Source organism: Thamnophis elegans, chromosome 3, assembly GCF_009769535.1.
Source record: "Thamnophis elegans isolate rThaEle1 chromosome 3, rThaEle1.pri, whole genome shotgun sequence".
Classification (NCBI taxonomy): domain Eukaryota; kingdom Metazoa; phylum Chordata; class Lepidosauria; order Squamata; family Colubridae; genus Thamnophis; species Thamnophis elegans.
In genome coordinates this window covers 88,905,762-88,977,850 of record NC_045543.1, presented here as the reverse complement: position 1 = coordinate 88,977,850, position 72,089 = coordinate 88,905,762, and the positions used below count along the sequence as shown (strand labels likewise).

At 39.4% G+C, this 72,089-nt stretch overlaps 1 protein-coding gene across 7 annotated transcripts; it reads right to left on the bottom strand.

The window, feature by feature from the left end:
• Positions 1-20,859: 20,859 nt before the first annotated feature.
• On the bottom strand, positions 20,860-69,029 carry SYK (spleen associated tyrosine kinase). Of its 7 annotated transcripts, none has more exons than XM_032213313.1 (14): positions 67,567-69,029; positions 56,971-57,429; positions 54,227-54,387; positions 50,777-50,915; positions 47,611-47,698; positions 44,134-44,174; positions 40,576-40,644; positions 37,367-37,451; positions 29,659-29,836; positions 27,168-27,377; positions 25,523-25,709; positions 25,142-25,282; positions 24,835-24,947; positions 20,860-23,100 (listed from the first exon to the last, which is right to left on the bottom strand). In XM_032213313.1, exons 2-14 carry the CDS (start codon positions 57,376-57,378, stop codon positions 23,028-23,030), a joined length of 1,893 nt encoding a protein of 630 aa, XP_032069204.1. In that variant the 5' UTR covers positions 57,379-57,429; positions 67,567-69,029; the 3' UTR covers positions 20,860-23,027. The 7 variants fall into 7 exon arrangements, with proteins under 7 accessions (XP_032069204.1, XP_032069203.1, XP_032069206.1 ...); XM_032213312.1 differs by having other exon boundaries at positions 67,614-69,029; XM_032213315.1 differs by lacking the exon at positions 67,567-69,029 and adding an exon at positions 67,451-67,560.
• Between the last annotated feature and the right edge of the window lie 3,060 nt (positions 69,030-72,089).

Below are 72,089 nucleotides of genomic sequence, written 5' to 3'. Positions count from 1 at the left end.
TCTCTTGTGAAGTTCTGAAAAAGAACTCAAGAAGCCAGAACTTAGACTCGTTGTGGCACATTTGTTTGTTCCCTCTTCTGTTATTATTTTAGAAGAATTTCTTCAGACTTCTGATAACACAGTGAATAGGAAAGTAAAAATATGATCTACTATCTATGTTCATATTGTATCATACATGAGCTACATTTGCACAACACAGTGAATAACTAGCTAACCATAGTTTAGCCTAGCTGACTGATCAGTACTTTATTTCTTGTGGGCAGTTGGAGAGGGGTACAAATAATCCAATTCTATTTTAATTGTAACTTACACTTTTGAACTGTAAACACTTGGAGAGTTCTGTTTGAAAGGTGGTACCCATGTAAGACTGAAATATAAGCATGTACTGCAATACGTCTTTCAGTTATGCACAGAGGTGTTTTAAGATATCCCCAACTTCCATAAGTTTATTATAGGCAAACCCAGACTCAGATGCAAAACAGTTCTGGGTTTTCTGACGGACTCTGATTTAGACTCCAGATTGCTAGAGCATTTATCTAAGTAAAAAAAACCAACCAAACAAACCCCATATGTTCACACCAAAGTCTATCTGAATCCACATCCCAGGTTGATTTTCCTATGATTTTCCTTTTGAATAGGTATTGTAGTGGAATATGTGGATTACTTTGAGGAAAAGCGGGAAGAGATGCTGCCCAGGAAACTATCAGACCAGGCAGGTGCCCCCTGTACACAATATTCAATCCACTTTACATCAGCGCTAAAATAGGATCAGTGACTGGAACTGTAATCTGCCACAAATCAGAATAATTAAATACATTCAAGGAATCAAGGGAGTGACACATAGATAAACTAATTTAACTCTTGAGTGGGTGAAAGTTTTAATTTTAATCCAGACCATTCAATAGCCCTGGGATAGAAACAGTTCACAGTCCAGTTACCACACAAGTAATTACTTCCTAAATGCCAATCTTTTTGTAACTTAAGTCATGCCAATAAAATCTATCCTATCTTCTTTAAAAAAAATATTTTGGGTAATCTGGGCAGTTGTCTCGTGTAAACTTAATGAAGTACACTTAGTGGTGTATCCAGAAATGCTTGCAAAAATTCACAGAAAATGTATCTTTGTAAATTAATGTACACTTTTCTCTTATTTCTCCTTTATATAATACATTTACTTCTTTTTCTTTCATGGAACAGAAGATGCGTCTAGGAGATAATCTTCATATGTTTTTAATGGTTTTAAATGCTCTTTCTAAAATGAGCAGAATGTTACTCCATTGATGTAATAATAGATTTTATTCAAGTTTTTATATCAAGCTTTTAGACATTTATTTATTAATGGAGACCCTCTACAAATGGATAGAGAAAAATAATAATGTGATGTCACTGCTAATCAAACATCTACTTTTCATTTCACATGAGATAAATTGTTGCCATTAGTGCAGTCAGTTCTTTTTAATACATAATAGGACTGTGCCACAATCTAGACCCAAAGAGGAAAAGAATCAGTGAGTATTCAGTGTGTGGGTAGACCGTATCAGTAACTTCTTCAACCAAATATCGCTTCCTGGGATTGCACTGGAGTTGAGGTAAGCACCTGTGCAATCCCTGGAAAAGAGATGGATTTTTGAAAGGAACAGGTTCTATGTAACACTCTCTGCAGTGTACTGAGATGAATGTAATGCAATTGAATTTAAGAACTATTTGCACCTAAATTGTTTTTATAACTACTAGCCACTCTCAAGCTTTCACCTTTTGTATATCGGAACTCTAGCTTCCACAATTGCCAGCCATTTTTAATATCCCTAAAGAAGATTGTGGTGGGAAAGACTGACTTTTGGACCTATCCAGAATTCCTTTATACAGAGCAAAATCTTACAACAGCTAAAGAAAAATGGTGTTGTATGACTGCCACCAAGTGTTTCTTAGAGAGCGTCAAGGTCTCTATAAATATCTGATGATACTATCTCAACGGGTAGGGGAAAAAAAGGTTATCTTATCAGATATATTATTATCCCATAAGGCAGATCACTTAAGACTGATAAGCATGCAAAGTTTTTACCCTTCCCCTCATCTATTTCTTTCTGTATATCCTGTAATATTTCTAGATGTGTCTGTCCAGAAAATTAGCCTTTGCTTTTTTCCAGTTTCTAGTTCAACATTTGTTCTCAAACGGTGCACGGGCTATTTGTTTTAGACTGGAAACATACCGGTACTGTATTTTTCCTAGTGAAAGTTATTGGGTGCTAGCCTAAGAGACATTTCTCATATGCACAGTCATTTGTTTATACCTATTAGGCAATTTCTCAAGATTTTGAGAAGATCTCCACTGGATCAGAAAAAAAGATCTACCACACTAGTATTTTATTTCCTGAATTGAAATTTCCTGAACTGAATTTCCTGAATTGAATTTCCTGAACTTAAAGATAAAAAGGATGTATGTATATATATCCAGAAAAGCTAAGGCTCAAAATGAACTAGGACTTGCAACAAATGTAAAAAATAATTTAAAAAAGTGTATTTCTATATGTAAAAAAAAAAAACAAGAAAAAAGTCAAGGAAACAATTGGTCCACTAATGGAAGAAGATGTCAGGAAAATGATGGGCAGCAGGGAGAAAGAAAAACTGCTTAATTCTTCACACAAAAGGAAGAAATAGCCCAATCTACCTAAAGCAGACCTGTAAAAGATCGCCTAGGAATACAAATTAAAATAGGCAAGGAAATGATTAGAGAACACCTGTCCATCGTAGATGAGTTTAAATCACCAGATGGATTGCATCCCAGAGTGTTGAAGGAGATGCAAATGTGATCTCTGAGCCACTGAACATTTATTTCAAAGATCTTGGAGACCAAGAAACTACCAGACTGGAAAAAAAACTGATATGGTTTTTTTCAAAAAAGGGGGGAAAATGGCTCTAGGAAACTACCAATTAGCCTGATTTCAATACCTGGGAAGATCCTGGAAAAGATAATCAAGTAACAGATCTGCAAACACACACACACACACACACAAACACACACACCTGTGTATGTGTGTGTTTGGGTTTGTGTGTGCATTGGTATGTTTATATGTGTGTCTCTGTGTTGTGTGCATTGGTATGTCTACACATCTCTCATTCTGTGTGTGTATGCACAAACAGTTCTCAGACTAGAGACCACAACTTTGTTTTTCATTACTAGAACAAAAATGCTGTGCTTGTATACTGCATTGTTTGACAAAACAAATAAAACTGAAGTAACTACAGAACTTAATGATGTTCATGTTGATAAATAATACAGAGATACAAAAGAGGATTTAGAGCAAAAACTACTGTTAACTTGCTTAAGTACTTCATATAAAAATAAATAAATGGACCGATAGTTATGTTATTCCATAACATATATTATAACAGAAAACCAATACACTAAAAGGCATAGCTTGAGATAGGCATTGTTTCTATATGTAAGTCTCACATGACTTACATATAGAAATAATATGTAAGTGAGAAGGCTCCTGAATCCCTTTGTGGTAACTTTTGTATTTTCAAGATTGTCCTTATTTTTATGTATACAATTTCTTAGTGTTAACGGGAGACATATTATTTGGTTAGATGGATACACATGGCCCCAGAGAGTGTTTCTCAATTACAAGAATATTAGTGTGAAACTTAAATTAAAATTTAGAAATGTTCCTCTGTTATAAACAAAATATTCCCTTTGGCAATTAAAAAATATTGTGATTTTAATTAAAAGGGCTTATGAGCTTATCAGAGAAATAGCAGATTTTCAGCCACGCTAATTATTTTTGTACATTTGCTATTTAGATTTGCAAATTACTCAATGGTACATTTAATTGCTTTTAAGGGATATGATTATTTAATTTCTGTACAGGGCTTGGAAAAAAATTCTCTCTCTCTCTCTCTCTTTCTCCCCCTCTCCCTCCCTCTCCTTCTCCCTCTCTCCTTCCTCCCTCTCTCTTTTGCCTTTTGCTAATAACTAAAAAGGCCAAAATAGTGCAGGGAGTTCTCTGAATGTTGAGGGGAAAAAAGAGAGCCCCATATTCAGTGGTGGGATTCAGCCAGTTCGCACCACTTCAGGAGAACCGGTTGTTAACATTCTGGGCAGTTTGGTGAACGGGTTGTTGGAAGAAATCATTAGGGCAGAGAACTGGTTGTTAAATTATTTGAATCCCACCACTGCACATATTCCTGATGAGCAAACTAACACACACACACACACACACACACACACACACACACACACACAGACACACCAGGGGTGGGTTTCAAAATTTGTTCGAACCTACTCGGTGGGCGTGGCCTCCTTTGTGGCCGTGGCTGGCCACCCATGTGACCGGATGGGAGTGGCTTGCTACTGCCGCCGCTGCTACTGCCGCCGCTGCTAAAAGTGCCCCCCCACCTGCCTTCGGCCGCGTAGTGCATGCGAGCCCGCGGCTTTTGCAAGGGAAGGCCTGGAGGCCTTCCCTCGCGAAAGCTAGGCCGCTGCCCCCCCACTTCAGCCGCTACCGCCGCTACCACCGCTACCACCGCCGCCGCCACTACCGCCGCTGGTAATGCCGCCGTTACTATATATAAAATATATAGAAACCATAAATATTTGAGTGGCTACCTCAGTTGAGAAGACTAATCTGCAGGCATAAGAATTTAGGATCAGAATGTAAAATCATAAAGCACATATACTTCATGCCTTATAAAGTAAACATATAACAATAGCCATCTATTTGGTAAAACGGCTTTCAGATTTGATGCCTGTCCTCCCTTGGAGTTTTATTGTTGTGATACTTAAAGTGCTGCAACTAACACTGTTATCAAAGCTTCCTTCATTAAAACCTTCCAAGCAAACTAATTATGAGGAGACTTCTGTGCCTCTTTTCCCTGATGCAAAACTCTCGGAAGGCTCTGTGGCCAATTGTAGCAGAGTGAAATTTAGAAAATGTTTTCCTGTTTTCCATACAAAATTAATTAGAAAGCATATTAAACAAATGGTGAGTTTAATTAATTTTGCTGACTCTAAATGGAGAAGCTCATTATTTCTGGAAACAATTATAGTATTGACTGCTAAATAAAGGTAACTCATCCCAAGGTCACTTTCAATTGCAAAATCACCTTTTGCTAATGCATTAATGCTGGCAAGCAATTGGTTTTTAAAAAAATTAGAATCAGTTATGTACACATTAAAATGACAATAACTGTGAATATTTAATAGAAAGCAACACCAGCAGTAATAGCTGCCATTATCTACATGTAAAGTCAAAATCACCAGCAAGAGAAGTTCTAAAGTAGTGATGGCTAACCTTTTTGTTGTTGAGTGCCAAAAATGCAAGTGCGCGTGTAATAGCGTGCATGCCAGCACCCATAATGAAAATGGCCTCCTCCGGCCCCCCAGAAGCCCTCTGGAAGCTGGAAACAGATAGTTTCTGAACTTCAGTTAGGCCCGTTAGGCCCCTTGCGTCCTCCCTAGGCTCTGGAGGCTTTCCTAAAGCCTGGGAAGGGCGAAAACAGCCTTCCTCAGCCCTCCAGAAGGCTGAAAATCAGCTGGCTGTCATGCACATGCACACTGTTTGCATGCAGGCAGAAATGGCTCCACATGCTACCTGTGGCATGCGTGCCATAGATTTGCCATCACAGTTCTAAAGCATCTTAAGAAAAATTACTAAAAGTGTAAAAAGAGAGACTTATTTCAGGGAGAAATAAGTTCTGAGAAACTGTGAGGCAGATTTCAGCATAGCATGATAATGAAATGTAATCCTTGTATCTGTGGTGGCCCAGCAGTGGTCAGCGGAGTTGGCAGCAGATTCGGAAAGTAAGGAGGTTTGGGGAGGAACATGGGCCAGTCCTGGAGTCTGGGGAAGGCTCTGATGAGGATTCTGGGTTGAAGGCAGAGAGGGGACCCGAGCCGTATGCCAGTTATCAGCTACCTTCAGAGTCAGACATCAGTGATGCAGATGAACAGTTGGAGCCTGTTCCCAGCGGTTCCCAGACAAAGGGAACAGCTAAAGAACAGGGGTCAATTTGGGAGTAAGGCCAGAGGTGGCTGATGAATGGCTCATCCCAGAAGAAATAAAAGTGGAGTTTACAGGAGACCATTAGTTTGCTTAATTGGTTTGTGACTCTTAGAAACTCCTTGCCAAGTCTTGCAGATAAGGTCTGTGACTTTAAATTCTCCCTTGAAAGACTTTGCTGGATGTGTATGAGCAGAATTCATAGTAAATTAATAAAAGGTTTTTTTTTATCAGGACAAGGAGTTTGCTTCTTGCTCTTGGGAAGCCTAGGTCAGAACAGTATCTGTGAATTCAGTCCATACCTGCTAGAATCAGATTTATCTTTCACCTCTAATGGGGAGATTTAAGACAGCCTAAAATGCTAAGGTGTTTTTGTGCAAATTAATGTGCTTCTCTGTAAACTATTTTATAGGATTATGCTGCTTTGCTTCATGCATGCTTACAGGTAATCCTTAGGTTATGACCACTTGTTTAGTGACCATTCAAAGTTAAAACAGCATTGAACAAGGTGATGTATACCTGATTCTCAGAGTTCTGCTTGTCGCATCATCACTTAGTCATGTGATTGCAATCTAGGCACTCGAATGCCTACCTCATAGTTATGATGACGCAATGAGCTATGGTCATGTGATTGTGATTGCTGATGTTCCCTGACAACTTCTCACAAGCAGGAATTTGGAACTTGCTCCTGGTCCTGCTGCTTTTTCAACTGCCCATATTCCTTAGCACCTGACCATCAACCTCTTCCCAGCATCCCATGCACTTATCCACCAGCCTACTTGCTTAAGGCTCTGATCTCTTCCTGCTTAAATACTCACACAGACCTGGAGTTTCGATGGGAACTGGGATCGCCAAGAGTGTCATTGCTAAGCAATGCCATCATGTGACATTGCACTTTGCAACTGCATTGCTTAGTGATGGAAATACCAGTCCCAACTGCCATTGCAACCTGAAGACTGGAGTGATAAATCCACTAATGCAAGAAAACTGATTCCCGTAAGAGATACCTGCAGCAGGGGAACCAAAAGGTCAACATGGCAAGTGTGCAATTGAAGCCCTGCCTCCTTTTTACATTAAAAAAAGGGGGAGGCAGCGCTTCAGTCCTGGACTCCACCTTATTCTAATTCTAATTAGAATAATAATTCTATTATAATTCACCTAATTCTATTGCCAGCAGGTAAACTGTAGAAAATGTTAAATTCACTCCCTGGCATTTTTGTAAAAATTTAAATAGGTTAAAAAGCCATAACTATGGCAGTAAATGGTTCCTTATAATTTTCTCAGGACAGCTGTAGCTTTAAAAAGTTAGCTGTTTTCTCATTGTTTTGGAATGAAAACATATTATTTATATTCCTTCGGAGACTTTCAATTATTTTTTCTGACATTATGATTCAAGACATATAAATATTATTTATTTATTATCCTTCCAGGCATAATCAAGTGATACAGAGTAGGCAAAAAAACTTCAACTCAAGCAACTCAAAACATTTTATTTTGGCCAGTTTTTAATGAGGATCACATTTTAGTCTTCTTGCTTATACTGAATTATTTTACTTCCTCTGTTTGAATGCATTAAATTGATGATCACAATTTATGGTAGAATTTTTTGTAACTTTTTCTGTTACTTATTTTTTTTGCATAAGCTATTTTTCAGTTTGTTTGATAAAATGATGAAGATGCAGACTGAACTTAAAAGCATTTTCCAAAATTTTTATTTCCTGCTCATGGTTGGTTCTAAGTCTAGGTACTCTAGGGCACAAAATTCTAGGGGGTGCCAAAATTGAAACAATTCTTAAATTATACAATATGAGTATAAATTTTAATCATCTTTCTTCATTGCTTTAGAATGACTTCTCTCTGTTCAACAAAAGGTCAAACAAAAAGTCATTTGAGTGATATTGAACAATGCATACTAACCACATGATGCAAGCCATAAATTACTATTACAATTATGATCCCCAGGAAGCTGATAATTTTATCAAAGCAATACACTGTACTGATAGGAAGATACTGGGTAGGCAAATCCTGTGACTCTTGGCCTCATTTAAATTATATTGCATTTGGAAAAGCAAAAATAGTGTATTTTTTGTGCCAGTGCGCCAGCTTGAAGGTTAATATAATTTTTGCAGAATTGTTGCCATATGACAACAATGGATAATGATGTCATTAAAAATATTATGATTCACAATAAATAAGAGGAATATGTCTGCAAAAATAAACACAAATTGTCTGGGGTAGAAAATTATATGGGTAAAGTTGAAAAATACAAAGAAGGAAGAAAGGAAAGGAAAGGAAAGGAAATTGGACCTTTCTTAAATTCCTAACAAAACTGGAAGATCAGCCAAAACATAGGTGGTGCCAGAATATGACTGTGCTTTGGATACTGGCTTTGTCTATTGTGGAGGATTGAATATCAGAAGCCAAATCTACATCTTTCTGCCCAAAATTGAATGAAGTATATTATTTTTGCAAGCAATAAGAAAGAACTGGCTACTGAAGAGAGGCAAGTTTTGGATGAAACAGTGACTCCAACAGAGAGCAGAGAAAATCCTCCCCCACTTTATGATTAAGCCTTTTTTCTTTTTTTCTTTCTCATTGCTGAAGCTCTTCTGACTATCTTGTTTATATAGCACATTTTCCTGCTAGATACTGTCATTCTTTAGCTCCTTTCTTTAGTACAGCAGTGTGGGAAGGGGAAGGGTGCTCATAAGGATGCCATTTAGAATTGCTCTTAGTTTCCTTCATTTCATTTCTTTCAAATGCTCCAACCTCCCCCGTTATTTGTAAGTTAGTCAGGCCTTTCCTTCAATGTTTTCCTTCATCAGTTAGAGTAGTCCTGTTCAAAAACTCCATGGGGATGAATTACTTTTCATCTCTTAATGTTTCCTAAGATTTTTTCATACACTTTGATCTTTAAAGGCAAAATTCAACTGCTCACTCTCCTCAGATCAAATTATATTTCTCTTTCAAATTCTTTTCCTCCATTCCCAAGATATCCTTTTTTCCCTTTTCATTTTACTAATATCACCAAAGGGCTTTCCTAAAACCCTCCAGGTGCTCTCTTTCCTTCCACTGGCATGTTCCATGTTTGCAACAATATGCTTCTTTGCTTTCTATGTCTTGAAGCCAAGTTATTTTTCCAGATATTTTGCAACTATATTGACTGAGATTGATCAGTGTTGTATCTGGAGGGCACAGGTTGGGATAGGCTAGTAAGGAAGACATCAGTGGACTCAGTGGTGGGTTTCAAATTTTTTTAGAACCTCTTCTGTAGGCCTGCTTTGTGGGAGTGGCTTGCTGGCCATATGACTGAGTGGGAGTGGCTTGGCAGTCATGTGATGGGTGGGCATGGCCAACTTGTAAAACGTGGTGAAACTCACTTAACAACACTCTTGCTTAGCAATCAAAATGTTGGCTCATTTTGGCATCAAACTCTGGCATTGAAGTGTGCAAGTCTTAAAGCTGTCAAGTTACAAGACCCTTGCACCCCTAACCATTCAGAAAAAAAACCCCCAGGGGTGTTCAAACTTGACAGCTTTAAGACTTGTGGACTTCAACTCCCAGAATTCCTCCTCTCGCTCTTCATCTTGATGATATGCAGATGGGTGGGTGGAGGGAGCTGGAACCGGTTCTAAACGGCACTGTAGATTTGTGGAACCTCTTCGATAGAAGAGGTTAGAACTGGCAGGAACCCACCCCTTAGTGGACTGAGTTGAACTAAGAATAGACTTGGATTTTGGGCTATTCACCCCCCCCCCCACACACACTTATAGCAATTACAAGGCATGCTAGTAAATTAAATATCCAAATGAAGCCTCTTGCAGTTACAGACAGTGATTCTAACAGTTACATTTTGGCAGTTGAACCACTGAGGCCTCCTATTCTTCAAGCTTTTTAAATAATGTGTTCATGTTCTGCTTCTTTATGGCTTTGTATCTCTATTTGTGTCACAAAGGAACATGGACACCTGCTTATAAAATCAAATTTTTCCTATAATTAGTCAAAGCACATTTTGTGGTTCTGGTAGTTTGTTCTGCGAGGATAAGGCTGTACTCACATTTCTCACACAAAGTCAGTTTTGGTTCTTCCTTTGTTTTTTTCCTTGAGGGGGAATGGGTGGCTCATATTTTCTGTTTATCACTAAAGGCACATCCGAAGAAAACAGACAAGTTGATTTATATCAGCTTCATATGGCTTGGGTATGGGTGTCTTTTCCTCATTAGCTATACCTGGTTGTGGCTTTGTCGGCTTTCGGAAGGCATTTGAGTTGTGTTAGCTCCCACAACTGGTGCCTTGTTTCCGGCAGATGTCCCAGAGGCGAGCCTCTGGTATTCCACCACAAAAAACAGTTCTGTAAAATATGTTTGTTGTAATCTGTCAATGGAACTGATTTAAACTTAGCTGTGCTTTTACAGAACCTGCCCAATTGATGGAGGGTGGATGGGTGTCCACTAGATATTGTTTTATGGTTTGGCTAAATGACTTCTGCTTGGGGAAAAAATAAAATGTGAGGATGTATCTTTCTTAGGATGTATCTTTCTTAATCAACCTTAAGATTTGGATGGTTTGTATGCCACCTCCATGTCCATTCTCCACTTTGTAGGCTTAGTTCTGGACCGAAGGGTGGCTTGGCAGAAACAAAGCAAGTTTGATCTTGTAAACTCTTTGGAAAATGACTATTATTCATTATTGGGCAAAATCCTAATTGGCTTCTGACCAGGAATGAGCTGCAGTCAATATAAATTATCTGAAGTAGTTGAATCAAACAGCATTTGAGCATGTGTTCTCTGTTGGCTGATTAAGCTAATAATCAATCAACTTACTGTTCTGGAAACAATGCTCATTCTCATATATCCTCTCCATCTTTCATTCCCATTCATTTGGTGGCCTGTAAAAGTCTGTCATTGATTATTTTTACTGGGAAATATATAACAGGGCAAATTTAAATGATGCAGAGTAGCATAAAGGAAGAAACAAGAATACAGGGCACTTAAGAGCATTTAAGAGAATGAGATTTGGTTTGCGTGAACTCCATGACTAAGGAATGCAGGATAGCTATTCTCATAGCTGCTTGATTTTCTGCATTATGTCCTATTTGTTCAATGCTTCAATTAAAGAACATGGTTGTTATGAGGAAGGGAGGGAGGGACGGAGGGAGGGAGGGAGGGAGGGAGGGAGGAAAGAAAGAAGGAAGGGTTTCTCAAAGCACATGAGACAACTTGAGAATTCTGTTTTAGGTAACAAATGAATATTTTGTTTATTGAGTCAACACTAAACAAATATGTTTGATGCTTGCTAGTGGCTGTGGATTTTTTCTTTTGTTTCCTACAAATTGCATTTTCCTACATTGTGCTTACATCATTAAGACTGATGTCTGCATTCCATTGTTGAAATTTATCAAAGATCTTAGAGTGCATTCCTAAATGGAGGTCCTAGTCGTCTTGTCTTTCTTGCCTAAGATTTTTGAGTTCTATGGGTAATGTATAATGGTTAATAGTGGCCAATCCTGAGCTATACACTCAGTGTATCCATGTGTGAATCATATGTTAATGGAAGCAGTTGAAGAGATAGTACTGCAGTAGTGAGATTGAAAAATATGTACATAAAACTCTCTGAAAGCAATTGCTTGGTAGTTTAGGGTAAAATTGCTCAGATTCATTTTGAATTGGATGCATCTGGACAAGTCTTATGGAGATGTCACAATCTCATGAGGTTATTTGGAGGAAATTTGAGCTGTTGATCCAGAGGAAGTGAAGAACATTATCCCAAAGGTGCTTTTTCAAAAGGCAAGTGGTCTTTCTTTGTTTTTTCTTGAAGATGTTTCATTTCTCATCAAAGAAGCTTCTTCAGTTCTGAACTGATCTTCAGAACTGAAGGAGCTTCTTGGATGTGGAGCAAAACATCTTCAAAGAAAAACAAAGGATGTCCACTTGCCTTTTGAAAAAGCACCTCTGGGACAACCATGTCCTGGATGAATGAGAACCTCCAAAGACATGAAAAACATTATCTGAAATATCAGTTCTTCCCCCAGCAACCTGGATCCTTGGTCTTCTTGAGTGGTGAAGACTCTAGAGAGGTAATAGGAGGATGGATCAGGGCAATAGTGATAGTATCCTTAGGAGTGCAGATATCACCTGCCTTGAAAGAGGCAGCAGTACACTTGCTCTTCAAGGAACCATCATTCTTTCTTGCAATTTTGGACAGCTATTTCCCATTCTCCAACTTCCCCTTTTGGGGAAAGATTCTTAAAATAAGCTGAACTCAGCAGGAAACAGATCTTCTGGACCCTTTTTCATACATCTTTCAGGGCATATTTCCCATTGTATAATTATCTCGTTGCTTCTTTAAAGACCTTTTATAAGGAAGAGTAAATAATAGTATTTTAATAAATTAATACATTGATAAGGCTTCTCTTATGCCTGCCAGGCATTTTGGTATTCCTGCTCTCCCACTGTTGATACATAATAAATATCAGCCCCAATGGGATTGATCTGCCCCAGTCGTTCTGGCAGAAGTGGCTTGCTACAGACTCTGTTTCCCAGCAGGATGGTCTAGGAGAAGAGCCTTTGCTGCCATGGCTCCTGCCTTTTGCAACATCTTTTTGGGAGAATGAGATCCATCCCCACCCTTCTGGCCTTCCAGAACAGTCTCAAAACTTGGCTCTGATGAAGCTTTTTATACTGGAAGTGGTGGTGGCTTTGGTTTTTATTTAACTCTTCTAATTTGAATGGGTTTTTATATAATTGTGTTTTATTGTATTGTAAGCTGCACAGAATCACTTTGGGTAGTGAGATGCGTGATGTAGAAATTAATGACAAATTCATAAAAGTTGTTAAAAAATAAAGCACCAGAAGTGGGTTGCTACTGGTTCGCACCGGTTCAGGCGAACCGGTAGTGGAAATTGGGACTGGGTCGCCAAATTGGTAGGGACAGCAGGTTGGCCATGCCCCCAGCAGGCTGGCCATGCCCCCAGCAGGCTGGCCATTCCCCCTGGTTGCTGCTGCCATTGCCGACTTGTTTTTCAGTCATTTTTTTAATGTTTTGTGCATGCACAGAACAATTTACAGGCAACTGCACGCACACACGCAGTGAAGTGCACATGAAGTGAACTGGCAGCAATGCTGGCAGCAACCCAAACCTGTAAAGGATCAAGCAATATAAACAGCAAGATGAAGATAAGAGGAATAGGTTAAATTCAGTGCCTGGAGGATGTTAGGGTCTGGATGGGGGTAAACAAACTGGCTCTCAATCCTGACAAGACCGAGTGGCTTGTGTTTTTCCCTCCCAAAAATTGGCCATGTATTCCAACTATCAGGCTGGGGGGTGAAATTATACGCTCCTCAGACAGGGTTCGCAATTTGGGAGTCCTCTTGGATCCACAGCTGACTTTAGATCACCATTTGTCGGCTGTGACCAGGGGGACATTTGCCCAGGTCCGCCTGGTGCACCAATTGCGTCCCTACCTGAACCGGGAGGCTCTCACAACAGTCACTCATGCCCTTGTGACCTCAAGACTGGACTACTGCAATGCGCTCTACATGGGGCAGCCCTTGAAGAGTGTTCGGAGACTTCAGCTTGTCCAGAATGCAGCCGCGCGAACGATTGTGGGTGCGCCTCGGTTCACCCACGTTACATCTATCCTCCGCGAGCTGCACTGGCTGCCTGTTGGTCTCCGGATACGCTTCAAGGTGCTAGTCGTCACTTATAAAGCCCTACATGGTATTGGACCTGGGTACTTGAGAGACCGCCTTCTGCCAATCACCTCCCATAGACCCATTAGATCCCACAGATTAGGCCTCCTCCGAATTCCATCTGCCGGCCAATGCCGGCTGTTGACCACCCGGAGGAGGGCCTTCTCTGTGGCTGCTCCGGCCCTCTGGAACGATCTCCCCATGGAGATTCGGACCCTCGCCACCCTTCAGGCTTTCCGTAAAGCCGTTAAGACCTGGCTGTTCCGGCAGTACTGGGGCTGTTGAGTTCAACCCCCACTCGAATTGGTTGTGCTTGTGTGACTTTTTAAATTGTTTTGTATTGCTGTTTGTTTCTGTTTTTACTCTTTTTGTATGTGCCCCTTCCCTCCTGGTTTGTTAGCTGCCCTGAGTCCCTTTGGGAATAGGGCGGCATACAAGTTGAATAAACCAAACAAAAAAAAAAAACAAAAAAAACAACAACCAAACGATGAGTTACTAGAACTGAATCCTATTTTTCTAATAGTCTAGAAAAGCATAAAGAACTTAAATGAAGTGCTGCTTTTCTTATGCCAGTCAGGCTCTTTCCCACTGACATGGCTGAACTGGCCTGAAAGGCACAGTATTTGGGAAGTGCATGTATTTATCTGAATTTGAATTCAACTGGCTTTGAATTTTCCATTAAATGAATGGTATGTGTTAAATAGAACCCAATTGGTTAGATGTGTGCATCATATTAAAACATTAAAAAAACATGTTGAGTTCATACAAGAAAAGTGAAAACCAAATGAAAATACCTTATGGCTTAATGTTAAAACTATATGTAGATTGCTTTAGATTTATTTTCTTGGTTTATCTGTAAGGAAACGTTCAGTTACTTAAACTGAATGGATGGCAGAGATTATTGGCAGTTCACTTCCGCCTAACCAGGACATAGCATGTAAGTGATGCTTGACCAGGATCCGCAGGATTGTCTGGGACGCTATGCATCCTCTTCATGACCTGTTATCTTTGTTCCCTTCTGGGAGGAGGATAAATGATATCCGAAGCAGAAGATCCAGATTTGATTTTGTTTTGTTCCATATAGTATCAACCTTGTGAGCTCTCAAGCTTCGCCTTTCCAATATGTACACACACACACAGACAGTATATTTATATGTATGGGTGTAAGCGTGTGTATATAGATGTATATAGCACATGTATATGTGTGTTATGTATGCGTAGACTTTTGATAGCAGGCAACAGAAATTTATTTTTAATGTGTGTCAGTGTGCCTACAATAAAAAATGACAATAAAGGTCATCTATCTAAAGGGACGCGGTGGCTCAGTGGCTAAGATGCTGAACTTGTTGATCAGGAAGGTCGGCAGTTCAGTGGTTCAAATCCCTAGTGCTGCTAACCGAGTGAGTTCCTGTTATTTGTCCCAGCTACTACCAACCTAGCAGTTTGAAAGCATGTAAAAATGCAAGTAGAAAAATAGGAACCACCTTTGGTGGGAAGGTAACAGCATTCTATGTGCCTTTGGCGTTTAGTCATGCCAGCCACATGACCACGGATACGTGTTCAGACAGTGCTGGCTCTTCAGCTTTGAAACAGAGATGAGCACTGCCCCCTAGAGTTGGGAACTATTAGCACGTATGTGGGAGAGGGAACCTTTACCTTTATCTATCTAAAACTGAGCCAGGCAAAATTTAAAAATATTTCAATTCAGGCAGGATATACTTTTCACTGAGACATGCATACATTTTCTACCCACTAAACACATACAATTTACTTTTCATGATTTCAGAATAATGATACTATTGAAGGGACTTCATATTACTCACTAAAATAAAAGCTAGAACAAAAAATGAGCAAAATCTATTCAAATACTGACACCTGCTGGTTAAAGGCATGTCTTGCTTTCTTTGGCTGATATGGGAAGGACATGGTAAACATTAGGTTGGTTGTATAGAGCAGTGGTCCCCAACCTTTTTATCGCAGCGGACCAGTCAGCCTTTGATAATTTTACCGTGGCCCGCTGAGCGCGCGCAGGGGTGGGGGGGCATTGTTCTGCAGCGATCATGGCCCCCAGCCATTAATGTCTAAACTGCTGCAAGATATACTTAAATATTGATAAAATGTGAGGGGGTGTACTCACTTCTGTGATATCTATCCATCCATGTCTGTCTCTGTCTCTGTCTCTCTCTGTGTATGTATGTGTGTATGCGTGTATGTGTATATATCCTCTATCTATCTATCTATCATCTATCTATCTATTTATCTATTTATCCATCCATCCATCCATCCCTCTCTATCTATCAATCACCTATCCACCATCTATCTATCTATTCTAGCTGGCTGGGTAATTTGGGAAGTTGAAGTCCAAAAGTGTTAAAGTTGCTGAGATTGAGAAATGAGGACGAAACAAAAGGGAAGAGAATGAAACAAGGTCGTAGAGAGAGATTGCAAAATGAAAGGGCAACTTCTCTTTTTATTTCCTTCCACCCCCACCACCCCCACCGTGCCTCTCTGGCAATTGGCTGCCCAGGAGGTGGGGAGGGGAAGATGTTTCACAGACAGCTGCCACCCGCCCATCTCTCTCTCTCTCTCTCTCTCTCTCTCCGCCTCCCCATCTGACCTCGGCTGCTCCACGGCGGAGACCCCAGAAGGCAAGCAAAAAAAAAAAAAAGGGCTCAGGAGTGGGGGAAGAAAACAAACCCCATCACGTTCCTATCTGTGAAAGCTCCCCGCTCCCTTCCTGGGCAGCCAATTGCCAGAGAGGCAGTGTGTGTACGTGTGTGTGTGGGGGGGTTGGCAGCCCGCGGCGCGCCTAGTCCGCTGTGGAACGCGCTGCCACCCGCCCAGCGCTCTCTCTCTCGCTCTCTCTCTCTCTCCCCCCCCCTCCAATCTCCCGCTTCTGCTTCGACCGGCCAGCAACTTGTCCCCGCTTGCCCGGGGACTGGCCTCTGATTGGCTGGCGGGGAGAAAGCCTCGCCAGGGAAGGAGGCGAGGACTCCACGGTGACGTCATGGGGACGGCGCCCCAGGTAGCGGCGAACCGAATGCGCTCCGTCTCCACGGGCTACCAAGGCGGCCGGGCGGGCGGCCGGGGTGGGAGTGGGGTTTGGACCGGAGAGGCGGCTCTCGGGTTCGAGTCCCGGGGTTGATCTCAGGCTGCGCGTGTGGGTGAAGAGGCAGCAGGGATCATGGCCCCCGGCCGCTGCAGCGATCATGGCCCCCGGCCACTGCGCGGCCCGGTGCCAGGTACTCCACGGCCCGGCACCGGTCCGCGGACCGGGGTTGGGGACCACTGGTATAGAGTATATACAAGGTTCACTCCTGAAGGTTCTGCATAGTAGAAGTTTCCCTATTCCTTCTGAAAATAAGTGAGTTGAAAGAGATAGAGTCTGCATATCACCCAATGAGCTATTTGAGAGAACTGCATGAACTACAAGAGAGACAAATAGTTCACCAGAATCTTGAAACGCTATTAGCAGTCATTGGAATTGAGACTGGAATATACCAGTAAAGGAGAAGCTACAAATATTCTCCTTTATTGATATATTGCTTTCTTGCACATGTTTCATCACCCTAACTAGGTAACACCATCAGTGCTAGTAAGGAGTGTTGTTTGTTGTCAGTTTATATTCTGTCTGTGTGGGTGGGGGCGATCATAGAAATTATTTGGTTTCTTGATTGGGATATTGCTTACTTGATTGTTGGTATGAAGTTAACCTTATGAGTTAATCTATGCTGATCTGAGTGCTGATTCCTGGTGTCTTGTCTGTCTGTCTAGGTATCAACAACATATATAGACTATGGAAAAGAGACAATCAACCAGCCCATGTCTACAGCACATCTCCCCCAGTAATAAGCACTCAGATCAGCATAGATTAACTCCAAGGTGAACTTCATAAGTAATATGAATAATATTACTTATTTATATTAATAAGTAATTATTACTTAGTGTTAGTTATTATTACAAAGTAATTATTAATATGATAACTTCAACATTTAAGTAAGGAATACCCCAATCAAGAAACTGCCAAAGAGCCATCAGTAAACAGCCAAACCAAATAATCTCTATGACTGCCCCCACCCACCCACACCAACAGACAGGCAAGACAGACAGAATATAAACTGACAGCAAACAGTTTAGTTACTTAAGCTGAATGGACGGCAGAGATTATTGGCAGTTCACTTTCGTCTAACCAGGACATAGCATGTAAATGATGCTTGACCAGGATTTGTAGGATTGTCTGGGACACTATGCATCCTCTTCATGACCTGTTATCCTTGTTCCCTTCTGGGAGGAGGCTAAATGGTATCCGAAGCAGAACATCCAGATTTTCTAGCACTGATGTTGTTACCTAGTTAGGGTAATTAAACATCTGCAAGAAAATAAGCATCAAGGACTCCTCATTCAAATATATCTTAGTATATTTCTTAGTTGCAGAAATTCCTTAATTTCTCTGAAATCTGAAGTAAGGTTGGAATTAAAAAGAAAAACACCTCCTTTGGAGATCTCTGCCAATCAATATTTATAACAATGAAACAGAAGTTGGCCATGCTAGTCCTAGAGAGCAACAAGCATAAGCTACAGGCTGAGTTGTAATCACCATACAAATGTTGAATGTTTGTAAAAGAAGTTCATTGCCATCTGTAAAATATCTTTTAATGTACAATGCACTTCATACAGAAACTGAAATTGTAGATAGAGAAAGGCCGCTATTTAGAAAAAAAAACCCTAGGCAAACACAAATTTAATTTTCAAAACTGCAGACAGTGGAAATAAGGTGACAAAAACATATTCTATTCCTTTGTGAATGATAAAAACTGAACATAATTTAAATAATCGTATTTTAAAAATTCATACAATGGCACCTTTTATTTAGAATATCAAGGTTTAAATGTCTGAATGTATTAAATTGCATTTTGATATATCCTTTATTTTGGCTGGTATTTTTTTTTTATTTTCTCACATTTCACAGACATTCTTTATACAAAAGTTTTATGTGTCGAAAGAACTAATCCTCTATGTTCAAGTGAGATGAGGGAAAGATTATAGCAGCTCTCTCTTTTATACACATTTACATTGAAAGCCTCTCAGAAAGCATTCCAGTAAGTAGTTGGTGATGAGATTCTGAATGTTATTTGCTGTGTTTCTTTTCCCCCCTCTGGCAATAAAGTCAAAATAAAGGGAGTTGTATTGTTTCCCTATTGTATCATTTCTGGAAATAGAAGCTCATTTTTCCTTCAATCCACAAAGAGGTCTAAAGAGGCAATTAAAAAGCAACTATTGTAGGTATGTTTGGAAGCTCCATGGAATTCAAGGTGTATAGGCTTAAATAAAGTTTCGTTTTGTATAAACTGTGTATAGTCAGTAAATTGTCTTTTCGTGGTTTCAGTCACCCTTCTTAGCCACACATTTATCTCCAATGCAGTGGTGGGATTCAATTTTTTTTAAACTATCAATTCTGTGAGCATGGCTTGGTGAGTATGGCAGGGGAAGGATACTGTAAAATCTCAATTCCCTCCCCACTCCAGGGGAAGGATACTGCAAAATCCCCTAATCAGCTGGGACTCGGGAGGCAGAGAATAGATGGGGGTGAAGCCAGTCAGAGGCGTGGCTTTGTGGGAGGGGCTTTGTGAGAGGGCAGGAGAAGGAAACTGCAAAATCCCCATTCCCTCCTCACTCCTGGGGAAAGGTAATGCAAAATCCACATTCCCTCCCCATCCCACTAACCTGCTTTCCAGCTCTGTTCTGTTCAGGGCAACAAAAGAAGATCAGCTGGGAAGCAGCAGGGCCAGGGGCAGCCTATTTGCTGGTTCTCCAAAGTACTCAAAATTTCTGCTACCAGTTCTCCAGAACTGGTCAGAACCTGCTGAATACCACCTCTGTTCCAATGATTTATTACAAACAAGAAAAACAATCTTTTAAGGTGTTTTAAAATAGGTAAGAAAGATATTCAAAGGCCTCACCTTCAATTTGAAGATACATCAGCTTTTAAAGTCTATGGGTGATGATTGTGACAATCTGTTGTTGATAGATTGTGACAATCGAGGTATAATCAGAGATGGGAACTCTTTTTCTAAGCTACACGTACTATTTCTCATTCAGGAAATGCATCAGGTTTTTTAAATAGATACAGTACATTTATCTTATTACTATGACGATATCTGTTATACGCAGGTGGGTTTGAATTCATCTGCCTCATTACAAATATATTTGCCATAGAAACAGATAAAATAAGACCTTGTGAATGTATATAAAATTAACAAATGATAACTAAGTATTAGCTATTCAATTCTATTATTACAGAATATTTTTCTATATGCCTAAAGAGATTTAAAAATAAATTAAAGTGAAAATGTTTTGTATCCAGTTATTTAAAATAATATACATTTCTATTGCCTAATTTACTTTATATTATCATAGTTCTTAAATCATGATAGAATGTATGGCTACATATACCAGATGTCTTCAAGGATAAAATTAAAAACTAATAACATTTTTTAAAACATACAGAAAATATAATTGATCAAGAGTTGTTAAGGAACTTATTCATCATAAGCAATACAGAAATCATTAAATTTTCAGCCAATAATGATGTAAAAATAAGTTTGCTAATACTATCAATCAGATGTTTTGGCATGTTAGCCAAACTCTCCCTTTTTAGTGGGCTTTCTGTGGTGAGAAAAAAAATGCAGGTTTACATAAATGTAAGATAGTTACAGGTGTGTATTTTTTTTTCTTCCATTTTTTCTTCCATTTGATCCTGTCTGATTCTCAAAGACTACTTGGAGAAGTCCCTGCAGTTTTCTTGGCAAGGTTTTTGTTCTTCCTTTCTTCCTAGGATTGAGATATAGTGATTGGCCCAAGGCAAGGCAGCTGGCTTCATGCATATTGTCTCCTCTTTTCTAGCCAGGTGCCTTAACCATTACACCAAACTGGCTCTCTAAATAAGACAATAGGAGACGTCTAAAATTACACATATATTCTGTAACCACATGCAAAAGAATTTGTTTTATTCTCCTTGTAATACTCATAAGTGGCTGAACTCTTCTGCAGCATCCTTGGATAGAATGCTGGGAGTGGGAGAAGAATATATTTTACTGGGAGATGTTAAGCTAACAGGGGAAGTGTGCATAGTTGGATATACCCTACTGTCTGAATACTTGATATTGTTCTGAGAATAAGGCAAGGTGGCTGTTTAGTAGAAACATTTCAAGAAATTTAAATTCAGATGCTAAGGCATGAACATTCCAGTTCTTTTCCTGATAGTTCTATATTACAAAAAATACAAAAAGCACAAAGAATAGTACTATTGCTCAATAATGCAGTATTAGAAACTCTTATTATATGAATCAGTTCAGTAAAGGTTTCTCCATGCCTAAGCTGAGAAAGTTTTGGTTACTTGCAAATGTTTGTTATCAAAGCATCTTGATCATTAGCCATGGAAGGATTTCTAGTCACCTTATAATAACATCACCTCATGATCACAAGCTAATATCATGAGCTTACAGTTGGCCATGAAGATGGTAGATGGTAAGTCAGCTTTTGGCTCACAAAGTAAAGTAAAAATAATGAGTAAAGAAGACATTCATCTTAGGAAATAAATGCTGTGGCAAGGATGGCCCTTCCCCAAGGCCTAATTCAAGTGGCTAACTATGTTTGAGTCAGCAGAAATCAAAATTGGCATAAAATGTATTGTCCCATCGCCGATCTCATTCCTGGATCTGGACAACCTTCACAATTTGTTAAGTTCTTGATGAAATTTCTGGGTCTGGAACAACTATGCCCAGTGCTTTCTGCCAAAGGCTAAGAAAAGAGAATGGTGACAGTAGGTACTGAAGGGAAATGTGTAACTGCAGTAACTTGAAGCTGATCCTACTCTCTAGAAGTCACCTGACTGTGCTGCTGACAGAATAGTTCAAGAAGCATCTAAAATTTTACACACTTTGGGATAACTAAGGGATTCCTCTCCCTATAAGAGAGAAAGCATTGCTTTGATAACGGATTAGAACAACTTACCGTAAGCTTGTCTCATCAGTGGGCTTGGAACAAGATGAAGACATTATGGGAACAAATAGTATAAAGAAGTTGCTAGAATATGTTTGTATTATTGTTAGATGCAAGTGCAAATACCCTCACTGAAGGATATTTTACAAGAGAATATTTGATGACAACAATGATCAGAATAGTTAAAGCAATGATCTTTCCAATAATGCACAGTATACAGTAATGTACATTGTATATTGATACTGAGAAAGAATGAGAGAATAAAATTCAGAAGTTGGATCTAAAGACAGTAAGAATACCAGGCAAAAATGGTTGTTCAATCCTCAGCCAAATAAAGGCCCACTGTCTTTTGAGGCAACAATTAATAAGGTGAAATTCACAAACTTGGAACATGTGAGTTGATCATAGAATAAAACATACAAACTTTCTTTGTCAAGATGGAGAAATGGAAGAAAGAGTGGACAAAGGTTAAGATAGAAGGAGAGGATAAAAGAAAAATTTGCATGATTGTCTTAGGAAGAGTTATGGATTATTGTTGGAAATAAACTGAAATACTAAGCAGCACCCCAAGAAATAAGCCTGACTCAATGACACCTAGCTAAACAATTAAGTTTTAATATAGAGTAGACCTAAATTAATGGGGTTCCCAGAGCCTATCAGTGTTTTGACTATATGATACAACAGACCGAGGTGAAGCACTGTTAGTTTATCTGTATTTCTTATTTTTTTAACTTTTATTATTTAATTTAAAGATTAAAACAATAATAGAGATCTGTTGTTACTATATGAAACAATTTGCCAATTTTGTTTATAGATGTTTAAATTTTTCCAAATAATAACTACCAAGAAAGAAGTAGGGATATAGGTTTTGTTTTGCACATATATGCCATATGTTTTAAATCTATGATCTGTTATTTCTAACTTTATTGGCTCATTTCTAGTTTAAAACCAATCTCTGCTTTGAATTTTCAAAAGTGAAATGATCCGATTCTCTTGATAGCAATAATGATGGAAATACAAATGTTCTTTTGATATCACAAAAGATGTTTCATTTGAACAGCAAGACAGAACGCAACCTAACCAAACTGACTTAAAATAGACTAAGCAAGTATAACTAATGCCAGATCCTTGAACATCAAATAAGCTCAGTTTAAAAATATTACTGTAGATACTAGCACGTTTTTTAAAGTAGCAAGGTAATTCTACAGCAATGGTCTTTTCACAATGATTCTTCTAGAGAGCATTTTGAGTATTTTCTGGAGGACAACTTATTTGAAAAGTCAACTTTTGTATCCGCCTCTTGGGATGTCTTCATTGCAATACCACAGCATACTTATTGAGCAATGTCATAGTAGTAGTTGCGTAGCTTTAATTCAACAGTAAAAAATGATGGCCGATCATCAACTCTGGAAGAAAAAAGAAAAAAATATTTTTGTAGACAAACAGGTGCTTTATTATTTGTCTGGCAATTTCTAGTCAATATATTATCTTTTTAACTGCAACATTTACCAGTACTTTCTCTTGCTTCAGAACAGCTTATTGTGTAATTGCTATCCTTATCAGATAACTTAATAGTGGTTTCTCAGGAGTTAGCAAGAAGCAGCCAACAGAATACTGCATTATGAAATGACATTTTGGAAACCCTGGAAAGGACCACAAATCTAGGCAAAGTCATGATCTGTATTTTTTTCCCTTTCATCTTCTTACTTATAAATACTATCAGATAGTTCCAAAAGAAGGATATCTACAGGCTGGAGATGGAAACAGAGAATAGGTAAAAAAGGATGGGGGGCAGAACCAAGAGATCTAATCATGGTATTTACCGATACGTTGTGACACATGAAAAATGAGATGTATCTCTTTTCATTTGCTAAAGAATTCCAAACTAAACAGGATGGTATTATAGAAATATAAAATAATATTGAAAAAGAAAAATACTTTGATGATTAAATTGGAATTAATAGTTACATGCCAAAGGAGAAAAGGGGGAAGAGGCCCCCAAAAAGGGAAGGTTAAATGGCAAAGATGGGAATAGTGGGGAAAGTTGGAGGGAAAAATTGGGGAGAGGTACCAGTACAATAGAATTAAAAAGTAAAGAATCCGAAAGAAAAAAAAAAAATTTCAAGATCAAGAAAAAGAATCAAGAATCAAGAATCAAGATCAAGAAAAATGGATGGAGAGAAAAGACCATAAGAGTAATGAAGTTCCTGAGACACCAAGAGAAAATGGTTAAAAGGAGGAAAGAAAGAAAAATATTTGTTAATAGAATAGAATGAAATTTAGTGAATATAGCCAAAGGTTTATGTTTAATATCATGTGTGGGAAATAGATTAAAATGTGTGGATAAACTAATCAAATGAAATGTTTAATATACAAAATTAAATTTGAGGATATATGTTATAAACAGTAAGACGGAATAATAGATAGAAATGATATATATTAATTATATATTAATTAATTAATTAAATATTAAATGTGATTAACTTGGAGAGGCAAATAATGATATTGTCAATATATTAAGAAGAAATTCAAATTAAGTGGGAGATTATGGAATGAAGATAAGATGACTGAAATGGAAAATGGAAAAAAGATGTAAAATGTATTTTGTATAATTGGAATATGTAAAGAGGGGAAAACCTGGATAACATTTTGTTTACAAAGAGGGGGTAGAGAATGACCCTATATCAGTGGTGGGTTGCAGGCGATATGCCCCAGTATGGGTGTAGTGGTGCCTGCCCGGAGCACTGGGTACCGTTCCAGTACAATGCTCTGGAGGGTCCACCTGCCTGCCTGAGCTCCTTACCTGTATTTGAGCTCTTTGTCGCTTCTGTACATGTGCACGGAATGCACAGCACCTGTGCAACGCTCCACCGAATAGCTGGAGTGTTACGGAGGCTCACCGAGGTGTCACAAGAGGTAAGGATGCATGCGTGTGCTGCGCACGTATATACGTGCACTGCGCTTGTGTGTGTGCATGCTGCACATGTTCATGTAGTGGACACTGGGCCCTGTTGCAACCATATCGGTTGCAACGGGATCCGAAACTCACCACTGCCCTATATGCTGGTTTCAATGGAACATTTAACTATGGTCAATGAGCCTGATAAGCTTCAATAAACTATTGATATGAGAATACTTACTTATATGTCCAACACAATTTCATTAGTTCATAGATATCAGATGAGCAACCGACTGGACATTCTAATCGTTCTCCTCTTTCAATCATCTGAGCAACGTCAATTCCTTTCATACCCTACAATCGAGTGACAGAGAAAACTGAGACAATGTTGGCTTGAACTGAAATAAGACTATCACAATTTCTGAAATATTTTCTCACAAAGGTGTGTCACAATGGACATTTGAATAGCATCTCCATCTTGGTTTATTTTTTAAATCTATGATTTGGAATTAAAAAGTAAAGTTTAATAGTAAACAAAGTTTATTTACCTTATATGGCTTTTGCCCATAGGAAAATGTCTCCCACATTAACACACCAAAACTCCAAACATCACTCTTGCTAGAAAATTTGAAGAAGTTCATGCATTCTGGAGCATACCATTTAACTGGCCATTTGCCATGATGTTCTGCCTGTAACGGCAACCAAAATTAAAAAAAAATCAATAAAAAATAATTGGTTATATCTATTAACCACAATCTATAAACGAATCAGAAAATATGTTCCATTGTAATTGTTCAATGAACCATAATTATTTGTTGCAAATTTGTGCAAGGCATAAGGTTGAGCAAAAGCTGAATTATAGTGACTACAATTCACATTGACATTTGATGGTAAAAGTTTTTAAACATGTTAAAGGATAGAAAAATTACCTTGTAATAATCATTAGAGCCAAGAGCTTTTGAAAGTCCAAAGTCACTGATTTTGGCATAATGTTGTGTAACCAGAAGCACATTCCTTGCAGCTAAATCTCTATGTACAAAATTATTTTCTTCCAAATATTTCATTCCCATGGAAACTTGATGCACCAACTCTATTAGGTTCTTTTCTGTGATATCTCTGCAGAATCAAACCAGACTTTTAGAAACCTATTTCTTTTTACATTCTTCATTTCTCACTCCCACCCAGTAGAGAGTGGATGCTAATAATACATTGAAGAAATATTCCAACTTTATTGATTAGAGAACACAGTCCTTATGCATTCATTTTTTCCATACATTATTGCTCAATTTTTATTTTTTCCATGTAAAATCCAAATAGAGGTAGAGTATCCCCCCCCATCTTCTACAGTCTTAGAAACCTTTAGAAATTGTCAATGGATTATAAATTTTAATGACATAATTATAATTTGACATATTATTATTAAATATACAGGAAATAAATATACTAGTTGAATTAATCTAAACTACATCTGAATTAGAATAAAATTAATATTTTCTTGCTCTTTGCTTATTTCTTTGTCCTGATCCTAGCAAATGTTTGGAATGTGCCCTAAAAAGCTTGAGCTAGATTGATTTACAAGCAAATGCCAACCATTAAATAGAGATTTTCTGGAAAATAGACCTTGCAGAAATCAAAGATTCATCTAAACTGGTGTTGGGGAACGAAGGCCCTTTTATGACTTGTGGACTTCAATTCCTAGAATTACACTGGCTTGTCCTAGCAAGAATATATACTGGATCAATATCACAATTAATATGAGATAATTAAGAAGCATGATGATGGCATAGACCAGGGGTGGGGAACTGTGGCTCTTTTATGCCCTGTGGACTTCAACTCAGAATTCCTGAGCCAATTGGCTCAATTTTGGGAATTGAAATCCACAAGTCATAAAGAGCCCACCGTTCCCCATCTCTGACCTAAAGAGACTCAATCATTTACATTTGTGACTTTGCTACATTGCAGTGATTTCCATGCTCTGTGAATGTACCTGTGGAATAGCAATAGCAATAGCACTTAGACTTATATACCACTTCATAGTGCTTTTACAACCCTCTCTAAGCAGTTTACAGAGTCAGCATATTGCCCCCAACAATCTGGGTCCTCATTTTACCAACCTTGAAGGATGGATGGCTAGTCAATCTTGAGCCGGTGAGATTTGAACTGCCGAACCGCAGTTATCAGTCAGCTGCAGTAGCCTGCAGTGCTGCACTCTAATTACTGTGCCACCTTGGCTCGGGAATACTAAATCCAGAAAAATTGTAGCCATGCATTCAGGTAAGCAGGGATGGCAAGTCAAAATACATCATATGAATATATATTTGTATTCAGTAAATTCACTTGTAGTGAAAAAAGTGGTATGTCACAAAGCTGTATTAATTTTGAAAATGTCACTGTTATGAAAATGTTTGCTTTTGAAGTATTCAAAGAAACACTAATTTTGACAATTCATTGGATATTACAAAAGCTGTTATTTTCATATAACCTGCACTTTCCAGTGAGCAGTGGTCATTTTAATTATCAATTTAGATTCTATCCATTATTGGTCAAAATTTGCCAACTTACAGTCAAACTTACCCGTGTTTTAGCAGATATTTATTCAAAGGGCCAAGCTCAGCCATTTCCATTACCAACATCCAAGATTCAGCTTCACATATGCCAATCATTCGGACAATATATGGGTTATCAAGTTGTTGCATTACATTTGCTTCTCTTAGGAGTTCATCTTTTATTGCTGGATCATTACTTTCATTTTTGAGAATTTTCACAGCCACAATTTTCTTTCCTCTGTAACAGAAATCCCAGGAAAACATAATTATGAAGTTTTGGAGAAGGGTAGATGGCTGGAAATTAGGTGGTCTATTTCTGTCCTAAAATAAATTTTGCTTGCTTTGCTCTGCTGACATTTTTCAAGCAGAATTAGCCTTAATTTCAAATCTGTAGATAACATTTAAAAATTTTAAGTTCATGAAGCCATTACTGTGGCTTTATCAGAAGTTCCAATTCTTTAGTCTATGTTTGAAATATCACAGAAGAGTCCACATCCAAATTTTTCATGCGCTTTTGATAGAGATACAATATGTTATAGTGTAATCAGTGGTGGGTTGCAGGTGGCATGCCCCGGTAGGCACGTACCAGAGCCAGCCCGGAGCACCGGATACCGTTCTAGTATGGTGCTCTGGAGGGCCCACTCGTCCGTCCGAGGTCCTTACCGGTGTTTAAAGGCTTCTGTGCTTTCTTGCAGGTGCATGGCACATACAGCACCTGCTCAACGCTCTGTAGAGCAGCTGGAGCATCGCGGAGGTGCTAAGATGCATGCGTGCACTGCACGTGTGTGTGCGCACACTACATGTGTCCATGAGGATGCTGTCGGCCCCGTTCCAACTGTACCGGTTGGAACAGGATTTGAAATCCACAACTAAGCGTAAGCAACTCAGGTGCCTTTGAGGCAACCAAAGCATCCGGTCCCTAGTGATCCCTTAAAACATACTTAAGCTGAAGACATTTCCACTATTACAAACTGAAAAGCCAAAATTAAATTTGAAGTTGGAGAAAATCCTTAAACTAGTCTTTATATCATAGATGATTTAAAATCATGACCGAGCTTGTATCTTAGCTTTCCAATTAAATAATTTACCAAAATAGAATTTTCCAAGAGTTAGATATTCTTGAGTTCCTATCACAACTGAATTTACATCCTAAAATGGCTCATAGATTTCTCATCACTAGTTCTCCTATAAACTTATCCTACCATATGTTTCAAGAACTTGTCATGAAAAATAGCACAAAGGAAATAGATAATAATTGCCAAACTTACAATATTTGACTATATTTTCATTTTACCAAGAGGTGGCTAATAAAAATCTTGGCCCAATGCTATTTTTGACCCATATGATATAGTATTTGACCCATATTGACTCATATTACATGGTAATGTGATCATTTAGTATCTTTTGTGGGATAGTGAATTAATACATATTAATAGTTTTATGGGAATATCTTTAAATGTTAAAAATATGCTAATATAATGTTGAAACTTTGAAACTTGGCTGTTTATCAACAATTGTGTTTGTATTGAGGATAGGGGTGGTGATGGATTGCAAAACAATTATGTTAAGAAATTGGAATCTGTTGAAGAATGATTGTCAGAAATGTGTGACCAATCTGTTTTGAAAGATGCAAAACAGATTATTTTCTACCAATCAAAGGATGCAACTGTGATATGTTACAATAATATTTTGTACTATTCATGTTATAGTAGTGAATTTATTGGTAAATTAGTGACTATTTATAAGTATAAAATATTAGATTTTTCTTTTTCTCTTTCTTAGTTTGTACTTTTATTTTTTTTTCCAAATTAGATTGTTTTGTTACCAAAAGTAAATAAATAATCAGAAATAATAAAATAAAATATAAATTGCATATTTTTTCCCAACAGGGACAGCAAAGATATATAGAAAAAAATGTTAATTATATAGTTTGCTGCTATGGCACCAAACATCAAAATGCTAACAAATGAACAAATTATAACAAATAATTTCAAATAAAAATATTGTTATGCTAGGCTGCAATTCAAACCATTCTTTCTAGGTTAATTAAGTGACATTTCTGTGTAAATGTACACAAAACTGAATTTTAAAGATTCAATTATATCCATATTCATAAGGAAGATTCAGCTGATATTCGGTAGGTTATTATTGAACTTAAGGGGAATTCTGACTGAGCTAGGAAATAATAAAACTGCCAGCATCTTTCGTTTAAAAGTAACATGCTAGATTTTTGTTATATAACTGGAATCCAGTGCAAATATTTGTGACTTGAGAGTTAATGTAGTTAAAGCAATGTACTATTGTTTTATGGGACAGCTCTCTATTCCTTTTAAATTACTAAGTGCTTTGGAAGGCTATAGCAAATGAACAATATTCATTTAACTGAACCTAGTTAATTTTTAATTCTATGTTAGATAAAGAGTCTCATACATTTTTTTCTAATAATTACTGCAATAACAGTATCAAAACCAATAAAGAAGAGTATACTAAAAGCATAAAGATGGGGAACAATAACTTACTTTTTCATTTCATAAGTGCCTTTTTTTACTGTACCAAAATTACCAGAACCGAGTTCTTTTTCTTCCAAAGTCAGTAAATTTCGGTCAAGGGTGACATTTTTAGCTTTTACTTCTTCTGGATCTGCATATGGACTTTCATAAACTTCTGTATCCATAGGCAAAGGTTCCCTGTGTTCACCTGTTAAAATAACAGCAGAACTTATTTTATTACAACTCTCCTGTGTAATCTGTCCTTATTGATTGAATTTAAAATATTAATTTTACGATATTAGCTCAAAATGAGACCCATCATTTCAAACAATCATAATTATATTTTAGTTTGAACATCAGTATTGAACTATAATGGTTTTATTACTATGCTATTTTATGCATATGGTTCTAATTTGCTTTTCTACATCTTAATGAATCACATACAGCAGGGGTGTCAAACTCAATTTTATTGAGGGCTGCATAAGGGCTGTGGTTGATTTCAGGGGGCCGGGCAGGCGCGATTGACTGGGTGGGCATGGCCAGCTTGATACTGCTCACTGCCCATGGCTGATTGGGTGGGCGTGGCCATCTTGACGCTGCTCATTGGGTGTGGCTGACTGGGTGGGCATGGCTGACGGGGTGGGCATTGCTGACTGGGTGGACATGGCCAGCTTGATACTGCTCACTGAGTGTGGCTGACTCACGATGGCTGGGTTGGGACGGAACAAGTCATACCGGCTATGATGTGGGGACAATTTGGTGCCCTACAAGTTCCTCGCATCCCCAAACTGCTGGCAGTGAACTGCATGCATGCACATACATACACATATTCCAGGTTTGGGGACTTTTATCCACATAGGAATGAGAGGGCTTTCTTCCCAAGTCCAGGCATGAGTGGCAGGTTGTAAGCTCAGATATGGATAAAAGTCTCCAAGCTTGGAATGGTGTGTGTGTGTGTGTGTGTGTGTGTGTGTGTGTGTGTGTATACGCATGCCTGCATGTACACAGCACACCAAAGGAGACGTTCTTCTCCCAATCCCAGACATCGTTGGCATTTCCCTGTCTGATGCACCCTCGTAGCAAAAAAGGAGGCGGAGGACACAGCTGCTGTGTGTGGAAACATGTAGGAGAAACCTTGTAGGAAGCAGTTTCCACTGAGTCCAACTTCTGCCTCAACAGATCTCTGGAGAACAAGAGGAGGCGACAGGGGAGCAGTGCTCCCTGGTCCTGCACGAGGGAGGCTGGCCCTTCTCGAAAGGAAACCCTGTTTTCAATTATGAGTGGTAAGGATGCTAGCTTGTTGGGGCAGCCTTCCCTCATGCTGCGCTCCCACCCTCCCCTCCTCGTCTCCAGATACCTTTCAAGGCAGAAGTTGGACTTGGATGAAACCACTTCCTACAAACTTTCACTGGATCAGCAATATGGTTGCCCTCAAAGAGCCTGTTGCATGTTGGACTATTGTATCATATTAGTTCAGGTTTGTATTAACGTGGGCTGAACAGGATTAACATTTCAAATATGAACAAATATTTCAAATAAATCAGCAAAAACAAATTTAAAACAAAGAACAAACATAAGCTTTTTAATGTTCATTCTTTCTCTCATATTGTTTTGTCCGAGCCAGATACTTGGCATCTTGTATTGGCTACAAGTTCATCCCTGTTTGGAGTTAGATTCTGAGCTGTGGAAACTCTTAGGATAGAGCAGAGGTGTGAATCAGCGAGAACCCTTCTGTGTGCCCTTTTTCATCACAGAGAAAAGTTGCTCACACAGTATGTACTTCCAAACATGTATTTGAGCAGCTTGTAGGTGGAGTTGGGGAATCATTTCAGGGATGAACCTTGTGAATTGTGTGGGCCAGAGGTGGGTTCCTACCAGTTCAGACCGGTTCGGCCGAGTAGGTAGTAACTCGGCCTGCCACGCCCCAGAACCAGTTCTCTTGGCAGTGGCATAGGTGCCACCATCTTGTTTTTTCCTTCTGCACAATTTTTTTAGTACTGTGCATGTGCATCCCTGAACGAACTGGCAGTAGCAGCACCTGGAACCTACCCCTGGTGCGGGGTCCTACAAAATCATATGTTGTCTTAAGTGTGCTGTTACACTGGAGTTCTATCAGCTCCATCTGCATGCTTACAGGTGATTTCTCCACGTCAACTGCAAATGGATTGCTGAGCTCTCCAAAATTGAATGTCTGTGCTTAAAGATCAACAAAGTGACAGGTAAACTCCATTTGAAGTGTGCTCAGTTTATCAACAAAATGAGCATCTGAGAATACAGCGGTGGTGACTTGGCTGATGAGTGTTTGGCAACAGGGAAAGTGACTCAAGTTTGTTTGCTACAAGTTTGTTTGCTGAGCCTTCCACAGTCGCAGCTTTACTTGAAAGGCTTTTGCTGCATCGTACGTGTCCGTGATCACACGGTCCCGTCCCTGAAGCTGAAGGTTTAGCGCAGAGCCACTATAAAACTAGCTTTCATAGCAGCTTCACTTTGTGACTTTGCTTTTGTGAAAGGTGCTGCAATGACATCAGACTCTTTTTCAACTCTTCCACCTTCTTTAGCTTCTGGTGTATGTTCACGTTTTTGTACTTGTCCTGATGTTTTGTCTCATAGTACTGTCTCACATTATATTCTTTAAGTACAGCCACAATAGCTTCGCAAACAAGACACACGGCCTTATTTCAATGTCAACCGTTTTCAAAGTCCACTTTCCGTTTGGCCATTTTTGTGGGTTTAAATATCAGCATACAGATATTCACAGCAGATTTGTTTATATGGGTATGAGACTGCGCAGAAAACTCAAAGTCCTAGGTGCAGGTTGAGGTGAGCAGTTGCAAGCGCTCTTGAGATTCAGTAGGACACTATGAGTCTGGATGTTTTGAGCAGGTATAGCAACATCACAGCATCTATGGAGAGAAAGCAAGTGCCCGCAGCCCTCTTTGATGCATTTGAGATCATATATGTTATATAGGAGTGTAAAGGATCGAAGGATGGACAAGACGTGAGGCGTCTAAGGTAAGTTAGAACAGCGGTTTATTTCAAACAGAGAAAGAACTATATACAAGCAGGAATTCAGCACCTCGCCCTGCTTGACAGCTATTTATATGGAGCTGTCAAGCAGGGTGACCAATGGGAGTGCTCCTGGCAGCCTGCGCTCAGCCAGCCGTGCTTTAGCAAAACAGGCGAGGCTTGGCTGTTGCCGGCTGTCAGTTGTAAGTCAAGGACCTGCGGCCGGTCATAAGTTGAGGACTTTAGGACTAGTTGCAGGTTAAGGACTTAGCACTTCTTCCCCGCTAGCGAGGGCACATGCAGAAATGTTGTGCATGTGTACTCGTTGAAGTAGGTGGGTCAGCGGCACACCCTGAGCGCTTCAGTTCAGGAGGTGGCAGCAGAGACGTAAGATGTCCCTATTGCAGCTCCTCCCCAAAGGGAGTGTAGCTCCAGTGACGTCATCCAGGCCTGCTCCAGAGGGTGGAAGGCACAGGTAGGACGGGGCGAGGGGGCGCGTCCGTTGGAGGCGGATTTGAGTACAATTGTTGGTAGGCAGCGTCTGGGTAGGCAAGGCCTGACTGGGGGAAGGCCTCTGGATGGGGTAAACCAGGAGGAGCGAGCCTGGAAGGAGTTGGCAAATGGAACGGCTGCTGGAAGGCGGTAGCAGGGCAGGAGAGGCCTGACTGGGGGAAGGCCTCACAAGGGGTTGTAACTGCAGGCCGCGGGGATATGGAGGCTGGATGCTGGGTGACGGTTACTGGGCTAGACGGGCCGGTTTGAGAGGAGGCCTCAGGTGGTAGGCGGCGCCTCAATTGATCCACATGGCGCCACCACTCGGTGCCATCTGGAAGGTGGACCTTGTAAGAACAGGAACCAGTTATTGTGATGATGGTGGCAGCAACACATTTTGGATCCCCAGAATAACTCCTGGCCCATACAAGGTCCCCAACCCTGAAAGTGCGGGAAGGGGCCCCAGGTTGCCAGGCTGTTCCCCAGAATACAGAGGGTGCAATCTATCCAGAGTAGTCCGCAGGCGCGGCCCATCAGCAGCTCAGCAGGGCTTTTGTGTGAGATAGGGCAAGGGGTAGAATGCGGACCCAAGAGGTAAGCAGCCACCCTTGCCGGCCACTCGACCCAGTCCATCCGGCCCAAGGCCTCTTTGGCCAAGCAGACCACTCACTCCGCCTGGCCATTGCTGGCCAGATGGTAAGGCGCACAGGCGCATGGTGGATGCCCTGTGCAGCCAGGAACTCCTGGAACATCGTGGATGCGTATTGCGGGCCATTGTCGGACAAGACAATGTCTGGCAAGCCATGGGTGGCGAACAGGCACCACAAGGCCCACACAGTGCTTTTCACTGTGGTGGACGACATTAGGACGAGTTCCACCCAGCGAGAGTAAGCATCCACAACCACCAGGAACACCTCGCTGTGGAATGGGCCCGCAAAGTCTAGGTGCAGCCACGATCAGGGTCCTCTAGGCACCTTCCACTCCCAGGGAGGGCAGCAGGTAGAGCAGGGTGGGACAGCTGGCATGGGGAGCACCTGGCTGCCCAGGTAGCTATCTCGTTGTCCAAATATGGCCACCAAACATAGCTCCAGGCAACCGCATTCATGTGCACTATGCCCAAGTGGTCTTTATGGAGGCGAGTAAGCACCTGATAGCGGAGGGCCGGGGGAATAATGACCCTGTCCCCCCACAGAAAGCACCCACAGTGGAGTGACAGCTCCAACTGGTGGGTCATGAAAAGGCAGAAGTCTTCCAAAACCCCACCCATAGGCCAGCCTCTCAGGACCCAAGCCATGACCTGGGATAGGAAAGGGTTGGCTCTGGTGTGGGTTGCCACTTCAGTGGCTGTCAATGACAGGTCCAGGGAAGCACTAGACAGGACTGAGAGGCAAGGAACTGGCTGTGGGTCAGTGCAGGGGAGGGGGCAGTGGCTGAGGGCATCAGCATGTCCCAGCTGTTTGCCTGGACGATACTTCAGCGTATATGAGTACGCTGCTAGGAACTCCGTCCATCGGGTCATCCAAGGGGAGAGAATGGGAGGGGTTGGACGGTCACCTGCCAGAAGTCCAAGGAGAGCCTTGTGGGAGGCGTCACATGCCAGCGTCAGCGGTAGCCTGTCACTATATTGGACTAGGACAGCCGCTGACGTAAGCATGGCTTTGACAGCCGCGAATGCATGCACTTCATGGCTGCCCCAGTGCCAGGCCGTGGATCAGTCGAGCAACTGATGCAGCAGCTTGGCTAGTGACACTTGTGTGGCAAGAATGGCGCGTAAAAGTTTAAAAGGCCGAGGAATGCCTGTAGCTCCACCTTAGAGGCAGGCATTGGGGCATTCCTTATGGCCGCAACTTTGGAGGGGGTAGGGTGGATGCCCTGGGCATCTATTAAGATACCCAGGAATTCCACCCTAGGCACAGCAAATGAGCATTTGCTGCGCTTTAACTTTAAACCCGCGCCCCTGAAACAGTCAAGGACCTTCCCTAACACTTCGATGAGCCCTGAGCAGCTGTTTGCAGTGATCAGGACGACATCGAAGTAGAGGATTACGCCAGGGAGCCCATGGAGCAGCTGCTCCATGAGCCTCTGGAAGATCCCTGGGACAACGGAAACGCCGAATTGGAGGCGGTGACAACGAAAAGCCCCATGGTGGGTGATGATGGTCTGGGCTGCCACCGCATTGTCATCCACCGGGAGCTCCTGGTAGGCCTGATGTCTCCAGTTTGGTGAAGATGCAGCCCTGTCCCAAGGAATGGAGCAGGTGCTGCACCACAGGGACTGGATAGGAGTTTGCCTGGAGGCCAAGGTTGATGTTCAACTTATAGTTGGTGCAGATCCTGATAGACCCATCCTGATATACCCATCAGCCTTGACAGGGACCACGATGGGGGTCTCCCATTTAGAGTGATCGACGGGCTCTAGGATGCCCTGCATCAACAATTTGTCGAGTTCCGCATCAACCTTTGGCCTCAAGGCAAAAGGCACCCTGAGGGCCTTCAGCTTAATAGGGGCAACCTGGGGGTCTAGGTTCAGGGAGATAGGGGTCCCCTTAAACTCCCCTGGCTTACCATTGAAAACATCAGCGTACTCCGCAAAGACATCTTCAATGCCAGGGGGTGTGTCCGCAGTGTGATGCACCCCCACCAGTGACAGGCCCAGCGAGGGAACCAATCCAGGCCCAACAGGGCCAGCAGCGGTTCCTCAACCACCAGGACAGGGAGGCAGCCTTTGAACCCTCCGTACTCCACCCTTATAACATAACAGCCCAGGGTGGGAATTTGAGTCTCCTGGTAGTCTTTCAATGTGGTGTCCGGTGGTGACAGCTGGTCACATGATATGCCGGGGCAGAGTCGGGAGCCCACAGGAGGGAGCGGGAGGACCCAGAGTTGACCTCCATAGTGCAGGGCGACCCTTCTAGTAGGAGCGAGACCGTGTAGGTCGTGTAGACCTGGTTCTTTCCGTAGGCACTGGGGTTGGTTTGTTGTGATGAGTCTCTGGATGCTTCCCCAGATATCTCTCCAGATGTCAGTTTGGAGGAAGATGAACCAGTTCCAGGCACTTCTGGAGGGCAGTTGGTTAATGGCTCCAAGCAGTTGTCTGAGACAGATTTAGCTCAACGACAACTGCAGCAGGAGAGCCTTGAGGCTTCAGTTGGAGAAAACATGCAGCTGCAGCTAGGAAAAGGAACTGCCTTCTGCGCTTGATCCAAGAACATGTAGGGTAGAGAATAGGCAGGAGCAGAGAAGGCCAGCCAGATAACTCTCGAGAAGAATGCCTCACTCTTCTTGATGGGTTGCACCAGAAGTTAGCTTTTTAGCACAGCAGACAGATGGAAGTGATGCTGGGAACAACATGTTCATCTAGCTGTGTGTTTTCTTGTCGCTGTGATTCTTGCCTTGTTTTGGATTGACACCATACTTAACTTGGATCATGCCTCGTGAACTCTGGACTTTTCTTGCCTCGTAAACCCTCTTCTATTGTGGATTTAATGTTACCTGCTGGGTTTATTTTGATTGAGAAACTTTCAAGTGCCTTTTGGACTCATTGGCCATTGCTCTGTAGACTAGTATTGGTCTGCTTGGGGCTGGACTTAATTAGGGCAGTTCTGGGTTTTGGTGAAGACAGCTGCTGGGGAATATTAATAAATCCACTAAACCACATTTGTGTATGTGCGGCAGAGGTTGGTTCCTACCAGTTCGCACCTATTCGGTAGAACCGGCTTGTCAAATCTACTGAACCGGTTAGAAGAGGTTCCACCAGTGGACCCGGAAAGCAGGCCACACCTACAGAAGAGGTTCCAATTTTTTTTGAAACCCACCACTGATGTGCGGGTGCAGGATAGCACAATTGTCAGCATTGGAGCTATGCCATGGATATATGTAGTTAGTGGGTTTATACAGTTTATATGTTTTTGGACTATAATGGAATTCTTTGCTTTTATCTGGTCCACTTCCCAGAGTTTATTGGATAGCTGGATGACCGTATAAAACTGGATAAATAAACAAACTGAAGTCCAGCATTTTTCTGGGCACCAGGTTGCAGAAATATTGGAGAAGTCTGGTCCACAGTTTTACAAAGCACCAATATATCTCAATCAGTATGTATGGCTTAGGCCAATGTGAGACCTGAAAAAGGGACTTCACTTGTAGTGAAATAAACAGGCACTTTGAACTTGTGAATAGTTAACTTTCTTCACTGCTATTTTTTTAGACATTATCAGAAATGACACAATATCATTACGTACCTCGTCTTGCCCACGAGGGCACATAATTGTTAAACATTGCAAGTAGTGCAGTATCATCTCTCTGGCCACGAACAGAGAAAGAGGGCTATGATAAAAAGATATTTTTTTTATTTCAATCATTTAGGGTCAAAGAGAGGTACAACATTAAGAACAAAATTACATCACAAACATTAAGCAAAAACAATGTGCAAGCAGAGTTAAAGAAAGAGAGCAAATCTTACCTAAATTTTTGAAAAGTTATTTGTTGCTTATATTTAGCAGTAAAGGAAGACTTACAATGCAAAAGCATAAAGATTTCTGCAAATATTTTAAATAATTTCCTAAAGAAGGAATTAAATAATCGATTTATATTTAAATTAAACAACTATAGATCCTATTTTGGAATCCCATGTCCACTGAAATAAGAACTGCCCAGTATTTTTCTTCTAATATATTTTATATTTTCACTACTTTTCATTTTATAAACCATTCTTCAAAGGTGCATGGATTTTAAAGCAGTAATTTGGAAAATAAATATAATCTACTGGTCTAGTATTATTTGAAACTGATATGGATAACTTAGGCCAATTGGATGAACTTATCTCTAAATAACTCTTATTACTTTTCCCAACCATTGATCTATGCTTTTTTTTTTAATGCAGGTGAATAAAAATGGAAAGCTGGATAACATATTAAGCTTCTTGGAACACTAGAAAACTGACAAATATAGATGTATGAGGTAAACACAATGCAATAGATAGTTGTGTTGGCCATAAAATCCATCCATCCATCCATCCTTTCTTCCTCCCTCCCTCCCTTCCATATTTTTGCAGACAAATATCTATTTGAATCAAAACAATGTCTACATAGATAACATGCTTCCAGTTAAATTGTAGAAGTTTCACAAAAACTGATGTCCCAAGAAAGTGGAAGGTTTTGAGATAAATTTGATTTTAAAAGCCAAGCTACAAAGAAATTATATTGCTAGCAAAACAATTTAAGTATCTTTTAAAATAACTAGCAACCTGATATGTTTGTTTATAAATAAAATATATTACTTCATAAATATTTACAAACTAACATATATTTAGAGCTGGCTCTATGATGGCAATTGGAATCCCGAGTACTATTTGGGCATCACTTTTCAAGGAAAAATGGAAATCAGTTACAAATGCTTTTAACATAAAATCTGCTGCTACTAAATCGCTTATAAATAGTTTTATTTGTTATATATGCCACAGAAAAGGAAAATGATTGTTACTGGTACTGAACCTTTTAAAGGAAATTAGTAGTAATTAATAGATGCATATGAATTTCACAGTACATACCAGTAGTGGGTTGCCAATTTTTTTACTACCGGTTTGGGCATGTGTGATGCATCTGCGCATGTGCAGAAGCATCTGGATGGGTGGGCAGAGCATCGCACAGCTGCTACTACCAGTTTGCCCGATCTGGGCTGATCCGGAAGCACACCCAACTCTGGTACACACACTATGTAAGTACCTATATCTGCTAGAACAGGGTATTTAGATCTGGCCTGTGGGGCCACCCTAGAAACAGTGAAGGACCAGCCTGTAGTGCTTCTGCCAGTGAAAACAGAGCTTTGGAGGGCCAACTCCGTTTTCAGCTGTGACTGTCTCCTGCAGCCCTCAGCTAGCAAAAATGTAGCTCAGGAGGGCTGTGCATGGCCTTCCTGAGCTCCATTTTCGCTGGCACAGTGCTCGGGCCACCACAGTTGCCCCTGACATGAGTGACATCAAGCTGGCCATGCCCCCTGGTCACAACCTCCCAGCCCCCCAAGGTCAAACACAGCCCTGATGTAGCCCTTAATGAAATCAATTTTGACACCCCTGTGTTAGAAAAGTGTAAGAGCCCTACTTTGAATGAAACAGAAAAAAACAGAGATAGGTAAGATAACTGATCACTTAATGTTCCTGTCTTCTCCAAAGCACAAAGTAATTCTCCAATGTTATTAAGTAATTTAGTTTCGTCAGTTTCAACACTCTCAATTCCACATTGCTAAAGACAGAACTAAACTGATTGATAACATTGGAGAATTACATTTAAATATGAAACTCATTCGGATGAGACTTTAACACAATTAAGAAGAGAGGCAAAATTAATTAACTTTCCCTGATTTAGTTATGAAGAGGTGAGTATGACCCATGTGATGGGAAAAGAAACAAGCATTTATAAATCTGTTTTATAAATCAGGCCTCTCCTTTACATATAACATTTATGTACATGCCTAAAACTCATTTCTCATAGTAGGCTGTGAATAAATACAATATTTACCGGTATCATCAACATAGTTAATATTCTAATAAAATATTTCTAAATCTTTTCTATTATAAGAGTTTCCATAGCACAATGAGATCCATGAACCATTTTGTTTATTGTATATCATATAGGAATTTGCATTGGACTAGGAAGCTGGAAGGCCTTGAAAGTGATTACAAAATGGCAATCAAAACACTCAAGAGCACCAACACAGTTATAGTTTGAGAGGTAAGTAGCAGACATTAGTGTAATGCTTTGAACTATGTAGGCAAGGGATTCATAAAGTCTGGGTCATGATCTCCTGGTGGAGCCACAAATAGCTTTGAAGGAAGTTGCATTTCTCCTACTGAATCTGGAGGATGCAGCCTATCTGACTGGTAGCTTAGGTTTGAGCACTTATTCAATGATCTTCTCTGCCACTGTTTCTACTCCCGATGGCCACCCAAGCAACCTAGCCAAGATCACAACGCTCTTATCCAATCTCTTCTTTGTTCTTTTTTTTGGCATCTCTAAGTGGTTGAGATGTTCTCTTCTTGGGCATCTCTAAGGAGTTGGTCTATTAAGCCCTGCACTCACACTCACTCCAGTCAAGCTAAAATTACTATTCAGAGAAGGACAATGCATTGCAATGGGAGCCCAGTAAACTTAGGCTGCCTGATGTTTCAGAAATTAGATCTGCTTGTAAAATATTTATTTTCTTTCTAACCAATATAATTATTATAAAGCAAATAATTGTTGTATTTCAAAACAAAGAAAATGCATGTCCAAGTATAAAATAGCTATGGGTTAATTATATAAATTAAGAAATAAAAGCTGAAGAAAGGTGCTAGATGCTCAGAGGAGATTAGCAACAAGAAGCAGAATAAACTACAAAAAGGTTTTTAAGTCAGCAAAATGAAGGTAATTTTTAAATTTATGGTAGGATTTAACAAAACTCTGTTTAATTGCACCTTTTGGCTTCCTGGCTTTGGGAAAGTGTATGATTTGATTCTGGTGATAATTCCACCTGTTGACCAAGTCTAGAAACCATAAAAGATATCAAAAGAATAAATAAATGTATGAAGAAAATATGAAAAAAAATCCATATCTATTTTTTTCCGTCATTTACAATAGATCTGTTCTAAGTATAGCATATTTTATGATGTACATTATAATCAGTGTTTTTTAAAGTTAAGTGGATGTTTGCTTCCATCAAAACACTGGCTAAATTCAAACTAAATTCTTTTATTTTAAAAGAAATCCACTAAAATCAATAGATCTTAAATTATTCATTTGCAGGTTTATTGATTACAATGATCTATTATAAGTAGAAACAATTCTGGATTTCATGACAATAGTTGTATTTTTGGTTCACTGATAAATGTGCGATAGACATATGCGCGCCGACAAAACCTCGACGGACAAATGAGCGCCGTCAAAATCGCTAATTGATTTTTGACAATAGCGGGCCGACAAATGCGCGATGACAAAATCGCGTCATCAACAAACTATAGACAAACTATAACCCTAACCCTAACCCTAACAGTAATTTTTTCGATTTTATTGTGCTTGTCATCGTGCTTTTGTCATCGCGATTTTGTTGTTGCGCATTTGTCGTCGCGATTTTGACGTCACATTTTAATTGGCGCTATTTTGTCAGTGCGCATGTCTATCGCGCAATTGTCAGGTCATGGTATTTTTAATTAGAACTTTTGGCTTTATAGTCAGCTTGCTCTGTTATTAGTTTTAAAGGTCATAACTGGGACATGCAGCCTTATGATTATATATTTAGCAATAATATAGGAGATATTAAGAAATTTTGTTGGTTGGAAAACTTCAATTTTTTATTTATTTCCCCCAATGGTATAATTTATTTTATGTATATTTGAATATTGGAAATGGAATTTAATTTATTGATAACATACACCATCCTCATGCAATCCATTAAGAAAATGTTTTATCATTTTGGTCTAATTAATATATTTATGGAAATATAACTATAAATAGCTTCTGTGAAACCAAAGTTTTTGGAGATTCTTTCTAGAGCATTGGTTCTCAACCTTCCTAATGCTGCAACCCTTTAATACAGTTCCTCATGTTGTGATGAGCCCCAACCATAAAATGATTTTCGTTGCTACTCTATAACTGTAATTTTGCTACTGTTATGAACTGTAATGTAAATATCTGATATGCAGGATGTATTTGTATTGTTATAAATTGAACATAATTAAAGCATAGTGATTAATCACAAAAACAATATGTAATTATATATTGTGAAATATTTCTTAATATATCTATATATTAAGAGAATATATCTTTCTCTCTCTTTCTCTCTCTGTCTCTCTGTGTGTGGCTCTTTGTCTCTCCCCACTCCCCCCTTCTGTCTTCTCTCTCTGTATCTCTGTCTCTCTCCTCCCTCCCCCATCTCTGTCTCTCACTAACTAACTCACTTAATCACTCACTCTCTGTGTCTCTCTCCCTGTGTCTCTCTCTGTCTGTTTTTCCCTCCCTCCCCATCTGTCACTCTGTGTGTGTATCTGTCTGTCTCTCACTCATTTTCTGTGTGTGTGTCTCTCTCTGTTTGTCTCTCTCTCTCTGTGCCTCTGTCTGTTTGTCTGTCTGTCTCTGTGTCTCTCCCCTCCCTCCCCCATCTCTGTCACTCTGTGTGTGTGTGTGTGTGTGTCTGTCTGTCTGTCTCTCACTCACACACACACACACACAGACATATTGTGGTCACCTTTAATCACAGGTTAAAAGTACCTGACAGTAGTGTTTTTCCCTGGGGGAAAGTCTTCGAGGCTGTAATTTACTGGGTGTGTGCAAGCCACGTGCCTATGTTTTCAATGGCGTGGAGCCACAACGAGGCTCTGCGCAGCTGGCGATGACTCCGGAGCCCATCTGGGAAGACGAGGAACGTGAGGGGGACCCCTCCCCCTGCATATGGGCTCCGGACCCCACACACCTTTCACAGCCGTCTCATTTTCAATTGGGGGGGATCCATGCAGAAGATTTCTTCACCCCAATTGGAAATGAGGCTGCCCCCACTCCCAGCCCGATAAAGTGGTGGCGGCAGCGCGTTGCTGGGTGATGGGCAGGACAGAGGATGATGCACCGCTGCTGCCCTTGCCTCTGGGGCTTTTCTTGCAGGACATGCTGGCTGGTGCTACTTCAGAGCGCCCTGGCCGCTGGCGGCTCCGCGCGCAGCCCAACTCCCAGCACCCCATTCTCGGCAGCACAGATGGGCTCCGGACCCCACACATCTTTCACAGCTGCCTGGTTTCCAATTGGGGGGATCCATGCAGAGGATTTCTTCCCCCCCAATTGGAAACTAGGTGACTGTGAAAGACAAGACAGCGCTTTGTCAGAATGAGAACACTTCCCCGCCATTACGAAGTGTCCAAGGCTGTAATTGTACAGGGTGTACATGTGCACCCATGTTTTCTACAGCGTGGAGCCGCAGTGATGCTCTGCGCGGCTGGTATGACTCCGGAGCCCATCCGCGGGGGGTTTCGAGGTACGCGAGGTGGAGTTTAAAGCTTAGAGTTCCGATGGTCTTAGTGACCCCTGTGAAAAGGTCGTTCGACCCCCAAAGGGGTTGTGGCCCACAGGTTGAGAACCACTGTTCTAGAGGAAATTATGATACATATTAATTCATTTCCAGATATAGGCTCTTGGGTAACTGCTTCACAAATCTACCACAAGTAGCCATCTATACTGAAATTTAAGGCCTAGTTTGTTTAAACATGTTTGCAGATAAGCATAAAGCACCAATTTATAAGGCACAATGATCAGCTCTATCAACTGGTCACATTATCGGCTTATCACAATTAATAGATTTGTCTAACATAAGAGATAAAAGTATTTTAACTAGTGCAAACAAGTTTAAAACAATCACTTTCACTTACATGCTTGTTCTAGCATGAAGTGAATGGAAAGGATAAAATCCAGTCTCACAAACTAGGGCAGGAATTTCCAATAATGTTTAATGTTTGGGACCAAGAGCCTTATCGGAGTGTGCTTATTATTTTCTCTACTTATTCAAATATTTTATATGAATCTCTGCAACTTTGTCACATACAGTATTTATTCTCATTATTTTATTTCATGTTCTTCAATTATACTTTCTGTTTCTAATGCATTCAAATCCTATATGCACTTGCTTACAGAGCAAACAAATTAATCTAAAACTACTTATTTCTTTAGCTATTCTGAAAACAGAATTAGTGTTTCAAAATTTGAAAAATGATAGCTAATATTTTATTTGTACCAGATAAAAACCCATATATGAATATTCAGTAATCACTGGTGCTATAGTTGCCTTTTAATAAATTAATATTATGTAAAATTTAAAAACAACAGCAAGCATATTTATGAAAATGCATAAAAAGGTAATTTGCAACTTATTTTTGAAACTTATTTTAATTCACTATTCAGCAAGAACAAATACATAAACCATGCAAAACACTGAAATATTGCCAGACTTTGTATTATTTAAAATATTACTCGTTTTCATCAGTATATTTTCTTACCGTGGAGTTGCGAGGCTTAGAAACTTTTGGGGGTAAGGAATCTAAGGTAAAAAGATATATCAATTACTCTAAAAATATCAGTTGTGACTTATTATTAAGATCAGCATCAAGGAGCAAAGATAGGCTTTATCTCCATGCAAAGACAAATTCAGTTCCCATTTAAAACAAAATGAAAGTAAACAAATGAGCACATGTGAATTGATCCTGGAACAGATTTTTCTGGAATAGAAAAGTTTTTGTCTACTGCTCAAGATGATCTTGTACTTTTGCAATTTACTAGAGGGTTTTTCAACAGGCTGGAAAGTAGAAGAGCCTCATTACTAGTTCATCATCAGCAAAAGATCAAATTGGGAGCAAAATGTGCTAACTCTCCCAAAATTGGCTCCAGGTGGATAGAACCCTTATCATGTCAGATTTTCCCGATGTGTAAACTAACTACAGATTATTATAAATCAAGAAAAATGTAGTTTCGTATGATAGTGAAGTTCTGTTTTACCAGCACTCGCAGTGGAAGTTTGGTTTTAGTGACATGGATCTACAATCTGAAAGCAGCCAAGTTAGCTAAGGTCCATTGGTGGGTTTCAAAAATTTTTGAAACCTCTTCTGTAGGTGTGGCCTGCTTTACAGGTCCACTGGTGGAACCTCTTCTAACTGGTTCGGTAGATTTGACGAACCGGTTCTACCGAATAGTTGCGAACAGGTAAGAACCCACCTGTGCTAAAGTCCCTTTAACGACAATGTTTATGGGAGTCACACTTCATTTGTGCAATGTGCTAGGCAAAAAATTCTTTAAAATATTTGCACACTCCTCGTTTCCAAGAATATGCCATTCATATCTGATCCAATGTCATTTTGGAGATGGAATGGATCACATATTGCTACATAAATGTCTGTCCACCCTCATACAGCCCTCCACCACATCTTACCACTCCAAACTGAGAGAAAAGTATGTTTCTCTAATTAATGTAATAGATCAGGGGTGTCACACTCAAGGCCCGCAGGTTGGATCCAGCCTGCGAGGTGGTTGGATCCGACCTGCGGGGCCATCCTGGAAATTGCAAGGGTATTACAGTTTTTAGTCAAGTATTACATGATATTTAGCGTGTTGAAATTTTTAGGCCTGTTAGATTTTAATTCACAAAATTAGATGCAATACACCATTGTGGTAAAGAACAATGCGATTTGAATTGTATGTATCGTAATTTTATATTACACATAAAATACAGCAATAGACCTTGTAACAGAAATAAAAATTACTACAATATGTATTCTGATCCAGATAGCACCTTCATGCCAAACTCGATTATCCATTGTGAATTTGCCTACCATTTTAAAGGTACTTAAAGTGGAGGATATCACTCAAAGGTGATGAGGTACCCTGATATCACTTGGGGAAAATGTGGGTGACACATGAGACACTGCCCAGAGGCTCAAAACCCTTTATTGGCACACCACACATGTTAAACCACTGGCACCCAACACCTGATTGGCATCCTTTTCAGGGGTGGGTTGCTACCGCCATTAGTGCCGGTTCAGTGCAAAAAGAATTTTGTGTGCATGCCGAATGTATGCTTTGCGCGCATGCACATTTATATCAAAAAAGATCTGTGCATGTGCAGAACGTTAGAAAAGGGGAAAAAATTACATTTCTGCAATGGAGATTGTTCCATGCATGAGCAGAACCAAAAATCAAGATGGCGCTGACAATAGAACCAGTTTGGGTGCATGGGCGGCCGAGTTACTATCTACTCGGCTGAACCAGTCTGAACCCATTGGAACCCACCTCTGATCCTCTTCCATGAGCCCCCATCCCCTGGGCCCCCAAAGCATACCATGCTCCAAGGCTTTGTGGAAAATGTCTGGAAGTCAATGGATGGATTGCTTTGGGTCCCCCACAAAAAGACAGATCCACAAGGCCATGAGGGATTAACTAGCACTGCCTGAAAAAGCCTAAGAAAGCTAAATTTTGGATGGATATTTGTATTCTTGGATATTGGAGAGTTGTTGGGAAAAGATGGGAAACCGTGGTTCCTTGTTTCTTATTTGGGAAAGCTGGATTGTGTCTTCGTTCCCCCCCCTCCTCTACAATTGGAGACATTGAAAGGCAGCCCTGAAAATATCAGAACCTGATCAGAAATGGAGATAGCTTAACTAGAGATATTAAGTAGCTTTGTGGCTGTTAGACCAGCTTTGGAGTGATGGTGGATTGCTTATTTTTTCCTCTATCCACAATTCACCAGGTTCATCCCTGAAATGATTTCTCAACTCCACCTAAAAGCTGCTCGAATGCTATGCATGTTTGAAACTACATACCTGTGTCAGCAACTTTTCTCCGTACAGAGAATGGTTCTCACTGATGCATACCTCCACTCTATCCTGAGAGATCTCTGGAGAGGAGGAGGGGCTGGTGGGGAAGCAGCATGAGGGAAGGCTGCCCCAACAAGCTAGCATCCTTACTACACAAAATTGGAAACAGGATTTCCCTTTTGAGAAGGGCCAGCCTCCCTCATGCAGGACCAGGGAGTACTGTTCCCCTGCCGCTGCCTCTTGCTGTCCAGAGATCTGTCATGGCAGAAGTTGGACTCAGAGGAAACTGCCTCCTGCAAAGTTTATCCTCCATGTTTCCACACACAACAGCACCATCCTCCGACTCCTCTTTTGCTGGGAGAGTACACTAGACAGAGAAATGTCAATGATGTCTGGGATTGGGGGAAGAACATCTCCGTTGGCGTGCTGTGCATACGCACGTGCACATGCGCGCATACACACACACACATCATTCCAAGCTTGGAGACTTTTGTCCACATCTGAGCTTATAAACTGCCAATCATGCCTGGACTTAGGGAGGTCCTCTCCTTCCTATGTTGATGAAGGTCCCCAAACTTGGAATGTATGTGTGTGCGCGCAAGCACTTGGCTGCTAGAAATTTGGGGAGGCAAGGAACTTGTGGGGTGCCAAATTGTCCCCACATCAAGTTACCTGGTATGACTTGTTCTGTCCTGACCCAGCCATCCCAAGTAAGCCATGCCCAGTGAGCGGCGTCAAGCTAGTCACACTCACCCAGTTGGTCACGGTCTATCCAGTTGGCCATGAGCAGTGAATGAGGTCAAGCTGGCCACACCCACTCAGTTGTCCATGCCCACCCTATGAGCGGTGTCAAGCTGGTCACACCAACCCAGTCAGCCACATCCACCCAGTCAGCTACGCATGCACCCCGCGAGGTCAACCACAGCCCTGATGCGGCTCTCAATGAAATTCTGCAATAGTTTGACACCCCTGCAAGAGATACTTATTATGTTTTTTTTTAAGAAACTGTATTTCAGAAAAATTAAGTTAATAATGCCAATAATGACACTGTTAGGCTACTTTAAATTTCACTACTAGGAATTTTTTTCATCTTCTTGACACAATCAGATGTTAGTAACGCACACAGTGTATGGATTTGACTTCCATATTTTAAAAATATAAGCCACTTACTATTTCTTGATTGAAAATCTGGATCTTTAACGGGCTCTGTGATTATTCTTAGAAGTCCATCTGCTTTATAGGAATAATGTTCCACTAGCTGTCATTTGGATAAAATGAAATACCAGTAGCAGCAATTAAACAAAAACAAATGCATGTACAAGCTATTAAATGTTTTGTTTCAGCCCACAACTAAAATTTTGGATTATAATTTCTACTTAATACTGCATATAAATAACAAGCAGGAACAAGCAGGACTGGAAATAACTTGGCAATTTTATAAGAAGGTGAGAACTTCTGATAAGTAATTTTATTAAAATTAGAAAGCTATCATGAAAAAAATTGCAGCATTTCAAGTACAAGGGCCGTTTATAGAATAACTATTCCATTTTTTTGTATTATGTTATATTGTTCATTCTTTTTGGCTTCTTCTTGGAGCAGGAGGTCCAATTTCCACAGTCTTGTTTTGATAACTATGTGATAATCAGATTGTTTTCTTCTAAAGTATGTGAGATTTACACTCATAATAAAACTTAAATAGCCTTGCTGAGCTACATATACGTCTCTCTTTTCCTCCAACCATTGAGTTGAATAGATTTATGCAGACATTAGACTTGTACACCCCAAGATTGGAAATATGATGAGGCAACATCATATTCATTTGCTAATATGCAAACTATCTCATATGGGAAAAGAATATAAGTATATAAGCATTAGAAAATTAGATTGTATGGACCCAACTGCTGTACATTTTTCATGTTTGATCAAAATAAACTTCTGATCTCATTAAAGAACTATGTATTTAAAAACAAACCACCCAGAGAAAGTAACAATTTGGCTTGTTTACTACTCTTTTAACTCAGTTTTCTGCAGACAGAATAATAGTAGAGGTAGTCCTCAACTTACAACAGTTCCTTTAGTGACCATTCAAAGTTACAACAACATTGAAAAAATGACTTATGACCATTTTTCACACTTATGACTGTTGCAGCATCCCCATGGTCATGTGATTTACATTCAGCTGCTTAACAACTGACTCACATTTATGACCGTTGCAGTGTTCTGGGTCATGTGATCATCATCTGATAAGCCAAGTCAGTGAGGAAACCTGATTCACTTAACAGCCATGTTACTAATTTAGCAACTGCAGTGATTCAGTTAACAAAGGTGGCAAGAAAAGTCGTACTAGGGGCAAAATTCACTTAACAAATTTGTCACTTAGCAACATAAATTTTGGGCTCAGTTGTGATCATAAGTTGAGGACTACTTGTACAACATTTATGGCACAATTACCAGTAGAAGTAATTGCCTCTCTCTTTTTAACTGTCCTTTTCCATCAACAAGAAATATGAGTAAAGTTTTAGTATACAAACTAAAAGGAATTCATTCAAATATGTTATATAGGTGGTATGAGAGATTTTTTTAATCAGTATATGAATAACATTAAAAGTCATAAATAAAATTTGAGAAATCTGTATTAAGGATTCTCATTTTCATACAGTCAAAATACAGTAAAATTAATAGTTCATCTCACTTCTAAAATTATTCATAAAAATCCAGTACAACTTTTGTTGATGCAAAACTGATTAATAGTCCATCATGTCGGAATACAAATCCTCACTTTTCAAACGTTTCCTGAAATTAGGCACAAGTATGTAAGCTACATAGTTTGTGTTGTGATGTCACAATGCACAATTTATTTATTTTAACAATTTTAACTGTCCTTTTCCATCAAAAAGAAATAGGAGTAAAGTTTTAGTATACAAACTAAAAGGAATTCACTCTACAACAGGATTGTCAAACTCAAGGTCCCCCCGGGGTACTTAGATCTGGCCTGCAGGGTTGGCTTAGAAACAGCAAAGGACCAGTCTGCAGTGCCTCTGCCAATGAAAATGGAGCTCTGTTTTTGCTGACAGAGGACCGCAGGAGATTGTTGTGGCCAAAAATTGGGTGCGTGGAGTGCCCATGCCCTCCCGGACTACGTTTTCGCTGGCAGAGGACTATCAAAACAAACTAAAACCAAATGTTTCCCGTTTTGCATTTGAACATGCAAGAAGGGACAGGAAAGGGAAAAGGGAAAGAGGAAAGAAAAAGATGGGAAGAGAGCAAGGAAGGAAAAATAAAGAAAGAGGGGAAGGGAGAAGAAAGGAGAAGGGAGAAGGAAGAAAAAGAAGAAAAGGAAGGAAGGAAGGAAGGAAGGAAGGAAGGAAGGAAGGAAGGAAGGAAGGGAGATTATAATGAGTGTGAGGTAGGGTCTCAGGGAAGTCTTACCTTAGCACTTAGCCACTACAGATGTCCTGACATGAGTGATGTTGAGCTGGCCACGCCTAGCATGGCATGCCCACTCATGGCCAAGCCTACCTCTGGCCCTCCAAGGTCAAACACAACCCTGATGTGGCCCTCAATGAAATTGAGTTTGACACTCCTGCTCTACAACGTTACATAGGGGGTATAAGATAGGGATGTCCATCTCATTGAATGAGTGAAGTTCAACCAACAATTAAAATAATGTCACAACAATTAAAACACTTAAAAATAGATAAAGGCAAGAATTATTACCTTTCAAATATATTTATCACTATTCTATGAGGGATGACAATTTAAATATATTTGTTTTTTTTTTTTCCTTCTATGCATGGTTTTGTGTGTAGTCGTGTCTAATTTTTCAAATAATTTTTTTGGAAAAATAATTATCTGTTTATTACAATAGTTTGCCTCTTTTCCAAGATTACGATTTCCCAAGGTAGTCTCCCTTTTGAGACATTTTGAGAATCTCACTCAAGATACCTAAAATATTTGAAATATTCTGAAAAGAATTTCTAGATTTTTTTCAATAGCTATTTTCATGTAGGTATAAATGAAGATCTAAATATAATAGATACATTATAGATCTAAATATAATAGCTCTGTAGTAGATCTATTATTACAAATATCTTTCTGAATTTGCTCTGCCATAAAACTTGCCGGATTATCCTAATTTGATAGGTTAATTTAATCAATATTAAACATGACATATTTTATACACACAACTGCACAACACACACATATAAGGCTTAAATAAATCTAAGTATGTAAATAATTACAGAAATTGTTTAAAACTGTGGACACTTACAGCAACATAAATATGTATATAACCAGCAAACAAGTAAAATAGTTAAGTGAATACCAGTCAACATACCTGACATAAAGTATCAAATTTCTTTCCATCTGGTATTGAAAGTTTTCCTTTCTTGTCTTTATCTATGCGATAATGTGCTACCTTGCCTTCATTGAGTAAACAAAGTGCATAGGATCCACTGTTATCTCTTTCCCTAATCCTAAAAAGTAAAATAATAATAATAAGGTAAATTATAATCTATTTAAAGAGAAGGGCTATGAAAATCTAACTTAATATTCATGGGAAAACATGTTGGAATACATTGCCCAAACTACAACTGCTCCAGCCATCAGTAGATAAACAAGGATGATTATTATTATTATGTGGTTCAGACTGAGGTTTTTTTTTAAAAAAAGAATGAATAGTTTATTTTAAAAGGAAAAGGAGAAAAAAATGGAAATTGCAAATTAGACGGAAAAGTTTATAGAATAATGTTAAGATAAAATTAAAATTAAAGCAGAACTTATTCCACTGAAAGAAACATCTCAAATGTTATCCTCATGACATTTTAATACTTCAGCAGTTTTAATACTGTTATGTTTAATTATTATTAAAAATAATTTTAAAATAAATTTTAAAGATTTACCTACTGAAAATAAACCATCGGTTTAAGGTAAAGGTTAGGGTTAGACTCTAGGGGGCAGCGCTCATCTCTGTTTCAAAGCTGAAGAGCCAGCGCTGTCTAAAGACATCTCCGTGGTCATGTGGCTGGCATGACTAAATGCCGAAGGCGCACGGAACACTGTTATCTTCCCACCAAAGGTGGTTCCTATTTTTCTACTTGCATTTTTACATGCTTTCGAATTGCTAGGTTGGCAGAAGCTGGGACAAGTAACAGAAGCTCACTCCATTACGCAGCACTAGGGATTCGAACCGCCAAATTGCCAACCTTTCTGATTGACAAGCTCAGTGTCACTGAGCCACCATGTCCCTCATCTTGCTTTAAAGAACACTTATTTTAAGAGAACCCAAATCTCAGATATGGCAGCAAGCTATCAACAGAATGAAATGTGATTTACAAAATATCCTGGCAGCAAATATCATATATAAAGACAGTTCAATCTATTTTATATGTTTATGTAAAATTTAGCAATACCTAACAGGAAAATAACTGGTAGCAAACAAAAGTCAGTATTTATAATTTGGTTCATCCTGCAGTTGATCATTTCCCACAAAAATTGACCACCAGATATAATAAAACATTCCAACATTTTCAAATTTTTTCTGAATATGTATGCCTATTTTAGAAATCACAACTAATATAAAAAATATCATTTTTCTCTTAGTGTATTATGATTTATAGTAAATTTGATGTTTGTCTTCCATGACTAGACTATATTGCTCATTTGTAGATACTGAAACCATGAAAAGTTTTATTTTGGAGTGGGAAAATAAAATAGGAAAAATAACAAATAATTTCTCTAGGCAATCTCTCCCATATCTGATCTGTTCCTCTCTCCCCATCTTGCAGAATGGAGAGACTGGAAAAGAAGGGATTACAAGAGAGTAAGTGGAAAACAGTAGGGAATATATCTATCAAGATGAATCTATTTAGCTTTACAATATCCGTAAGAAAAGATATTAATATCTACAAAGTGTCTTATCCTGACTGTAACACCATGATGTTTTATAGCAATCCACTGTACCTCGATCTAATGCCTTCTAAATGCTTTGGGAAAAAAATGCACTTTAATATACCCGAATGACACCAAATAAGGAGGACTACCATCCAAATTGGTTTCATTTTTACTTATTCATTTTTACTTATTACTTATTTACTTATTCATTTTTACTTATTACCAAAACATGTTCTGAGAAGGTTAAAAGTTCTAAAAGTTGTAAAATAAGGAAAAATGAAGGCTACTTAAAAAAAAAAAAACCTACGGATTTATATTCATTCTGTGATCACAATCTGTAAAAAAATATAACATGTGATCTTAATACATTGTTTCCAAGCTTCCATGAATGACTGATATATTCCAGTTCCTGATTTATTATCATTCTGTGTATTTTTTGATTGACCTATTAATAGATTAGTTCTCATAAAAAAGACAGGAAATACAAATAGATCAGAATATTTTTATCTGCAAATTACAGCATTTTTCTGTATTTACACAATTTAGACTTTCACACAATTCAGGTTTGGTTTTCATGATACTAGAAAAGAGTTTTGTAATAAAACCACATATTATGCAGCTCATCTGATTTATTATATTGGTCTGTTACTTGTTTAGTAAATTATTAGAGATCTTTTATTAAGATCACAGTAGGTATTTGCCTATCTCTTGGGGCTACTGCAATCTGCAATCTAAATGGTAGATGAAACCTATGAACTGTAACTTTTCCCTTGATTATCCTCAGCAAGTAAGATTTGTTTCAGGGTTATTAGGTAATTCATTATTTTTTCTTTCAAGCCGGAATACTGGTAATAATTGATAAGGGAGATCGTGCTATAGCATTTTGGGTCAAGTCTTCATTCTTCTTTTCCTGAAAGCAGTTCTATTTTCGTTTTCTTTAACCTGGGTAGCTTCTATGTCTGTGGACTTCAAGAGTTTTCAGCAACAATGTAGAATTCTAGTCACAGAAGGACTTTTCTTAGGTCAAGCTTAGAGTAACTTTGTAAACAGTGCAGCAAAAAGAAAGACAATGCTTTTAGATATGAGTTCAAAGTATGTAATGCTAATCTAAAAATAATACTGCAGAACAAAAGAAGATTAAAGAGTACATCGTAACGTATGGGACAATACCTACTTTGAAAAATTGTATAAATGGTATAAACATGGTCAGAAAGCATAGCAAACTAACTATAGTTTTAGAGAAAAGAATATGGAAATATCTGTGAAATTCAATATCTTTCAATGTAAAATGAGTGACAGAGGGAGAAATAGTATTATTATTTTTATTTCTCTTAACAGCAATAAATAATATTGTTAAGAGTTTTGATGTCACAATGATTTCTTCCATTGAACAGAATGAAGAATGCAAAATTTTCATGCAAAAATAAAGGCAGGCCATAGTCTACTTATTTCAGGATCTACTTTTTCAAACCAATCCTCTGGATGCACAAAAGGAGAGCATGAACTAGTTCTCTAGTTGTTCATCCAGGTTCTGACATTAAATAACCAAATGAACTATGAACTAACTTAAATATGGACCTTCTATTTAGCTACAGAGATTATAACCACCACCTACCCTTAATTTGTCCATTTTATTTTTAGAGACGGTGATAGTGTATGAAAAAAAATTTCAGCTCCACAATCAGTGAACATGACATTCTTTATACTGTAAAGAGCTGATCGTGCCACTGTAAAGAAATCATGAATGCTGTTTTAAGTAAACATTGGAACTGCAATGACTCATATTAAAAAGAAATGTTGGAATGGTTAAAAACATTGTTTTGATTATTTTTCCTACTCTTCTTCTGTTTTTTTAGCATTGTCATGGAACCTGTAGGAAAAAATGTATACTTACAAAAATTTCCCATTGGTCTTTGTACCCAGAAGTAGGCGTTGCTCTGAATCCCCCCGAGATATCATCCCATGGAACCAGGGCATTTTCAAGTGTGCAGTTGTAGCAATCAGTTTCTCCAGTTGTGGTTTCTGACTAATAATTGCTTGCTCAAGGGCATGTCCCTTTATAGTTGACAGGAGGGCAAAGAATGTAAGAATACAATATAGTTAATTAGGGAAGTTGATGTAGAAATGATTTTGACATAAACAGAGCAATTTACTAAGATTTTAAAGTATAAACATTCCGAGTGTAGAACTTTTAGCATAACTTTTAGAGATCATCTGAATGTCTGGCTTGCCCTGAGAGAAATTTAGCTCACTAATCCTTCTCTGAGGAGTTGAAAATATGATATTGCTCTCAACCATCATTGGCTCACTGCAAGGGCAGTCTGTCCATTTTTTTTCTTGTCCCTTAATAAAAGTGGTGTTTTCTAACTTCTGCCTGCACAAGCAGCACTGTGAAATGATTGTGATATTATAAACCCTGACAGAGATGGTGTAAAGTGATAATAAATAATACAAATAAAATTTAAAATAACTGAGAAATGAATTACAAAATCATTAAACAAGAATTTTGAAATTCATATTTAAAGTTGCATATCAGCCAACTTTACCAGTTTAGGTAATCACCTAAACAATGGTGGCAAAATAATGAAATAAATGCTAGAGAATATGAGTTTGCAGAAAAACTGAATTAATACTTTGTACCTGCCTTTGCTGTAGAACAAGGGTGTCAAACTCATGACTCAAGGGCCGGATGTGTCCCGGGCTGGCAACACCCACCCCTGGTTTAGCAAAGGGGAGGGGGAAGTCACATGGTGATGTGATGCCACAAGTTTGACAACTCTGTTGTAGAAGATATATACTCTTTGATTTACAACCATTCATTTATTGATCATTCAAAGTTATGATGGGCTGAAAAAAACTGACTTACAGCCAGTCCTCATATTTATCACATTGCAGCACCTCTGTAATTGCATGATTAAAATTCGGACACTTGGCAACTGACATATATTTATGAAAGTTGCAATTTCCCATTGTCACATGATCGCCATTTGCAACCTTCATAGGGGGCATCCAACAAGCAAAGTCAATGGGAGAATTTGGATTCACTTAACAACTGTGGTGATACAGTTAAAGACTGCAGCAAAAAAAGTTCTAAAATTGGGTGTGACTTACTTAAGAACTGCATCACTTAGCGATGAAAGTTCTGGTCCCCACTGGGGTCATAAGTTGAGAACTACTTGTTGGACTGATACCTGAACCTGTACTGACTTTCCCAGGATAGAAATTGGGACATCCAAAGCACACTGTATTATCAGAAGATGTTCTAGCACATCCTGAAGATTAGAGTCTAACAAGGGTTACAAATTTTAGCATGTCCCAAATACCAGCTGCACAGAAACACCAGTAAGACAGGAGTATGGCTCCATCTTGTGAGCAGCCCAGACGCATTTGGTTGGACACCGTGAAAAAGGAAATGCTGGACTAAGATGGATCTTAGTCGGCTCCAACAGGAATGTTTTTATGAGAACAAATTTGAAACATGGAAAATAATACAATATATCTGAAAGTGAAAAATATAGGAAAAAATGTTGCCTAGAAATAACATGGTCAATGTTTCCAAAATGACAAATTGAATTACATGTATGTATAACTGGAACATTCCAGGTATTCTGAAATCCATTCTGAAATTAAAAGAAAAAATGTCCCACCCAACAATGGTAGTATGTTAATTAGGGAGTACAACAAGCATGCTATTACAAGTTGTGGTTTTAGTCATTAAAAGACTTCAGTTTCCATCAATGACTTGCTTGTCAGAAGCTGGGTAGGAATGTCACAAATGATTATTACGGTACATGACCTTGGAATGCTGTAATTGTCATAAATATATGCTGGTTGTCAAGTGTCCGGATTTTGATCATGTGATTATGGGATACTGTGACAGTCATTACTGTGAGAACTGGTCATGTCACTTTTTTCAGTGCTGTTGTAACTTTGAAAGGTTGCTAAATGGATGATTTAGAGCCGAGGTGGCGCAGTGGTTAGAGTGCAGTACTGCAGGCCACTTCAACTGACTGTTATCTGCAGTTCAGCGGTTCTAATCTCACCGGCTCAAGGTTGACTCAGCCTTCCATCCTTCCGAGGTGGGTGAAATGAGGACCCAGACTGTGGGGGCAATATGCTGACTCTGTAAACCGCTTAGAGAGGGCTGAAAGCCCTATGAAGCGGTATGTAAGTCTAACTGCTAACTGCTATTGCTATTTTAACTTGAGAATGTCTATACTGAACAAATACAGTATAGGAACCAACTTCAATTTCCATTCCAAAACTGAAGAAAAATTGGAAATCCTAACTTTGTCCACATATATGACATGGTCTTGGCTACTTGACCAACTATAGCCACTATCCTCCCAAAAGCAAAAGAGGAAAAACTACAGAAAAGGAATCCCAAAGGTGCTTTTTCAAGAGGCAACTGGTCTTTCTGTTTTTTTCTTTGAAGATGTTTCGCTTCTCATCCAAGAAGCTTCTTCAGCTCTGAGGAAGAAGAAGCTTCCAAGAGCTAAAGAAACTTCTTGGATGAGAAGCGAAACATCTTCAAAGAAAACCCAGAAATGCCAGTTGCCTCTTGAAAAAGCACCTTTGGGACAGCCATGACTGAGAATCTCCATAGATGTACAGAAAAGGACAAAAAAAAATTCTTACATATAAATTCCAGGTTTGTTTAACGTATTCTTTGATTAGATTTTCCTTCAGGTCCTCAAATTGGCTTGTTTTTGGTCCCACTCCTGGTGGCCGATTACATGGTTTCCTGAGTAAACACACGAGACCATCGATTTCATCTGAGTGGTAGTCAATGAGTTCCACAGGACTCCGGTGGGATTTCCCTCCAGTAATAGCATAAGTGCCATTAATTTCCCTCTCAATAGTATAATGATAAACCTTTCCATTGTTTGCCAGAGACAAAGCAAAACCACCCAGATAGTTTCGGCTCTGTCGCAGTAAGTACAGTCCATTGTTTAGTCCTCCTTGCAACAGATAATCTTCAGCTTCTTCACGTGTGATGTTGCCAAAAAAATAGGATAGGTGGCTAACAGCATCATAACTTGCCATTTTTCTCCCACTACTTCTCTTTGCTTGTCTGCTTTTGAGGCTATATTACACCTAGAAGGATGTTTTTAAAAAAACAAAACAAGTTAATGACACTTTTGTATGAATGTATGTTATTTTGTATGCTACCTCAATGATCTTATTGAAACCAGGAGATGGAAATATATACAATGCGATCATGAGGTGAGAGATAATCAACGAATCAATCATAAAAATCAAAAGGAAACAATATTTTTACTGCCAACAATATGCTTGTAAAGCTCTGGTACAGGAGTAAGCAAGTGCCAGAAAATAAACACGAAAGAGAAAGCATTTTGTGCAGAGGTGGTATTCTGCTGGTTCGCCCTTGTTTGGGCAAATCGCAATGGTGGTGGGAGGCTCCGCCCACCCGCCCAGATGTCATCACGGATGCTCTGTGCATTCCGAACCAGTAGCGAAGGTAAGAGAAAACCATTACTGATTCTGTGGCTTCTGAAATGCCTTCCAACCCTTTAATAATACCTTTACTCTTGGTCAAAAGAGGGAAGGGACTTATAGTAGAACAAGTACCCACATAAGAGCAAAAACTGATTCCAGCACTTAAGGATAACCTGACAGGAGGTTAGGAGATAGGAAAACCTTTTCCATTCTTAAGTGTCCCACCTGAATTCCACTTTTGTCAAGTCGATGAAAAATATGCAACATTGCAACATTTGTGTGTTGAATTATTTTTCCATCATTTGCTTATCATTCAAATGGCTGTATCGAGACTATATATTCAAATATATAACATAAAGTTTCCTTCAGCTCTTCTATCTCCTCAGGAAAAGCATCTGAGAAAATATTACTAAATTTCGTTTTTAACTGAAATTATTGGCTAGCCTTGGCCCACTTCTTATCTCAATGTTTCTTCTGCCAACTTCTTTGCCCACATAATATACTTCAATTTTTTAAAATATTTATTTAGCTGAAAGTTTCATGAAGCCCTTTATGTTTTTTTCTTTTCAACATTCCATTGAACTGGAAATAATTTTTAAAAATTATTGACATGTTATGGATCATCAAATTAATTCCCAATAAAGTGAAAATCCAAAAATAATTTTGCCCCAATAATTTTCGTCTTACCCTAAGTTAACTCATGTGAAAAAAGCATTTGAGCTAAAATGATTATCTATTGAGAATTATGTTAATAATTTAGATAATTCACCATCCTTCTATTGCATATACGGTCAAAAAGTGCACCTTCCTTAAAGGTTTATAAGTACATGTACACATCTGCACATCTGTTCTGAATCAAGAATTTCCTAGCTTAGCTTTATTCACTGAAGTGTGAATTGTTTGCATATGAATACAAGCAAACAGTTTGTCTATACTGGTGCACATAACTCAGACATATATACCATTGATGTACTAAGCATTCTAAAAAATCAATTGCTCTTTTATTCTAAGAGCTGCTGAATGATAGAAAACTGTGTTTGCTTAGAATTCTGCAGTTATGACTGTATCTTTGGACTATTCCTTAGAAACTTATATTTTATTTTATTTTATTTTATCAAATTTGTATGCCAAACATCTTCTTAAGATGGGCTGAGTGCTCCTGGAGTATCCTTTTAAAATTATTTCAACCTTACTCAGTTTAATTTCATTTTAAATTAAAAATTCATAGTTTCTAAATTAACTGGTGATCTGACAATATTAATAACTGATGAGCATTATTTTAAAATGATTCTTAAGAGATTTGCAGTAGGGTGGAGGAGAGCAAAAAATAAGATAAAAATGTATACATGGATAGGATGATGTAGGACGGAGTGGGAGGAATTATACAAATACACACTAGCTGGATACCCATGCTCTGCTAAGAAACTATGTGATCGGGCTAGATAAATCAACACTTACAGCTTGAAAATTAATGAGTAGTTACTATCAGCCTCTTCTCTCCCCTTCTCCCTCTCAGGCTGGCCCCATTGATCCTCTCCTATCTAACTCCTTAGCATCAGAGCATTTTTCAGGTGGGGAGGGGGAATAGAATGTCTAAACTCCCAGCCCACAGGCCTGATGAATCACACGCTGGCCATACCCATGCCCAAGTGGCAGTTGGAGTTCTTTTCAGGTGGGGAGGGGGAGTAGAACGTCTAACTGCTTAGCATCAAAGCATGTTAATAATAATATAAGAAATACTAATGATCTGATGGTCATTTTGAAAAATCCTTTCTTAGCGACCTAGATGCCAAGAGTAAAATATGTGCTAAATTTCAAGTTTGTAGGTTTTACAGTTCTGAAGATTTTGTGATGATGCATGAGTGGTATTTTGCTTTTATATATATAGAATAAAATACATGTATAGATATATTTTATAAATGTATTTACTGTATAAAAAGGCAAAATTATGAGCAGACAATTACAAACTGAAGTTGAAATGGGTCAGAATGAAAATGTGCTTTTAAAAATGTGAACATCAGAGAACAGATTTGTCCTAAATTAGGCAATTAGTAAAATTTTTTCCACAATTCTTATAATTTTTAACCACTCCCCTAAACTAATACAATACATCAATCCTTAGGTGAATGCAACAAAAATCTGGTATGCCTTTTTAATTAAAAGCTATATGTTATCTTTTCAAGAAGAATAGTTGAGCAGTTAGCAATTTTGTACTAAAGTCCAGCTACATGTATTTCATCTTCCTCAAAAAATTTACCTGCAGGTTTTGGAAGTATTTCCAGATATATACAAGGAGAAAGAAAATATGCAACATGACAATATTCTTCAGCAAATAATTGCATATCATTTGAAAGTAAATATGATTACATTAAAATTCTTGCATAGACATAATATCCTATCTTGCACAAGCTAAAATAATGCATAATTGTTAATAATAAATGTTTTTTAAATTATTGGGAGTTATGCACATTTAATAGAAGTTGGCATCAATAAGAGAGGCCAAATTTCAAGTACCAAATTAAGAAAGCCAATTAATTTTTTTAGGAGAAAGAAACCTCTATTTTTAAAATATTTTTAAAGATGAAAATTTAGAAAGGAAGAAGTGTTTTCAGACAAAAACCAGAAGTATTTTAGCGACTGAAGAGTCAGGATTATAGTTACAATTAGCAAAATATGTCAACCAGTAAAATAAAAGAAAAATCTCCTGAGAATTTTAATAGCCCATCTGCCTTCATCTATTTTTATAAGTAATTTGGTAATGCTAGCAATCCAACACTACATGAAAAAGCAATACTTTCCCAAAGGGGTTAGCTACATTTCATTCTCAGATAATGCTTAATATTGAACGTAAGATGTTATTTATGAATTTTACAGTATAGCAGAGGAGAGGTAGCAATGGCCTACCAAATATCTTAATGTATAAAGCAGAATGCAGAGTGAGAAGGGGGAGAGAGACAGATGGCTGTCCAGGCTCTGCTTGAACACATCCTGTGAAAATCAGTTGATTTTGTGTCTAAGTTGGAACTAGAACTCATGGGTTCCTGGTTTCTAGCTGGGTGCCTTAACTGGTTCTCATATAATGATTTCAAAGGTAATCAAATGACAGATCTGTCATATTCACACAACATAGACATATAAATTAATTAAATGGGATTATGGGTGGAGGGTCCTGACTGACTTTATTTTTTGTGAAGCCAATTTTCTATATCTTAACCTTAAAACATGGACTTTTTAATTTTACAATACATACAATATCAATTATCTGACAATTCTGTGAACAAACTGATAAAAAGCAACAAAACTCATCAAGCATAGCATAAGGAAAGAAAAGTGTAATAATTTGCATATATTTAAAAATGTAGGGCCAGCACCCTAGGGAATCAATACATGGCCATTAAAAGGTATATCTAATGTCAGAGCCAATAGAGCAATAAGCAAAAATAAAACTTTACCCATGAAAATAAAGAAAATCAAGTGTAACAAAGTGACCTTAAAATTATGTATGTAATGATCTGAATGTTCCTCAATGTAAGTGAAAATATTCCTATTAAGGATGTCACTATAGCACAACAGCACAATATATAGACACTATAGTCACTATAGCACAACAGTTAAAGTCCACCCACTTCAACCTCCACAATCATGGTTGTATAGCAACAACACTTGATGAATTTTAAGCTTACTTTAATGTTGCAAAGTTGCAGAGGATTTGATTTATTCTTGTTACGCATCACTCTATTGCTCTGAAATCTCCCACATTTCTTGGTCTGAAAAAACCATATGTTTCCTTCAGAAACATTCCCATGGAATTGATCAAACATAAAAGATCAAAAAGGACACAGGAAGAAATCTACAAAAAGAGACAAGCTACATTAACAAATACTTCCTCCTCCTAATTAGTTGCAAAATCCTGGCATTCTACTCAAAATGAATGTCACCAAAAAATATTACATCAATTTAAAAAAAGTTAAACAAACCAAATTGAAAGACAATGTTAAAAAAAAATAGAAGAGATTTTATCACAGAATTACTATACAGTCTACAGTCTACAGTTTATGTGTGTGTGTTTATGCAGAATAATAATAAATATTTTGCAACTTCAAATTAAAAGCTGTTCATCAATTGGATAACTTGGGTATCTATTTTTGCTGACCCATGGACTGAGGACAAGAACCATCTACACCTCTAGAACTGAGGCTATGCACATAAATAATTCTCAAGTACAGTATTTTTAACTATCTCTGTGGTTGAAAATTAAAATTACTGAATTTAAAGGGTACAGAGTCTCCAGATGGCAGGGTAAATTGAGGAAGGAGTAAGTGTTTATTTCTTTTTTTTAAATTCTTCCTAAACAAATATTTTCTGAATACTTCCCCTTCATCTGGTTTCATTTTGGGTTAATACTTTTACTGGAATAGATTACAAACTACTTTGGGGGAGGTCCTTCAGTGCATCTTAGGCTTCTTTCAACATAATATCCAATGTGTTTGTTCAGGTAATGGAAAGGCACACACAGGCTAACGGTAACAACAGCTCTTTATTAACTCAATAGCAACTATGTACAATCCAGCGAAGGTTGAGTCTGACAGCAGCCCTTTTATATGGAGCTGTCAGACCCTTCGATCAATGTGATTAAACTCTGTTCTCGCTGGAACAGAGGACCTTGGTGGAAACCATTCTAGCTAAAGCTAATATCTAACACCTCTCCCTTCTTAGATGGAGTAATCCTACTGGTTACTTAGTCACGCAGGTAGGTGGGCATTTTGGTAGCTCTGCCTGTCCTGCGCAGTTCAGTCAAGGGGTGTTCTTTGGACATGTCGGACGGACCTGTTTGCTTCTAGAGCCAGTTCGCTCGGAACTCGCTGCGACCTGCAACACAACCAGATAAGTTCCTTGGTACCCTTGGATTTGAGCTGCATGTGGATCGAATGAGTTCTTGCTCCATTTGGGTAGGGCTTTGGCTAACTCGTGCAGGAGTTACCTCTGGTTGTCTAAGAGTGGAGTTGGAGAGGCGGCTACGGAGTTGGTCAATGTGCCTTCTCCAATTCCGACTGTCCTTGAGCTCTACATGATAAGAGCGAAGCCCGGTGATGCCTATCACTGTGGCAGGAATCCACAGAGTTCCCCCGACATAGTTGTGGGCCTAAACTATGCTAAAGTTCCGAATTTTGCTTGTGGAGTCAGGGGGTGATGCGGCAGAATAGTTTGGGTGTAGCCGGTCTAAGTGGGACCTTAGCTGGTGACCCATGAGAAGCTTGGAGGGGCTTCTCCCTGTAGTGGCACTGGGTGTGATGTGCTGAATTAGCAAATAGTGGTCAACCCGTGTTTGCCAATCTCCCGGTCCCATCCTAGATAGGGCCTCTTTTGCAGATCTCACCATTCTCTCCGCCTGACCATTGGAGGCTGGATGGAATGGCGCAACCAGGGCATGTCTGATTCCCTGTGCTGCTAAGAAGGTCTCGAATTGCATGACCGTGAATTGGGGCCCATTGTCAGAAACCAGGATGTCGGGCAGGCCATGCATGGAGAAAAGCCTCCGTAGTATCTTGATGACCGCTTCTGCCGTAGTGGAGGTCATCAGGACTACCTCTAGCCATTTCAAGTAGGCGTCCACAACTATGAGGAAAGTCTGGCTATGAATTGGGCCAGCAAAATCAATGTGCACCCTAGACCAAGGTGTTTGAGGTCGCTCCCACTCCTTAGCGGGCACCTCTGGGGGAGCTGGTCTGGACTCCTGGCATGGTGTACAGGTAGCCACCCATTCTTCGATCTCTCTGTCCATGTTAGGCCACCACACATAACTCCTGGCCAAAGACTTCATCTTGACAATTCCAGGATGCCCTACGTGTAATGCCTCTAATACTGCAATGTGCAGTTTGGGTGGAACAACGACCCAGTCCCCCCACAGCAAACAGCCATTAACAACAGACAATTCGTCACACTTACATTGGTACATTTTGAATTCAGACCCAATAGGCCCCTTGGGCCACCCCCTCCACACCCAGTTCAAAATTTGCTTGATGGTGGAGTCTTTTGCAGAGTGGTGGGCAAACGTCACTAGACGAGACAGGACCAGTCTCTAAGCAGTCAATGAGAAGAACTGGCGTCTCAGGGGTAGGATCAGCGAGAAGTTCTGGTAGCGGGCAGCGGCTCAAAGCAGCAACGTTTGTAATTTAAAACTGTGCTCATACAAGTAATGACCAATAAAATGCAATCCACACTGATTCAAAATAAATAAAACCAATAAATAAGGTAGTTAGTTTTGATTTCTTCACTAGTCTTTTTATCTCAGATTTGGTCCCTCACATATATAAATAAATCTGTAATTTTTGCTAACTTTTCATTGAAAGATCTTAACTAAACAAAATGTTCTCTCATCTTTATGTATTCTTGTACTGGTCTGAAAAACAACCAAACATATAATGAATGAATATTTATAGGGTTTGGAGTAGACCAGATAAGGAGGTTTGCCACATGACTATTACCTGAAAAACATTGATTGGAGCCTGAAACTCAGGCCTCACAGAAAAATGGAGGGGAAGTCTTATATCCCATTAGCAGAATTGGGAATTAGGTCCAAGCTCCTTCCCTCTTCTCACTGTTTACTGAAAAAGTCATAGATATCTGTTTTGAGACCCATTATTGGATCTCAGTATAACCAAGGTACTTGCATACAGTATTGTTGTCAAGCACAAAGCCAGCTGGTTGACTTTGGCAAAAGCAATGGCAAACCACTTGCAAAAATGGTAGCAAGAAAACTGTAGGGACTTGTCCAGACAATTTCCAGGAGCCAAGATGGACTGAAAAGCATGCAGGTGCACACACACACACAATGTTTTCACACACTAAGATTAGATAGTCTTATGAAATTCAATAAAATTAGTTTGAGGAAAAAATGTACACCTTTGTCATTTTGCAGCAAAATTGTGTCAACAGAGTTGTTAAATTAATTTAAAAACATCATGTTTAAAGGATATATTAAGGGGATGGAAAAGAATTGTCCATAACATGTTCATTACACGGGCATATTTGAAGTAATCAAAATATTTGCATGTAATCAACCCTGGTTATTTATGGTCTGCATTCATGTTGCCTGGTTACCTATAGTAAGGCAGGGTTATTTTGAATTTCTTTTTCATACTTTCTCAGGACTGTTGTATTTTTTTCTCCCTTAATATTCAATCAGTCTTTCCCCAGAATAAACTCTAAGGAAGGTCAGCAACCTGCAGTGTTATAGTTAAATCAGATTAATGGATGAATCACCTCTGTCTAGTTATACTATATCTATCTATCCCATTTCGCCCAGTAGGAGAGGCATGCTCCAGGTCTCATTTACTAAGCTGTTCAGGCCCAGGAAGAGAACTTCTTTATGGTGGCACCTGGTTTTTGGGATCCCCCAGAGATCAGATTGCAAGGCTTTGAAGAAGCAGCTTTGCCTCTGGACTTGGGGATCCAGATGTGTGGCAGAAACTGCCAATGGCTATACTGAATTTTGCTGAAATGTTTCTGGAACACTGCTGTTGATTTTATTTAATCATTTTAATGCATAAAATATGGTCTTATATCTTTTATGTGGTTTTATACTGTATTTTTATTGTTTTTAGTTCTGCTTTTTTCATTGTTGTGAGCTCCCCAGAGTTGTATATTTAAGATGGGCAAATATTGGTAATTGAATCAATAAATGGCTTCCATCTAGCCATGGGGCTGTGTGTTTATATTTCCCCTCCATCTGTCCAAGAGATCAAAACCCCAGTTGTTTGTTTTCCCTAAGGGCAACAGGACACTGTATTGACTTGGAATGCATTGTACAAGGTCACTATTTTCATTAGTAACATCTACCCTAATATTCTTTCTACCTAGCCTCCCTTACCATATCTGTTCATTCTTTTCTTACCTGCCTGTCCTTGGAAAGGACCATTACTGCTCTCAAATGCAGCAGCTAAATTGAAGAATTTGCAACCTTTGTTTAGGTCCAGTGGTGACATGCTGCCCACCAATTGCAGAGCGAAAGGGGACAGTTTATAGAAAAGGGGAAAGATATGGACTTGTTTGGAGGGGGGGGGGCACAGACAGAAAGATACTCTCTCTTTACTCACTCCCCTCATGGCAGCATCAGGAAGTACTGCCTCCCCCCTGTGAAGATGGCAACTCTATCTTGTATCCTACTTTGATAGGGCCTACAGATTTCTGAGTTATGCAAAAGTGAAATTAGCCTGTAACTTAGCCTACCAGTTCCACACTTTCAGAATTTGTCAGCAGTACCCATTCAAAGTCATGAGGGTGTTTCTCTGCAGAACAATCTTAGGGCATAAAACAAAGAACACCCCCCACCACCAAAAAAAAGAACTGTTCTTAAGTAACAGTGATATACAGACTGCAATAGAAATGGAAGGTTTCTCCTAAGTTGATATGAGGGCCAGTATGGTGTAGTAGTTAAGACATCAGGCTAGAAACCGGGAATTCTAGTCCTGCCTTGGATTGTAGGAAGGAGGCAGTGGCAAAGAAAACTGCAGGGACTGAGCCAGGCAGTTACCAGGAGTCAACACTGACTCACAGGCACAAAACATCCAAAACACATCCTAAGAAGTTAGGATCTTAACTTCCAATCCCATTTCATTCTCTCCTCCTGTAGGCAGATGGCTTATTATCAACAATTCTGTACACATTATTCTGAGTCCTTGTTTCCCTTCCTGCAATCTCCATCAAGCCACCCTATTTTTACACTTATTGTTAAACAGCTTCTTTTACTTCCCTATCTTGTGTAGACCTGAAGGCATTTTTACTGGGTTTTATTTTTGTTGAAGCACAACAAAACTCGCTGTGTTAAGATTCCTCCGCCAAGCAGATAAAATCACGCCTATAAGGGCAACTTTTGTCAAATTGATCTGCCCGCTAATATAACGAGACAAGAAAAAGCAACAAGAAACAAAAGTGTGCCTGTCAAAAACCAGCTACTTCCACTTGTAGTCTGTATGTTATGAAATCCTTCACAAAGAAAAGCGATTTTGAGTTGACTTCAGGAGCAATGCAGCTTTCACTTCAGTTCTGTCAATGCTTGTATGAAACAACAAAAATAAATTCTTCAAAACCCGATTATGTTTATCTGTGTATCCAGGTAACTATTATCCATAACTACATACATCAGCCTGTCACAAGCTAGTGAAACTCCAGTTTTGTTGGACCACCAACCATTTAGACCCGTTTTGTCCAGTTGCATTGAACCAATCATTTTGAAAGAGAAGCGAGAACTGTAAACCAGGGGTCCCCAAACTTTAAGACTTATGGACTTCAACTCCCAGAATTCATAGCTGGCTGGAGAATTCTGGGAGTTGAAGTCCACAAGTCTTGAAGTTGCCAAGTTTGTGAAGACCTCTGCTGTAAACTAACGCAGCCGCGATTTTTCAAGGAGTTTTTCAAGGAGTTCGCCCCGACGAACCTGCTGTCTTGTCATCCTCCTCTTTCACACTGGACACGCCTCTTTCCCCGAAATGAATCATTCCCTGCCTTGTTTCTGCCGAGGCCGACCTCGCATCCCCACGTCCTACCTTCCAAACGACCTTTTTTATTTTTGGTATATTTCTTGCTTTAGAGGGCATTGTCCTCCGGTTACCCTCATCTCCCCTAAACTTGAAAGAAGTAGGGAAACCTCATGCCGGACCTCGGTATTCCTCTTTCTCCTCCGTCCGTCCGTCTCCCGCAGTTACCCAACTCCAAATCTTGGCTGACATTAATCTAAAAGAGGGGAATCCCAAAGCCCCTTTTTGTCACCATCACCTCCGCCTCCGTGTCTGGAAATTCGGGAAGGAAGGAACGCCTCTTACTTGAGAAACCGACCGGTGGCGAGAAACTCCGGCAGGGGCCTCTCCTCACCAGTCCCTGCCTCTGCAGCGACGGGAGGGAATTTGCGGAGAGACGCGCTCGCAAGTGAAATCCTCGTCGGTTCGCACCTTCAGGATCTCGGCGGCGAGGCTTCGCCCCCCACTTCCCACCTCAGCTCCAGTTCCCAAATGGGCGTGCTTCTCCCCCGACGCCTCTGCTCTTTTCTGCCCACGCCTGCTGGGCGCTTCTGCCGAAGCCCCGGGTCGGTTCAGGGTGAGTGGAGCGCTCGCTTCCTCATTTTCTCCCTCGCAGCCCCAGCTATTTCCTCAGCGCGGAGGCTCAGCTGAGCAACACTTCCTCGTCGGACGAAGAACGCAGCTGTCTTTATTTCCTTAAGAGCCTTTCGGGCGGATTAGGGAAGGAGCGGAAAAGAGCCAGCTATGGGCAAGTAACCTGTTCAAATCGGGCAACGGGCGCTTCCAGGACTTCCGTGGCACCTTCAAACGCCAAGCTTTGGCCTGCGAGTCTGGCAGAAAAGTTTGCAGAATTAACATTGGCTGTCACAGTCCACCGCCTGCTTCTAAGACTGGTGACCCGCAGGACCTTGGCTTATGTTTAAAACTTTCCAGAAGGGTAGCTGTATTAGTCTGCCACTACAAAAACAACAGACTGATTGTAGGTTTCTTTTAATACCAATGTGGCTTGGCATGGACTTTGTAGATTACTTCCACTTGTTTTATTAGGTTTATTAACTGGATGATAAATGTGAGCGTTCTATTCAGTAGACCCTTAAACTGAAAACAAGATACCTAAAACCACAAATAGAGGGTACTTGATTTGATAAGATTTGTTCGATTTCGTTCCTCAGATTGTCTGCTATGCTGACTCTGATGAAGAAGAAAAATCTGACATGAGAAGTGATCTAACAGGAAAACTAACTCTTCTTTGTTCTTTTACTTTTTCAACATAACTTAATGTACAGGAAGAAGGTTTTAAGGGTAGACTTCCCAGATAGGCAGCTGCTAGGGTTCCTTTTGCTTCTGTCACAATTTTGTAAGATGTAAGAAAGCAAGAAAAGGTACCACCTTGCTTATTCTCTCAGATAAGATTGTCAGATCATAGGGCCCACATTGTTAACTAGAGACATGAGCGCAAACAGTTCATCTTACTCCATGGGGGGTTAGAAAATGGATCAGGAGATGAGAAACCACCTCATTCACTCACTTGCTGGTGCTTTCCCCTCTCCATGGCATCCTAATGAGAACTGAGCCAAAATAGCCCATATTTACATATCAACCAATGAGAGAATTGAAACAGCAAGTGCAAGAATATAGACCAGTGGTAATCAACCTGGTTGCTACCACCCACTAGTGGGCATTCCAGCTTTCATGGTGGGCGGTAGGGGTTTGCTGTATCTGTGCTTTATAAATTTTATAAAGTAAAGTTACTTCCCTACTTTATAAATCACCATTAAGGTGGAACTGGTGGGCGGTTAGAAATTTTTACTACTAACAGAGATACAAAAGTGGGCGGTAGGTATAAAAAGATTGACTACCCCTGATATAGACCTTTGTAAAGGAGAAAACGGGGATGCAGTGGCTCAGTGGCTAAGACATTGAGCTTGTTGAAGAAAGGTCGGCAGTTTGGAGGTTCGAATCCCTAGTGCTGCTTAATGGAGTGAGCTCCCATTACTTGTCAGCTTCTGCAGTTTGAAAGCATGTAAAAGTGCAAGTAGAAAAATAGGGACCACTTTGATGGGAAGGTAACTGATCCATGCGCCTTTGGCGTTTACTCATACCAGCCACATGATCACGGAGACATTTTCGGACAGTGCTGGCTCTTTGGCTTTGAAATGGAGATGAGCACCGCTCTCTAGAGTCGGGAACGACTAGCACATATGTGCGAGGACAACCTTTACCTTAAAGGAGAAAACAGGTGAATGGCAACCATTACTCCTTGGAGGACAGGAAAAGTACAACATGGAAAGAAGAAGCGGCTACTGCTTCCTTTCACTGTTTTTGGGATTGTGGATGGAGTAGATAAGTGTGCTAAAGAAGAGAGACCAACTGCTGCCCTTAGTTCTTACTGAAAGTTTGCACTGTTCCAAGGCGTAAGAAAGAATATAATAATGACGCTTTTGCTACTCAATCTTTCCTTTGATTATTCAGCATGCACATTCAGCATGGAAACACCCTTTTCATCCGCAGACCTGAATTTTTCCTCCAGGCGATACACTGATGTGCCAAATATTGTCTGCTTTGCCATTCAGAAAAACAAAAGGCACAAGAGAAAATCAGGCAACAGTCTGTTAAACTGTCTGTCTGTTAAACTTCACTGTTGGGTAGAGGAGGTTCTGTATCAGGTTCTGTATTACTGTATTATACACAGTAATATATTTTAGAGATATTTAGCTATTATCTTGGAAAGAACCTGAACCATCTATATCAAATTGCTTAGGTTTATGTTAAATGAACCCAGGGGAGGGGGGGAAAGATCAGGGCTTTTAAAAAAAAGTCCTTAACCTTTACAGGTAGTCTTCCACTTACAACCATTAGTTTAATGATTGTTCAAAGTTACAACAGTAGTAAAAAAAAAAAAGCAACTTATGGCCATTTTTCACTCATGACCATTGCAGGATCTCCCCATGGTCACGTGATCAAAATGTTTGGATGCTTGGCAATTTGATGGTTGCAGTGTCCCAAGGTCATGTGATATCCCCTTTTCTGACAAGCAAAGTTAATGTAGAAGTCGGATTCACTTACTAATTGTGTTACTAATTTAACAACTGTATTGAGTCACTTAACGCCTGTGGCAAGAAAGTGGGAGAAAACTCACTTAACCATTGTCCAGGTTAGCAATGGAAATGTTGGACTCAATTGTAGTAATAAATCGAGGACTATCTGTATTGTCTATATTTGACACTCAATTCCATATATTCCAGTTAACAAATACAGCAGTATCATAGTACATTGAAAGCTTTATTGTGTTTATTTTGAAATTGTGTTTAGGAATATTTCTTTTTAATTTTGCCTGCAGTGAATTCCCAGAATGCCAAGACATTCACAGCCACTCCTTTGCAAAGGTGTGAATAGGGAAAAAGTTAAGATACATTATGCAATATCTGGATGACTGTCATTTCATAATTTCCCAACCAGCTGGTTAAGTCAGTTTCTTTCAGATATTATATTGTATTAACAGAAGTAAGAGGAATAATGATAATAAATGTATTGGAAATAGATACAAAAACACACTGCTTTTATTGTTTCATGTTTCTGGAGTGAAAAATAGTTCCAGATGTTGATATTAAACAGTTAAGTTAAATTAAATAAAGGTATTAGCCTTTATGTAAAATAAATCATTCGTAAAACAAGTATTTGCTTTCTTCTGTTAGATATCTTATTGATTATATATTGATGATTCCTTTCTGTTCATGTAGTCCTTGACTTATGACCACAATTGAGTCCACAATTTCTGTTGTTAAGTGAAACATTTGTTAAGTGAGTCTTGCCGCTTTTTACAACCTTTCTTGCTACAGTTGTTAAGTGAATCACTGCAGTTGATAAGTTAGTAACCTGGTTGGTAAATGAATCTGGCTTCCCCATTGACTTTGCTTGACAGAAGGTCGCAAAAGGGGATCACATGTCCCCAGGACACAACAATGGTTGTAAGTATGAACCTGAGGATCTGAATTTTGATCATGTGATCAAGGGGATGCTATACAGGTTGTAACTGTGAAAATGGTCACTTTTTTCATTGCCGTTATAACTTACAACAGTCACTAAATGAACTGTTCTAAGTTGAGGACCTGCAGTTCTGTGTAGATGAATTCTTATGCTGCTAGAATAGTTCCTTTCAATGTGCATAGAGTATTGCCTTTACTGACATTTGGATCCCAGTTGCTATCACACCATTTAATTCTGTGTTTCTTCAAATGTTTTAAAGTAATCTTAAAGATATAATTCTGCTAAACAAGAATTTCCTTAGGTAGAATTCAATAGTCACAGTACTAAAAACAGATCAATTGAGCCTTCTCTAGCAGATTTTGCCAATTTTCTGTAACAAGGGATTCTGACAGGTGGATTTCTGTCAAATATGTGGCTCATCTCCTTGTAACTTGGGGGAGAGAGCTACTCCTATAAATCTTTAATGAATAATCAGGGATGAGTACATAAGGGATAAATTTGAATTAAATGTATTGTTTTTGCTCCATGGATATTTTTGTGCTTTCTTATACTTGTGTTTCTTTTAATTAGGGATAGTTTAATTTTAATCCCACTCAGTTCTCAAGAGGGCAACCTATTAATGGAATTGGAAGAAACCAACTGCCCCAATATTCACAGATGGAGTAAACACTTATCAGCCTTCCAACCTAGTGACCCCCAGTTATGTTGGCCTATAACTACAAACATCTTGGTGAAAAATGATTGTAGCAGTAAATGGAACACAATGGAAATTCTTTAACCTATTCTTTTAAAAGT

Bases quoted from the DNA above. Each gene is read 5' to 3' on its own strand.
- SYK (XM_032213313.1), bottom strand. From the start codon at position 57,378: ATGGCAAGTTATGATGCTGTTAGCCACCTATCCTATTTTTTTGGCAAC. The intron at 29,837-37,366 runs GTACGTAATGAT...TTATTTTAACAG, and splicing joins GCCCTCGTGGGCAAGACGAG to GTGAACACAGGGAACCTTTG. The intron at 27,378-29,658 runs GTAAGTTATTGT...TTTCTGTTACAG, and splicing joins GGCACTTATGAAATGAAAAA to AGGAAAGAAAATTGTGGCTG.